Genomic DNA, 72,089 nt, shown 5'->3' with positions numbered 1-72,089 from the left:
AAACTAAAACTCCTCATTAAGTTCTTCATTGATAATAATAATAAAAAAGGGGCGTAAATGCACTTTTAGTCCCTACATTTTTCATCTTTTCCATTTTGGTTCCTACATTTTCATTTCACCACTTTTAGTCCCTAAATCAATTAACATTTTCCATTTTGATCCTTATCGTTACTCACTTAACAGAAATTGCTGACGTAACAAACGAAGTGCACTATTGGCACATTTAATGTTGACATGGCCAATAAAATAATATTAAAAAATGTCATGTTAGCATAAAATAATGATTAAAAAAGACATATAAGCATCCACATCAACTTTTAATTTTGAAAATTAATTTATCTATTTTAACAAAATAAAAAATGAAAAAAAAAAACAAAATTAGAACCTAAAATACACATGAATTCAAATCTGGTCTCATCTTAAACATGAATAAGAAAGAACACAAAACCAAATTATTCAATCACATGAACACAAACCCAAAAAAAAATAAATTTACTGACAAAAACATAAATTTCTGTTTTGTTTGTACTTAATTTATTTTTCATCTTTATTTCCTTCTTCTTCCCCAGATATTTCTCAGTTTCTCTGCCTCCCATTCTTTTCATTATTTTTCTTTTTTATTATTTTGTTGGAAGATCATGTCTTTGCTATGTTCTTTGTGTTCTTCCCATAACTATTCATGTTCTTCCTCACTTCCCCAGAATTGTTCATGTTCTTCCTCAAATAACTCGTTGCCCAGAAAATTATAAAAATCAATATCTTTGTTTCTCTTCTTGCATTTTCTTAGCAACCAAATATGCAAAACACATAGCAATCTTCAAATGAGACTAAGATACAGCAATCACAAAAATACCAAAACACAATATCTCAACCAAAACACTAAAACATCTCTACTGGACCCAACCAACCAAACACGAAACATCAAAACTCAACCAAACACAACAATAGACCAAAAACATCCTCCACCAATCCACCACCTTCAAACCCCACCAATGGCCAAAAAATCCAGATCTACCCACTACTTGTGAGCCCAGCCGACCACCGCCACCCAGACCCATAAAACCCAACCAACACCGTTGATCTCCACCTCTACCAAGCTGAGCCCGTCTTTCTCCACCTCCATCGCTAGTCTCCACCGTCGATCTGAGCCCCTCCACTACCTTACTACCAATCTACAACCACCACCTCCACTACTGATCTGCAACCACCACTTCCACCACCACCAATCTAACCCCTCATTCTCTCTCTTTAACCTAAATCAAACCCATATAGGCAAAAGAGAGAAAGATGGAAAACTGAAAGAGAGCTGAGAGAGAGATCAAGAGCCGAGAGAGAGGGGAAAATGAAAATGGAAAGGAAATTATTTGAAAAGGAAGAAGTAAAAGAAGAGAAAGACTATAAAGACACAAACACACACCAGAGAAAGAGAGAGAGAGAGAGAGAGAGAGAGAGATAATAAGATTTGTTTTTGGATTTTTCTTAAAAGGAATAAGAAAACAAATGGAAAATGAATTTTTATTATTTAATTATTATTTAAATAATTAAATAATAACTAAAATTTTATTTTATTTTAAAATAATTAGATAAAAGAAAAAATAATGACGTGGCTTTTCATTTAGGCATGAAGGTGACAAGTAAGAGAGAGAAATTAATATTTTAATCCACCATTTGCCACCTAGGATTTTGCCATTAAGGCATTGACGGAAAGGAGTAAAATGGATGGCGTTTTTCTAAATAGGGACTAAGAGTAGTAAAATAAAAATATAGGAACCAAAATAGAAATGACCTTAAAATGTAGGGACCAAAAGTGCATTTACACAAAAAAAGAAAAAAAAGAAAAAAAAAAAAAAAAGGAGTACATTTAAGGAGTATTTTTTACATTAAAAAAATAAATAATAAACCGACAAAATAAAAGGAGTGAAACAAAAGTAGAGGAGTAGTGGTGTCCTAGCTGCTAGTAGATGGTGAAGGATCAGTCTTAGCTACTGGTGGTGGCTCCGAGTGCTTAACCTCTTTCTCTTTGGAAACCTCTTTTTCATTTGGTGCCTTTGAAGGTTCTAAGGTGACTTTTGTGGTGCCCACATTAGCCGGTTGAGTAGTTGTAAAGGCTTTGGCAATAAGTTGAGTAGTTTTAGAAGCTTTGGCAGTAGGTTGAGTAATTGTAGGAGCCTTGGTAGAAAGTTGAGTAATTGGAGGGGCTTTAGGAGCAGTGGTTGCTTGGGAGGCTGTTGGGGTTGCCATTCACGGCGCAGGAGGGTTAAAGATGTTCTCTGTTTTCCTCATATCCGAAAAAGCTTCTACTCCGACTAGGTTCAATGCCTCAGTCCATACTTAAAGGCAATAGCCTCGGCCGACTCCTGTGACTTGGGCCTTTAGAGCATCCTCTGTCTCCTTCACTCCAATATCATAACCGGATTGCTTGGCCTAAGCAAAAGCCTCATCTTTCTTCTTCAGCTTTTTTTTTTCTGAGTCTCAATTTGCTCTCGAGCAATGGCCAATTGCTCATCGGCCTTGTGAAATTGCTGACGTTGATCCTCAACCTACTTTTCAACATTGGCCAAAGTGGCTTTAGCACTTTTTCTCTCTTTATTTGCCTCGGTCAACATTGTGCCGAGGTCTTTAATCCTCTTTTCGACCACAGCTAGCGTCTTGACAGTAGATATCTAGTGTGCCTCCTCATCTTAACTGAGCATGAGCCTAATCCACCCATTCTTCAGTGATGTTTGTTTGTTTGTTTGGATTGCCTGGAAGAAAGCAACAATGTGAGAAATGGTCAAGAAGTTAAATTCCTAAAGTACAAAATATATATGTGTGTGATACATAAAATAAGTTGAGGTGCATACCATTGCCAGATCCCTCTTTAGGGTTAAGAAGACCTCGTGCTTTTTTAGGGTCCTCAGATCGGCCATGTCTTGTAGTAGGAGCAGGGGCTGCTCCATAGCGTCAGCCACATAGCCTGTCTTTCCCTTTTTGAAGTCCCTAATGGAGAAATCCAACAAGAGTGGGGCTCCATCTAGCTCAAGTGATGGGTTCCAAATCGAAACCCTAGGGTGGCGCTTAAAAGCCATCTCCATACCCGAGCCCTCTGTTGTGTTTTTTTTTTTTTGTGTGCCCCTTTAGCTATTTTTGCCCCTTTCTGGGGCTCAAGATCTTTAAGGGGAGCAACTTCACCCTCCTCGGACACCTCTTTACCCTTTCTTTCCCTTTTCCTCTTCTTTTCTGGTTGTTCAGAAGAGGAAGTATGGGTAGGAAGGGGAGTTGGGGATCAAGTTTGGATGAGTACTTCAGGTGCAGACCCTCAAGCATGTGACTCTAGTAGCTTAAGGAGATTGGTGTCTTTCCTGCATTGGAGTACCATAGCTTTTGGAATATCATTCGACTCTTGGTTGCTGCTGATTTGAGCAGGGAGTAGAGGCCTAAAAATAGTGCCTAGAGATTTTGTAGGGTCTGGTCGATCAAAGACTTCGAAGTCCTTTTTTGAATCTACCACTTTAATCATTTTGGCCGCTTCTCCCTCTTGTGTAGGATTCGAAGAAGTCACTTCTTCCTTGGATATGTGTTGAGCAGGCAGTACAACTTGATGAGTACCTTCAGAAGGGGGACTAATGAGGAACCCAGGTACTGCAACGTTAATTTGGTGCAACCAAGGATCCTTTGCTTTAATGACGTTCTTTGGGGACTGAAAGCTGGTTGAAATCGGCTTGTACCCAAGGATTACGTGGGCGGCATGCAGTGCCTATCCATGAGAAGGAAGATCTCAGATTGAAGGATTCTGTTGAGGTCTGCTTCATTGACTAATTCGAAGCTAGGAGCGGTATGGTTCTTGTTTGCAAAATCTGAAGACAAAAAAACAATTAAAAGAAGGAGAGGAGAAGAAACATAATAACAAAAAACAAAAACAAAAAATGATTTAAGATAAAAACTTCTATTATCCGCAGGGGTTGCTTAAGCTTAGAAAACCCCACCTAGTTGCCCATCTCACATTGGACAATGTATAGGCCATCGTGCCATTCACCCAAAATAATTAAGAAGTCTTGGTCTAGGCCCTTGTTGGATTCAAGGAGACACAAAATAAGTCTGATCGAGGGAACCCTAGTTTTGAGGTAATACCCGGTGTCCTTAAGGTGTTGGCAATTATCTACCTAGTTAACATCATGGTGGGTAAGGTTCACCCCCATCTTTTGGTTAAAGGCATCAACACTACCGAGTATCCTAAACATATTTGGGGAACATTGAGTCGGGAAAAGTCTATGGGCAATTAAAAAAATCCCTAATTACCCTCCCCATAAGGATTTGCATTCCCCCCCTCTATAAAAGCTATCATAGGGATCACCATAGCCACTTTTGGCCTAAGAGCATGCCAATCCCCTAAAAGGCAATGCTGTATGGTAACCCCGAGTGGTATATTATATTGGGGTTTTAAAGGCTTCTATGCCCTCGAGAATATCTACCAAACTAACAAATCTACCCATCTAGAAGGTAAAAGGAAAAACTACTAAAGTGTAAGGAAAAGAATTGTAGGCCAAGGAAGAACAAGAACCTAAAGTCAATGTATGAACTAAATGGTACTTACAGAGAAGTATGAAATGAGCACCTTAGATCACTTCTTTGGAGGATTGAAAATTCAAGAAATGGGATAAATGGACTCCCCGCTTCCTTTATATAAGAAGGCAAAATGAGCGAGAAAGTTCCCGCTCGAATTCCTATGGAGAATATCCACTGTATGATTTTAATCACACTGTAGAACGTGGGGGACAGAGCGTCGTGTGAAGCAATTAATAGGGCGTCACGGATGCCAAAGCGTTAGGAGTGTGTTTAGAGCAAGTGAAAAGACGTTATCACGTGGGAATGTTCACTGAGTGTGTGAAGTTCTAAAGCAAAAATTAAAAACCCAATTTCCTTAGTGGAGAAAAAAATGTGGTGTTTTGAGGGGCTATTATGAGGATAAGTTGGCCGAGTAAGTGAGTTGGTCTGTGGGCCGTGCTTGAGGACACATAGAAACCCGAGGATGGTCATAAGATTTATTAAGTTTTGGGATCAACGAGCCGAGGACAAGGAAATATAATAACGAACTGGTGGTAGTTCCCAAGGAGCCAAGCTTCCTCGGGAAAGCATTGTGGAAGGTTGGGACCCAGCCACCTCGGGAATGCTGTACAAAAGGTAATCATTCTTTTGTGGATAAGCTTCAAGGAAGGTAGCCAACAACAAATGAAGAAATATATGGGAAGAAGGCTGCTACCACTATATTAAATGCTCTGCACCTAACTAATTAGTCGCATTTATGTGGAAGGTTGGGACCCAGCCACCTCGGGAATGCTGTACAAAAGGTAATCATTCTTTTGTGGATAAGCTTCAAGGAAGGTAGCCAACAACAAATGAAGAAATATATGGGAAGAAGGCTACTACCACCATATTAAATGCTTTGCACCTAACTAATTAGTCGCATTTATGTGAAAATGACACCTGAACAGTGATATCTTAGTTCACAGCTATTCATAAAATTTCTGGAAGGTTTTAGATGGGACAAGCATCCAAGAGATCATCTAAAAGGTCAACAAGTGGAAGGATGGGATGAAGGATGGAAGGAAAGGAAGGAGGAAGAACACCTTATATTGAGATAAACTTGATTGAATATAAGAACACCTCATTCTCAAACTTGACCAAGGAGTGTTATTTCTATCAAATTGTGCTTTTTGTCTTCTTGGCATGAATCTAGCCAATCATGGCCCCTACTTAATTTGCTAAAATGTTTTCTTGTAAAATTCATTCTCTAACAAATATATTGTTTTGGGCTTGTTGGGCCATCATCCATTGTTGTTGGGTGGGGTTCTAATTTCTAGTCCTTACAGTGGTAATCCCATATTAAAAGTAGAGAATTAAAAGAGAAATTATATTGATCTAATATTTAAAGTTTGCTCAAGAAAACTTTCTGTTTGAGGATCACTTGGGTGAACATTTAGCAGAGTTCAAGTTTTAATGAATTCTCAAGTAAGTGTCATGTAAAGATTGACTGAACTTTCTATTTAAGGTCATTTGAGGTTTGCTTGGCGTTTGGTTAAGCGAAGTTGCTTAAACTTCAATTTTCTATAGAATTGTGTAGACAAGTGAGCCTAAAAAATTTCACTATTACTAACATTTACTTATTGTTGTTAGCTGTATTTAGAGTATCTCACTCTTTATTGGTAACTTTTTAATAATGTCTCTTCATTCTTTATATATGTTATTTTTTCCATATTCAGTAAAAGGATTGAAAAATATAAAGAAAGTCTATGAAGTATCCAAAATTGCTATTTGTAAAGCAATTATACTGGCCTAATGTTTATATTTTACTTGAGTGAAAATTCTTTTTGAAGGTCGCTCGGGTGAGTGTAGCTTGAAGATAGAGTAAAGTTCTTGTTTTCAAGATTGCTTTAGAGAGTGTCATGCAAAGATAAACCAAACTTTATGTTTGAGGCCATTTGGGTTTGGGGTTTTCTTAAGGCCATGTTTGTTAACTGTTTTTGTTTTCTGTTTTCAAAATGAAAAACATGTTTGGTTAGTTGAAAGGAAAAACACATTTTCCAAATACAAAATTTAGGAAATTTGTTTGGTAGTTATTTTTGAAAAGGTTGAATTTTGTTTTGTTTGATTAATTTTTTTTAAAATTATATTTATTCTAAATCAAAAACACGTTTGCTTTAAAGTATTTAAAATCCTTACACCTAGAGGAATTATAAAATCAAATGTTTTGTATATAACATTCAAGCCTAAAGCTTCATCAATACAATTTAGGCGCTAAATATTGAGTGAAAAAAAGTGGAAGCACAGGAAAAGTTTTTGTTAGTCATGTGGATTGAACTAGTGTACTTGTTCGTGAAAAAAAGTGGAAGCACAGGAAAAGTTTTTGTTAGTCATGTGGATTGAACTAGTGTACTTGTTCATTAATAGGCCGTGTAAATTAGCGTGTTTTTTTTTTTTTTGTCATGTAAAGATTGACTGAACTTTCTATTTAAGGTCATTTGAGGTTTGCTTGGCGTTTGGTTAAGCGAAGTTGCTTAAACTTCAATTTTCTATAGAATTGTGTAGACAAGTGAGCCTAAAAAATTTCACTATTACTAACATTTACTTATTGTTGTTAGCTGTATTTAGAGTATCTCACTCTTTATTGGTAACTTTTTAATAATGTCTCTTCATTCTTTATATATGTTATTTTTTCCATATTCAGTAAAAGGATTGAAAAATATAAAGAAAGTCTATGAAGTATCCAAAATTAATATTTGTAAAGCAATTATACTGGTCTAATGTTTATATTTTACTTGAGTGAAAATTCTTTTTGAAGGTCGCTCGGGTGAGTGTAGCTTGAAGATAGAGTAAAGTTCTTGTTTTCAAGATTGCTTTAGAGAGTGTCATGCAAAGATAAACCAAACTTTATGTTTGAGGCCATTTGGGTTTGGGGTTTTCTTAAGGCCATGTTTGGTAACTGTTTTTGTTTTCTGTTTTCAAAATGAAAAACATGTTTGGTTAGTTGAAAGGAAAAACACATTTTCCAAATACAAAATTTAGGAAATTTGTTTGGTAGTTATTTTTGAAAAGGTTGAATTTTGTTTTGTTTGATTAATTTTTTTTTAATTATATTTATTCTAATTCAAAAACACGTTTGCTTTAAAGTATTTAAAATCCTTACACCTAGAGGAATTATAAAATCAAATGTTTTGTATATAACATTCAAGCCTAAAGCTTCATCAATACGATTTAGGCACTAAATATTGAGTGAAAAAAAGTGGAAGCACAGGAAAAGTTTTTGTTAGTCATGTGGATTGAACCAGTGTACTTGTTCATTAATAGGCCGTGTAAATTAGCGTGTTTTTTTTTCTTTTTTTTTAACTGAAAAAACTGTGTTTTCTAAGAAGAGTGAAAACTGAAAAATAAAAACAACTCAAGACCTATTTTCAATTTCCTTCACAATATGGAAATTGGAAATAGTTTTTGATTTTTGCCTAAAATAAGTTACCAAACAAGTTTTTTGCCTTAGGAAACAAAAAATTGTTTTTGAAAACATAAAATTGAGGAAAAAAATGGTTACCGAACATAAGGTTGACTCAAAGTGAAATAGTTCACTTGAACAAAGTTAATTGAAACTTTTTTTTTTTTGGTTGGTAAAATTGTTATTTATAGTCACTGATTGTTATTAATTGTATTTAGAGTGTCATGAGTCATGACTCTTCATTGGTGAAATTTTAGTGCATGTTTAATATTATATGCATGTTTAACCAAAAAAAGACATTTTAGTGCTACCTCTTTAACGATGTCTCTTCACTCTCTCTCTCTCTCTCTCTATATATATATATATATTTCTTTCATATTCACTAAAAGGGTTGAAACAAGGAAATTCTGTGAGTTCTCTAGAATTTCTATTGCAAAATCTAGGTGGTGTTGTATCTTGACAATTACCTCTAACCCTTCAGCAAAATATTCTACAAGGACTCAAGGAGGATCTCTTGTGCGTCATTCAAAGTAATAATTGAATGATAGACATTGACTCTTCACTCACATGGCTCAAAGTCTCACTAGTTTCATTTTGGTAAAAAGACGGGATGGGGTTCAAAAATAAATGAAAGAAATTCAAACAAATAAAGAATCCCGTAGACAAATACCATATATATATATATATATATTCAATCAGTCTCCCATAATCAATTTAAATTTACAAAGAAATAGAATTATCTTTCCAAGAAACCCTTGGTTACAGGACCTGTTTATACATAATGACCATGTGATGGTTTGATCGATAGACCAGTAGACCACTACTTTGCTACACTGTCTGTAACCGCTCCCTATAATCATAGGTTGGTCAATCTATAATCAAAAACAAAAAAATCCTAAGCTCTTCTCTAAGGAGAGTAAAATCAATGCCAACACCACACCTGGAGTTTATATCGTACACTATGTGTGCATCATCCCAGGAAAAGTTCATGGGCATCATTGGAAAAAGAAAATGGTGTATACAGCTCCAATGAGAAAAAAATTCAAAGTTTAAAGGTAGGAATTTCAGATGTAAAGCCTTGTGTGGTCTGGTAAATTAACCGAGACAATAAATTTCTATAAGGATCGCTTTCTCTTTTTTCCTTCAAATAAGCAATGCACCTTCCAACCTCAGACTTGACTTGTAAATATAATTCATGAGCTTTGTCCCTGTCTTTTAATTCCTGCTTCATCCCTTCAGAACATGATTAAAAAATAAGGTTAACAATCACTTGCATCTTCTTACCTCATAAAGAAAAAAAAAAAACAAAAACTTGCATAAAAAATTTGACCTAATAAAGCTCAAACTTCCAATGACTACAGCTCAAGCAGAGGCACAGGTTACAACGGTCCTAAGATTCAGGTAAGATATAGACAAATTGAAGAATGAGGTTGAAATACAGTAGCTACAATGTTTATTTGCTAATGTGGCCCTGCATAACAAACATCCTCTACAATACCATGTATTAGGCTATATACTAGGGTGTATGACTTAGGGATTCATAAGAACACATGTTTCATGTTTTTCGGTTGTAAATGATAAGCTATAATCATATCAATGACCACATTGAGATGCCATATCAGTGCAGGTTTAAACAAAATTCCCTTAGCAGCGAAGAGAATGGCATGGATTGATATGATTACGACTAGATGATTGTTGCTTGAAATTATTCTTCTTTGGCTGCTTTTAATGAATTTGGTATTTTGCATGATGATCTACCAATTGAATTTGTTTCCAATCCAGGGGATATCTAAGGTGGCGATCAGTCCCAATTAGATGCACCGAAATATTGTAAAGCCATTTTTCAAAGGTGCACTTTCATTTTAAAGAGGCCTTCAAAATTTTTTTATAAAAAATTCTTGCTTAGGCTTAACTTGTTACAGTACTTTATTACTAGCATCAGACATTCAAAGATATTGGTCATCTAACTAATAACCATACCTTCTGTTTCAATGGGTTTGCCAAAGTAATAATAAAACCGACCAGGAAATTTTGGTAGAATTCCTGGCAAATGTACATCTTGGTTTGCCACCTCCCCAGTAGTATCAGCCCTACAATACAAGATTATGTTAATATTAAAATAAGGAACAAGAAGGAAAAGGCAAAATAAATTTGAGACCAAATTTATGGAAGAAAAGATCCAATGGAAGTCAATGCCAGGGAACTTAATATACCTTATATTTCCAGCCTCACTTGTTAGCTTCTCTATTTGATTCTTGAAGTAAGGAATCTTCATTAGGTCATCATAATCAAAAACTACCTATCAGTTGAAGAAACCGTTTATTCATTAGAGAGAAAACCAGTAAAACACAGTGAAAAAAATGTGAATCTAAATATAAACTAGCCAGAAACAGCAAATAGCAGTAAGGTAGATATGTCTAGTTTAAACTTTTCTTCAAAGCAATTAGCATGTCATACCCTTCTCAAAAGAACTTCCCTATCTCGTTGTGTCCAGGGACACTGATAAGAAAGTTCACGTTAATTTACATAGAAAATTATGGGGAGAAATCCTTTGTTCAGCAATTACAGTTCTCTCCACATAACACAAGTAACATTATCAAACAAGGATAAGCATATACATGTAAAATTTTAAATTAAGATAAATTAATAAGAATATGAATATAGATCCAGGTTTCAATGTTTAGATTTTAGACAATATGGAAGAAAGAAAGCATCAAGTGATGACCCATGCAAGTGGTGGCAGCCTAGCCACAATTCTGTGCTGCATGCAGATATGAAGATATGTATAAATTAATAATTGATGAAAAAAATGTTACAAAGTGAAGTTCTTAGCTTACTTCACTTATATCGTCTTCCCCAACAGCACCAAAAGGTATAATTTTGGCTCCAAATCTTGCAGCCATCCTGACAAACTCAGACTGTTCTGGCCATAGTAACTTGTATTCTTCACCCTAAAGTACAAAAGCCAAGCATTTCAAAACTATTAAAGTTGTATATTCTAAAAAACAAATCTCATTTATGTTGCAATGAAATACACAATCAATACATTAGAAAAATAGTAACCGTGTCTGCATATGTCAATGCATATAATTGCATAAATCACTCTGGAGCCTGGAGGTAGAGAAGACAACATTTTGCATGATGAGATCATTTAGCATTTCACCTTAGACTGTAAATTTCTTGAGTATTTTAATAATAAAGGTTAAGGTTGAAGGGGAGTTCATTTTAAGTAATAAGCTATAAATTCAATAATAACCAAAGCATTGTCATTAACTCATCCAAAGGTTTGTGAACCATTTGTTAATTCACCACCTTCAGTTCTAATTTTACTTGAAAAGGCAAGCAAAGTATTGGAATATCTGGGACTGCAAGTTGGTGTGGTAGCAATGGTAACCGCTACCCAACCCAAGCTGCCAGAGTTGCAGCCAATGGAAAGAGGAAAATTCTTATTACTTCTGAAGCCATGATACTGAACTTAATTCACCAAAAAAAAAAGTAAACTAGAAAGGGAAGAAAAAAAACATGATTTAGCCTTCTTGTGTATATAATAGAATTAAATCACGGAAAAATGTTACCTTCCGGTGAAGAGCCTCACGCATGCCTCCTGGATACAGCAGGACATGGGACTTTGAAGACAGAAGCTTGAATAGGTTAGATGCTGACACAGGAACTGCCCCCATAATTCTGTGTGTGTCAAATTGTGACACATCAGGTAACATTTCTCGTGTATTATCTTTTTTCACAAACATCATTGGATGTGCTATCCCCCTCACAAGGATATTTCTTTCCCGAAAAATATTGGCTACCAAGGGAGCCAATTCAATTCCCAGTAACATGTGATAGCCTACTAGCAAGACTGGGCCCTCTGAAGGTATTCCGGCAAGGCCCCTCACAATCTTCCCATCCTCTAAAGTTGATAGCATAACAGGGCTAGTAAAAGCACCAATCCATCTATGAACATTAAAAGTGTGAGACAGTAATGTCTAAAATGTGTTTTACCACAACCAATCAATCAGAAAACTCCACAAAAAAAAAAAAAAAAAAAAAAAAAAAAAAAAAAATAAAAAAAAAATAAATCAACATATTTTTTTAATTATCAAAAAAAGAAAAGAAATCAACATATATATTTTTTTTCAATCAAGAAATCAAAGTTGTTGCGAAAATATTGTGCTCATAATACTACTCTTTATATAATAAAACTTTTTAGTTTTAATATTTTTTTATATAAAATATTTATGCACATACTTATATGGTTTATTAAGCATACACGTATGGTTTATACACATGGGCACCAGCATATCTGTAACACTCTACCGAACAAAGAAAAGATAAGAAGAGAAGGACAGAAACTACCGGTGGTAAAAAAGCAAAGTTCGTTGCGGACGTGCGTGCAGCCACATCCAGGCCACACGCTGCGTCCCCCAAGCGTCCGACATGGGTGTGGCGACCATATTGCCGCACCTATGCTTCCCAGACACGAACTGACACACCCCATACCCATATATAAGCTATGGATGGACTGGTCAAGTACCAAGAATTTTAACGTGTTATCTCAGAAAGTATCTGGTAGAAAATATGACTTACTTGTTGTCTTCCGCTACTTTTTTGAACTCAGTAGGGGTTGGTAGCATGTAGTCCGAAACATAGTCGAGGTATTTTCCACGGCGATAGAAGCCAGCACCCTTGATGATAGTTACCAAATCAATACCATCTTCCTGCCAAACATGGGCAGAACTTCAAAATGTATCATAAAAATAATCCAAGATTCATGTGATATATCTAAAACTCAAAATAATATAATTTGAGAACTATATAATGTATTCATTTATATGAAAAATTCAGTAATTTTGCACATAATATAAGGTTAAAGCATCTGTTTAAAAACAGTAATTTTATGTCTTGTTAACACAAATGCTAATACATGATAATCAGGCATAAAACATACATCAAATATACATTTTCAGATATGAATACCCCCGCCCTCTCTTTTTTTCTCATCTTCTGTTAGCATAATAGAAACCTTATTATTTCGTATTGTAAGGAGAGCATTCTAGACTTACTCAGAATTCATATCTAACTTTTGTGTGTTTCCAAGTAATCGACTACGCCAAAATAACAAGGCAAGTTATAAATTCTATTTTATACACTATAAGCTATTCTTTCAATTGTCCCCCCAACCCACGCAAAGTCTGAATTCTGCCTGACAATTTCAGACAAGTAACAGAAAATTAAGAAATCATTAGTAATTACTCAATTACTATTTTCCATTGAACTCTTACAAGCAAGAAAAACCACACACAAATGAAAACAAATGTACGCATGCACTTACGCGCATGCACACAGGGGAGAGAGAGAGAGAGAATCCTACCAACAAGAGGAAATGACCACTGTTATTGAACTTACGAATCTCACATTTTGGAAGCACATGACATAGTCTTTCACCTTCTTCTTGACTAAGTAGCAACTGATCCCTCCCACTAAAACAACACACAATGAACTCCACCCAATTATCCTTGAATGTACCACAAGATCAAAACAAGAAAAGCACAACAAGTATACATTGCACAACAATGCCTTTATAATAGAAGAGGAAGAATAACAAGTTGAACAACAAAAACTGCTTATTCCACTGGAAAAGAGTTTGTGGAAACTTATAGCCTATATTTAGAAGATGCATATGCCATTTATACAAGATATATGACCTCCGAATGACTGGGGCACCTATCAGCTAAAGAAAACTCGTTTTGATAAGCTTCACTTAATTCTATAAAGAAATGACTACAAGAAGACCAGTTACTACTAATACACTATTTGAGGAGTGAATTTTCTAAATTGACATAACTATATGTTGAAGAAAGTTTGACTCAGTCAGATGGGACTTTGTTCTTTCAGTGTTGAGGAGTGTTGGCTTCGTTGCATTCTATCTCATCATATTTCACATTCTGTTCTGTGATGTTGGGGAATCACTGTCAATACCACAGCTTAACCACAGGCAAAGAAAGAGAAACCTTTCTTTGCTAAACATATTGTTTGTTATTGAAGTAGGTTGTTTTTTTTTTTTTTTGGAGGGAGGGTGGGTGTGTGTTTGGATCAAATTAATAATAAATAAATAAATAAAAGGAGATTTAGTTTCCAAATAAGAATTGAACTGGGTTTTCTTATAGAAGAGAATAAGAACCTGGAAAGTATCAACGTTTGAGCTTTTACAGCATGCAGGCGTGAATTGGAGAATGCCGAACCTGATTTAAGCATCTGCAGCTTCCAGCGAAGTGTTTCTCTGGGTAAGATATCAGCCAGAACCTGTGAATTCAATCATCAAAATTGACAGAGGAGGAGAAATATTAGTGCAATGAGTGAGGATCGATATAAAAGATTAAGGACATGCCAGCTATTTCTGTGTGAACTCCCAACAGAAGTCGAGAGTAGTCTATATTTTAAAGTCACGTAGAATTGCAAGTGATATTAAACTTAGCCAAAGCAGTTCTGTTTGTTACAATTTCAGATGGCCCAGATGAGGGCATCTAATTAAGGCATGTAAATGAAGAGTATCACAATATATTCTGATTACAGTGCTTGATATATTCAATGATGAAATATATTTAGTCTCATAGGAATTTCAATCTCTTCTGGATAATAGTTAAATAATTTTCATACCTTAATATAACGCTAGTCTATGAATGTTCTAAAGTTGAACCTTACAGAGAGGTAAGATGAAATTGCATCAAGATCCTGTGATAGCTCTCCAACTGTTTGTTGCAGAGGAAGTCCCTTCACCACACTTTCTATTGCCGTCCTCAAAGGTTGACCTAAATGGATGTACAATTACTGACAGCAAGGAGATATATATGTATAATATATATACCTACATATATAATACACATTTATTTATTTATGGAAGTATGTGGGTATTAGTCACTAATTTGCAAATTGTACATTTCTCAGCATTAATAATTTTCACCATGCTTTGGATATGGAAAAGAGATACACTAAATCTGTTCCTGAATAGCAGTTTCAATTATAAAAGAATTTGGATTTCTTATTTCAATTTCAATACATTCATTTGAAAATAGAAATGCAACAGACTGAACCCCATATTACATGCTCTCCAATTTTAAAAGAAAAGAAGTTCAGTCCTAGAATTCCAACAGTTTTGTCAGCAAGCCCTCTACACCTTCATTCAGTTAGGTTATACAGGAACAAAAAGCAGGCAAACATCTTTATTTACATAGGAATGGGGACGCGGATAAATGATTTTCCAACCTAGAAATCTGTAATAAGTTCATACAACAAGGGAAAAAGGACTAAAGAAAATAAAAGAGACCTAGAATATATCATACATAAAAGAATTTGGATTTCTTATTACGGTTTCAATACTTTCATGTGAAAATAGAAATGATACAAACTGAACCCTATATTACAAAATCACATTATGCCTCTTTTATCTTGGCATCACATAGTCAATCACCTAAGATCAATCAGCAAATTCAACAAATCATAACCATTTCCCAAAGGTCATACAGTTGTCCGAGGATCACTAAAAATGTTTCCAGAGTCAACGGTTGGTCACTACAAGCTGAAATTCCAAGTATGACTTGAAAGATTTCAACATAATCAAGTTATCAGCACTCTTCATTAGGGGTTTTGATGGAGGCAACAGAGAGTTTTCCCTTCTGAGGTATGATCAAATTTAAAACAAGGTGGAGACTTGTGACAAGGCTCGAATAGAATACCTATTGTGTCTGTTAGCTATCTCTTCATACTCGAAAACGATTAATTAGTTGTGTTTGAGTGGTTTTAGGATGCCACATGCCAAAGTCTAGTTAGCTATATGAGAACCCCTTAATTGTTTGGAGAGGTATGTGCAATGTAGCAAATAGGGCAGCGAAAAAAAACTTCTCTATTCTTTGTTATTTGTGAAAATGAGCTAATTGGGTGTATTTAGAGTTTAAGTTTTGAGAGAGTACCTCTATACTACCTTTGTAATATCCATATTTGCTAGTGAAATTTTCTCCTCATTTCTACCTGTGAATATAGGCCCAATGCTAAACCTGTAAATCCTTTGTGTTCTCTCATATGTGTGGTTGTGATTTTTTCAACATTTTATTCATTTCTATTAAGATCTTTCTCAAATCCATAATAAATTTCACAATCAATACTGTGTCAGAGAGATTAGGGAGGCACTTTTCCACAACACTCTTGATCACACAAGTTTCTAATCCCAAAGGGAGAAGAAATCTTTCAAGACGAGAGCCTTTCATTTGGCCACACAAGTTCCTACACCCAAGAAGGGTAGGAATCCTTTTCCATCACATGGCTTACTACATATCCAACTGAAAGTGGGCTTTATTCCACCTACAGGCTGCACCCAAGTGCTGAGAATTGAGCCATTCTTCATAAATCTCCACATTGGTGGAAATCGAGCCACAAACACACATGGCATGCAGATTTGGATGTTGCTCCCAGTCTCCCAAACCCAATAACCTGAGTCTATTATTATTTCTTTTTATTTGGTTTGAAAAGAAAAAAAAAAAAATGTAGGCCATTATTTTGGTGGTGAATCTTATATGTAATATCACCATGTCATGTTAAATTCATTTTCCTGACATAAAACTTACATATCACATGTCAATACAATACCATTCAATGAATATGAACAGGTTTGTAGGCTATGTTAGCTCCAAATGGAAATGAATATGTATTTCACGCAACTAGGGGGAAAAAAAAGAGGAGGAAACTGGAAAAGCAAACCTGTCATCAAACTCAACATGTTAGGAGGGTTAAAAGGGAGTTGGTCGGGAATGAATTCCAATAATGTCATTAACGGTTGTAGTTGAGATCGGCTAATAGATGTAGCTGCAAAAAGAACATTAATTAGGCAATGTAAATAGTAAGAAAACGAGGAAAAAAAATTCAAGTGAATGCCATATACTTTGAAGCTAATATTCTTGAGTGTTAAAGTGACTAAAAGCATGTTTTTTAGAAAGACCGCTCCATAGTCATAGCTCTTTATAATACCTGAGTTGCTGGTTTTTGTTGGGGAGGGGGGGGAAGCTAAAGTTGAAAGCGATGGTTGTTCCAAAGAAAACTTCTTACCTGGGTTAGCCAAAATTAGCACAAGATCAATATCAGGATTAGAAGCTGCTACAGCCAAAGCAAGGCATCCTCCAAAAGATTCCCCAACAAGATATATAGGTCTATTGGGTGAATGGTTGTTCTCTGACCGAATAGTTTTTTCCACCAGCTTCACCAGGTCTAAACCATGAAAATTTCTGGTAATTAGATTCAAAATAAAAAACAAAGATAAACAGTGAGTATTTTTATGTTCTATTTGTTAGATTTTGATTTTCATATAATGTCAAATGAGAGAGACAGGTTGGTCTCATTCTCAACCAATCTCTTCATGATACGCCATTAGAATTCCCATAGGACAGCTCAGGCACTATGTTTTGATCTCAATATGAGTACCTTAAACTTTAGACTATAGCAACAGTTGATGTTACAGTTTATGCCACACTATTTATTACCAATGATACACAGATCCTAAAGTATATTGCATGCAGTAACAAAAGGTAGTAAAGAGAGAGAGAGGACCTGTAAATGGTGTTCGATCCATGACAGGAATGTGCAAGCACCATGTCTCAAAAATCCTACATCCAAAGGGGGAAAAAACCATAAATTAGGCAGTGTCATATAATTATAAATTATTAGCTGGTAGCCATTCTTTCTTTCTTTCTTTCTTCTGTCGTTATATCTCTCTCGATAGCTAGTAGAGAATTCTGTGTATGAAAAGTTTCTTTCAAATTCTCCATTACTTCTATTTGATAACTCAAAGAAAAAAGGATGGTACAAATTGTTCATAGAATCAAATTGGGGTGAATATTTACTTTCCAATTCTGCGATGATTCTTAATAAGTCCAAGCCCGACGCCAAGAATGCCTGTAAAGTTCCAAAGTAAAAATAGTATATAGTGACTACTATCCTTCATCTAGAAGAATAAGGTGGTAATAATAATAACAATAATAGTAACAATAATACTTGATATGGATACAAAGCTTAATAATAAATTTGAGATGCATACAAAAGTGAGGGTGGCACTAATTAGTTTAAACTATGTAAAAATACAATTTTGGTTATTACATTTTGGAGTCACTGTCAATATGGTTCCTACATTTTAGTGGTTGTCAATTTCGTACCATTTAATTCATGAGCAAAAAATGATATCAAGTTGAAAATAATAGGAACCAAACTAACTACTACCAAAGTGTAGAGACCAAACTAGCAGTGACACTAAAATGATATGTTCACCCTTTTTTTTAATAGAGTTTTAACATATGATATCCATTTTTGATAATTGTACTCATTATTATCAGACCAATACACCAATTAATTTTTGGTATAGGCAGAGACTGAACTCCAAATTTCTTATTAAACCATAAAGATTTACCAGTTAAGTTAACTGAAACTCACATATTTTCATCTTTAAACTAAATGGAATTCACCATCTTTTTGGATAAAATAAACTTAAACTAAGCAAATTTGATGAAAGTATATTTGATCTTCTCTAAATGAAATCTAATTAATTTAGGTAAATTCTTTTATACAAATTCTCTAATTTTACTTTTTATTTATTAATTAAACATGTGACATATATTTGCATACTTTTTGGTTGATTTTTCTCATGCATTACTATTAATACTAGTTTATTATAATTCCAAATAATTATTTGAATAAAAATTTTAATCTTGAAATAAATATCAAAGAGGAAAAGATTTTATTTTCTTATTTTTTGGTCATTTGAAAGACTATCAAAAGAGAAGAAAGATCCTACATTTGGAATCTTAAAAAAAAAAAAAAGTGCTTGTATATTTTTTAGCTAGGAAGCACCTGCAAGGATACGAGTATAGGTGCGGTGCGGTTACATGGCAATTTTTGAAAAAATAGGACAAGTGCGACGGGATACTTTTATTAATTAATTATTATTTTTTTTTTATTTTTTTCCTAAAAAATTTATTTACATTTTCTATATAAATATATATATATATATATATTTTTAGTAATTAATAAAAAAATGTCATTACTCATTGCTATTCTTAAGCCAAATGATATAAATTGATGAATGTAATATCAAGTGGGTGAGTAAAAAAAATTAAATAAGAAATGGTAAATGATGAAAGATGGTCACATGGTGACTTAAAATGATTAAAAAAAATTAGAAACTAGTGGGTGGAAACCAAAACTCAAAATTTAAAAAGCCAACCCATTCTGCCGTCGGAACTAAAAAAAGCTAGTCAATCATTATGTTTTTTAGGAGAAATTATAAGGTCTTCGTGGTGGATCACATCATGCCTAGTGGTCCACTATTTTACTAAAAAATTCTTAGTTGTTTAAAATTTTGTTGACTTAGTTTATGATAAAATTATTTAAACGCCATTTGATTAAAAAAAATTAGAAACTAGTGGGTGGAAACCAAAACTCAAAATTTAAAAAGCCAACCCATTCTGCCGTCAGAACTAAAAAAAGCTAGTCAGTCATTATGTTTTTTAGGAGAAATTATAAGGTCTTTGTGGTGGATCACATCATGCCTAGTGGTCCACTATTTTACTAAAAAATTCCTAGTTGTTTAAAATTTTGTTGACTTAGTTTATGATAAAATTATTTAAACGCCATTTGTTTAAAAAAAATTTACATTTTTCACATCAAGATATTATTATAATAAAATCGTATAGCCTTGAATAACTACTAGATCTTACCAACATCTCCTAAAAAATATTAGATGTGATATCTAGCTTCGGCGCCATCTACAAATATTAAGGGCGTAAATTATATCCATAGGCTCTAGTCCCAAATAGTGGCAGACACTTTTTGACAAAAGATTAGAAAAGAAAAAATAAAACTGAAATGACAGCGTCAAAGGAAAAGCATACCTTCATCAGCCATTGAGGCATTGACAAAAGCATACCTCCATCAGCCATTTGAGTGTCTATGGGTGCAATGCAGTAAGAACAAAGAATTAAAAAACTGTGTTTTGTTATGAACTTATGATAAAATGAAACACAAACAACTTTTTCGCATTAACATCTGCCGTTAAAGAAGGAAATTTTCCTTCTTTTTTTTCTGAGCGCTTAAAAAAGGAAGTTTCCCTCTTAATTTTTTACTATTTACACTACTCTCTTTTAATTTTTTTTAAAATAGATAACTTTTAAATTTGTTTATCCTTTGCTTTTATTTTTATCATAAACCAAGTCAACAAAATTTTTAAACAGGTAGAGTCTTTTAATGGAATAGTGGACCATTAGGCAAAAGTGACGTGATTCACCATGAGAAACTTATAATATCTTGTCTTTCAGGCCTTCCAAGATTTTATTAACTTTTTCACTGTACACACGTCTTCCCAGTTCCCACTTCACATTTTCACTCTTCACTTTTCAAATCTCTAAACACACACTCTCTCTCTCCATTCAAGCTTTCAACCTCTTTCTCTCTGTGTGTTCAAGGCTTCAACCCAGTTTGCAAATGTCTATGAATCAATGGTGCCACCACCGACCAAAACTTCTGCCCCACAAAAGAAAAAGGTGCGTTTCAGGCTTTTAAAATAAAAAATAAAAAAATAAAAAAAATTGTGTGGGACGCACGTGCAGCCATTTCCAGGCCGCACCACGCGCATGAATACGGCTACAGCCATACCCTGCTTCCCAGTTTTTTAGTAACTTATTTAGTTTATTTTTATTTGTAGTCTTTTAAACCTCACACTTTTAGGCCCCATTTGGAAGTTCACAAGGGAAGAGAATGGAATTGAATGATATATATTTAAGTAACTTTGATTAGGTATACTGTTGTCCAAATAAGAAAATCAGCAGATCGAAACCAACAGTTAGTAGGAAAGTAACTGATTGGAGGAAAAAAAATCATTTAATTAACTAATAATTTTTTGGGGGGAATAGGGTCATTTTTATTATATTCTTAATGAGACATCCCAAATTAATCCATTGAGTCATGTGTAGGTATTATTTAAATAGAAAAAACTTCGGTGCTCCGGAGCAATGCTGCCTCCTCTCACATGAGGGGTGGGCCCCACGCGTGGGTCCTACCATGGGGCCCACCCTTCATGTGAGAGAAGGGAGCATTGCACCCAGAGCATGTAAAAATTATCCTATTTAAATTATATTAATCAAAATTGATATGATTATCAAAAAAAATAAATCACAATTGATATTCTTTAAATATTTTAAATTAATGATTTTTTTGTTAAATAAATTAAAGATTACATGTTAGAGTATAACAATAGTTTTAGAATACATAAAAGAGAAATGCTAAATGCACAATATTTTCACAACAAATCCTTAGTGACCGGTTATGGTGGGTAAAAAAATAATTTTAATGGTGGACTTAGATTAGAAATAGTAACAACATGCCACTTATAATTTGTTGTGAATTATTGTAAAAATATTGTGAACACAACATTACTCATCATAAAATGTATAAAAATCAACTAATTTTCAATGGATTAAATAATAAATATCATTTTTATATGTCTTTAACATACATAGTGTAATATAAGAGAAATATAATAATGGAAAAAATTCTTTTGGACTGAGTTTTCTTTTGTTTAAGGACAAGAAAGTAGAATATGCTCCAAAGAATAAACCATAAAAAAAAAAATAAAAAATTAAAAAAAGACAAAATTTAGCTACAAAATTAATTGTAGTCTAAGACTACAATCTTACTTAATAAAATAAACATTATTACAAATTTTGAAAATTTAACTGTTAAATTTTGTGTTCTTTGCGCTCTTAATAAACATGTTAAATTTTATGTCAACCAGATATTATTTACTATATGATCTATAAACTTATATTTTATACATAATTTTATATTATAAAAACTTGCAATATAAACAATCAGGTTGAAACTTGTAGTAAAACTCCTTTCCATTTCCAAAAACAAGTTTCAACCTTTCTCAAAAAAAAGGTTGAAACTTGTTTTTGGAAATGGAAAGGAGTTTTACTAAATAGATTTACTTGTAAATTTCTACCAACATATGCTCTAAATGTTCCTAAAATTAATGAGTTATATATATGACAAAAAAGTGAATACTAAATAGTAAAAGAAAAAAAATGAGACATTAATATTTCAAATGAGTGTTTGTACAATTTTTTTCTTTGATATGAATATATATATATATATATAATTTTGTTTAGTAGGTCTTGCTTAGAAAAACATTTTCCACTTAAAAGAAAAAAAAAACAAAAACAAAAACAAAAACAAAAACAAAACAAAACTAGTTTTTAATCTATTGGACTTATTTATTTGTTGACTTGCATTTTGCGATGGAAAACGTTAAAGGTGCTATAAGTTTTCTTTCATAAAATTTACAAACTAATATAACAATATATGTAATTCTTGGACTTCAACCATCTAATAAATAAATGTTTAAAATATATTTTGGTTATTAATGTCACATCAATTTTTAAGCTCCATGTAGTAAAATTCGTAAATATCCATAGCATTTCTCTTTTGTGGTACCAAAAGAAAATGCGATCAAAACAGAATGTTAATTGGTATTTTAAAAGAGAAGGGAAGGTTTACCAATTTAAAGTTTTAAACAACAGATTCTAACAATTAGGATAAAATGGGCATTTGGCTAAAGAGTTGCGGTCCAAAATAAATTATAAGAATTTAGGCATAGTATGTATGTATGTGTATATCTTCGTTCACGCCCACTAAAGTTGAGAGGATTACATTAAAAAAAAATGATTGAGAGGATTATGACTCATGACCCAATACTAATATATATATAGTAGGAATATAGTATATAAAACAATTACTCATTCATAAAATTTTAAAAGGTTTTACTAATTAGGGCATATGTTAGTAATCCATTTTAGGAAAATTTTTATCGGGAATTGAAACAGGAGTCAAATTTTTTTTACAGCTTTTTCAATTTCCAATAAAAATTTTCTTAAAATAGATTGTTAATGTATACCCTAATGGACCCAACTTTAAATTTTTGTTTGGATTCCAACAATAAATTTTTTATTGCAGCAAATCCTTGCCCGTAGTATAAATGTCCAACCGCACTACAGCAATCAAGTCAATTAGTCATTGCACACGTCACTCATATGTATTGGTCCCTGAGTAATTCTGATGTAACACCCAATTACACAACTTTGCTCACAACTTACTCATGTAGCAAGTTGTGGTTGGTGGAGGAGTGTGGAACATGGACCCACCATCACCCATGCACCAACGAGCAAAGCTATGTAATTAGGTGTGACACCATAATTTTTCATTGGTCCCTATGTAATATTAGGTTAATTAATATGCACGGGCTGCAACTAATAGCATTGAAATTTTTTTATTATTATAAATTTTGGTTCTAGGTCAAGAATATTATAAATAGCATGGGTGATATTGTTTTTAATTTTTTTCTAATCTTGAGAGGAAAAGGTAGAGTTACTTATTGAATTCCAAACATGGAACCCATCACAAAGAAATGCGCACCCCGATCTTTGACCAAACCAGCCGGATTCCTCAAAGATCTGTTTCTTTTTTTATGTCAGATACATTACTACAAAAACTTTTAGCCAATCAGAATCACACACATACAGGAACATTAAAGGGCCCATTTGGTAAAGTTGTTCTAGTAAAATTGTATGTATTTTTTGAAATACATGTGGGTAAAAAAGTGTGTGAAAATACATGTAATATTATTTAAACACTAAAAATTGTTGCTCGAAATACCCTATCAAACAGGCCCTTTATTCCAAAGTATTCAAATGGTTTGTAATTGTTCCTCGAAAAATAAAAATAAAAATAAAAATGGTTTGTAATTGAAAATCTAATCCGGCCGTACTCATAAAGATAGCAACCGGATAGGTTTTTTGTGAGGTCAAGTGACAATCTCCATCCCAATAATCACGCACACGCGGTGACGCTTGGTTTTGTTTTTTCTTTTATTTTGGTAAGTTACGAATTCCATCTTTTAATTTTATCTAAAATTTTATTCAATAATATCAATTTTTATTTATTCATTTCAGTTTTATAATTTTTATTCATTTTTAATGTAGTCCTTCTGTCCATTTCCACTTAAGAGGTTTCCAGTTAGTGTTCCAAAACAACATAATTTTAGTTTCTTTTTTTCTTTTTTTTTTACTTGAATTTCCAAAACCACGTCGGCTTTAGAAAAACTATTGGCACAGTGGAATGAATTTAGACAAAATAACTAAATTGAATTGAACAAAGGTAAAACTTATAAGAGTGAAATAAATAAATCAAAAGTTTTAGAATTGAATTGAATTTTAAGTAAATTTGTTTAGATGATGCAATTTGTAATTTACTATTTCTTTTTCTTTTTTTCTTGCCCTTTGTTTTAATACTTTTTAAAAATATATAAGGAATTTTAATTATTTTTGAAACTACCAAATATAAAAGACTACAAAGTATAAACTACATATCACTACATCCAACTCTAACCCAAATTTATCTAAAATATAAAAATAAATATATTGAAAAAATATAATTTCATTTAGGATAAGCGACAATGAAAAAAAAAAACACTTTTTATTATTGGCATATTAATATCAAGAATATCACTAAAATTTTCACAATTCCTCTTATGTTTTGTTTTTTAGTAGATAAGATGTATATAAGAAGGTAGTATTACATTATATCAAATAGTATACGTACGTAATAAATTTTCTTTTTCTTGTATATGAGAGAGTGCGTTATACATTCACAAGTAAGGTGCATTAAAAATTGTACAAAAAGTGAATGTAAAGATATAGAAAGGAAAAAAAATATTAAAGACCGTCCCCACCCCCCACCCATCTCTCGTAAGAGGCGGTATTACATGTATGCACCCTCTCACGTGAAGTAAACCCTACACTTCTGAGATTAATCTCCATATAAGAGGGTGATTACATGATTGATTTTCTCCTCTTGTACACATGAGTAATCCAATTGTCACCCGACTCACCCATACCGTCCCAACCAGACAAAAGTTTATGATCAAATAATGATTCTTGGAAAATGTTTTCCTTAGAAAGAAAAGGTGATACTGTTCTACGGTAAACCAATGATGGCAAAGCGAATTTGCCTCCATGGACACCGAAAAGACACCAAAAATTTTACAAACTTTTTCTTTATCTTTGTGCTGAGATGGGCCCAACTGAACTGACATGAGTGGGAGGCATCACAAGGGTTTTAAATACTTTTCATCAAATTATTGCTTGGTGATTACCAAAAGGTCCTAAACCAAAAGCAGAGACAGAAAATCTACCGAAAGGAAAATCATATAAAAAAATATTTAAAAAATTAAAAAAAAAAACGAATATTCAATATCACATCGTCAAAATAATTTTTTTATAAATGGGTGCCTGTTATAACATTAACGTGTACAGTTTAGTTTTTGTTGAAATTTTTATTTATTTATTTACTTAAAATTAATAAAAAAAAATCAATTATATACACAAACAAATAAGTTAATACAAAAGCTCCAAACAATAGCTTATTAGTTGAGACAAAGTAATCAAATTTTACGACAAAATAGAGAAAATGGCAATGTTTTGAGTCACATACCACGATATGCATGTCTACCAACTATTTTATTGTGTCCTATTAGTTCATTTCATTTCACTAAATGCGACATAAAAAGAAATAATAAGCGATAATATCAATCTCATATAGTCATAAAAGCAAATATGGAAAGAACGAGAGAGAGAGAGAGAGAGAGGATTTGTACTGACCAGGCAAAAAGAGAAGCAGAGGAGAGTTCTTCAACGGAGGACCACACTCTAAGGGCGTGAACCACCGAGGCGGACCACCGTCCGATCTGCTTATCAACTCCTTTGACCGCTCAAAGTATTCCTTCAACACTCTCCCATTCTGCTCCACCTCATCATCACTTGCCGCTACTCCTGCCTCTCCTAATTCCTCGCTTTTCTCCGATAAACGACGCGTCGGAGTCGGAGTCGGAGTCGCTGTCGTCGTTGGCGTTGGCGTTTGCGTCTGCTCGGTGGAAACAGCGAGTCGCCGAAAGGAAATCGGATTTGACTTGCTAAACATCTCGACCGACGGCGTAAAATCCCGGCGGATTACCGGCGATAAACTGGTAGGAAAAAAGGAAACTCCGGTGACCGCCATGGCTAGGCTAGTAAAACTCTCTGCTGCTGCTGCACGGAAACAGTACACAGAGAGAGAGAGAGCAGTACTAGCTAAGCTTGCGGTAGAGATCTAAAAAGGCCTCTCAAAATCTGAGAGAGAATTAAATAAACAAAGATACTATGCAAATAATGACTTATTGTAACAGTGACAGGAACAGTATGAGGGGTAGAAAAATTTTTAGGTACCCGGAGTCTTCCGCTCACATTTATTATGGACTCCACCATAAATTTAGTGAACAGACCCTACTATGAATGTGAGATAAAAAATGTATCATTCTCTATACTCTGATAGTACTTAAAAATTACTCATGCCAAATAGTTAGGGGTACACCCACAAATTTTATCTTATTTTATTTTACTATCTTAAAATTTTACTTTATCAATTATACAATACTATTTTAAAATATATTTAACAACTCAATTTTTATTTTTTTATACAGCATATTAAAATAATACATCTTCACAATTATATATCTTATACAACAAATTAAAATAGTGAGGAGTGGAGTGAGACAAGTCAGCGTTACTTTCGGGGTGACCCAGGCCAGCCGACCTGATTTTATCTAGAAATGTGAGAGGCAAGTGCATTTTGATTGGGTGTTTCGCGGAACGTTTCATTTTTATTTGTTTGTTTGTTTCTGCGCGTTACTACTCCATTCAATTTTAACGGACCGTCGCTTCCCACGCTTCCCATACTTTTTTGTAGTTTCCTATTATAGAGAAAAACAAAATTATATTTTAAAGATGTAATTACACCTCTTTCACTCTCTTTTGAAATTTGAGAAAATAACAATCTATCCTAAACTTAAAGGAAAAAAAAAAATTTCCATTGAAAATATTATGTGCTAACCTGTCCTTTGTTTAAAGGGAGATTTCAAAAATTATCCTCTATTTCATAATTAAAATTCTTTGTTTTAAAATTTTAATTAAAGTACATTTAAAAAAATATTTAGTATGAATTTTTCTTATTATTATTTTTTTCTTTTTTCAACGAGTTATGGAGAGATTTGTCATTGTAATTGTTCTAGTACTTGATAAATTTTGTATTTTTATTCTAAATTTATCAGTTATTTTTTTAGTAACCCTAATTAAACTTTTATAAACAAATGGTTATAGAAATTTAGAATATTTTGTTACTAATATAAACAAAAAGGGTTAGTATTAATTTCTTCAAACCTCAAGAGAAGTGAGTGCTTTTTCCCTTCAGGTTTGGCATATAGTGTCATTCCCCCCAAGCCTCAAAGGAGATGAGTGTAAGTCTCCCTATTTTAAATATAAAAAGAGTAATGTAAGGACCACATATGTTATCATACATTCTTTTCACAATTATCTTAAATGATATATTGTAATTGATTATCTATCATTTTCACATTGACTCACCTCTTTTCTCTGACACTCACCACCTATGACTTGGTAAGTTGACATATAATTGAGATGTATAATAAAATTGGTGTTAGTGGTAAACTAGATGAATTTGATGTTCAACAAGAGTCACAAATCTTATAGCAAATTTTCTAACTTTTGAAACAGTAAATTGTTAATGTGAATAATAAAGTGATTTCAATGGTAGATCATGTGATAATTATTAATAAAATGTTAGTCTAACAGTTATGAAATCTTTTGTAAAAAATGCTTTTGTAACATTACTCATATAATGTTAATCCAATCACAAGATTGTATATCAATAATAGTAAAAGTATTATATTAAAAATGTTATATTCTTAGTATTATTCTATTATTTTTTATTATCGTGAGATGTTTTTTAATAATTTATATTATTTAGTACGTTAAGTATCGTATCTTCTTCAAACAAATATATGAGTAAAAATTTAAATTTAATGTTAATTTTACTATAACATAAAAAAAAAAAAAATATTTTAATCTAATAGTATATAAATATTATACAAATATAAGGAAATTATTTAAATTTAATGTTAATTTTACTATAACATAAAAAAAAAAAAAATATTTTAATCTAATAGTATATAAATATTATACAAATATAAGGAAATGTATAGAGTATTTTGTACTTTTTATTAAGTAATGTCAAAAATACAACAATTTTCAAGAGGTTTAACTATAGTATATTTTCCGCTGAATAGTTAAAGCATACATTTTTTACAAAGACCTCATGATTCAAACCCTCCAACCCCGTCTATCTGATTATTAAAATAAATAATAAAGGAACACGTCTATCTTATCGAAATATACAGCATGTTTGTCTTTTCCTTGGTTAAAAGCTTAAAGCTTGATTCAAATTTTTATCAAGCATAAAAAATTAAGAAAGAAATTAAAAAAAAAAAAAAAAAAACAATGATAAGGAAGACATGCATGGTTTTTCATCGTGAATACTTATCATAAAGTGATTGATTTCTTTATATGAATTTTGTATTTATTTATTGAGGAGGAGTTGATTATCCAAACTCATATCTATCTTTTATTTATTTCGGTCCGGTTAATGTATGTATACCTATTGAAAAAATTGTCAAACTTTTTTCAAATTTTCATAAAAAAATTCTTGAAATGATTTATTAAATATATGTCATAAGGGTATACGTTAGTAAAACTCTATTTATTTATTTAATTATAAGGAAATATTAACGGATAACCTAAGAGCATTTGTTAATAAACCATTTTAGGAAAGTTTTGATGGGAAAAGAAAAGAAACAATAATTAATGTTTTGGCATCTTTTTTCTATTTCTCTTAAAAATATTGTCAAAACTTTCTTAATATAGTTTGTTAACAATTGCCCTAAAAGTATCTGTTAACATGACTCTTATTTATATCATATAAAGAGGTTGTGAGTTCTGATAAATTTATATGATATATTATTTTATTGTTGAATAACACGTTCTTCACAAAATTATATTACCCAGTCCTTTTAAAAAAGAGTAATGGCACGACCATAATATTTGTCACAACGTACTCACATGGCAAGTCATAAGCAGTGGAATTGTGAACTCATCACTTTTACTCTACTATTCACAATTTGTTACATGAGCAAGTTGTGATCCTAGCATTTTCCTTTAAAAACGACTCTTCTCCTTTGCCCAAGGCCTAGTCTATGTCCTATCACATTGTGACTTTCTTGATGGAATTATATTGTTAAACCAAAAAAAAAAAAAAAAGATTCCTACTCAAATTATAGATGGAATTATATTGATATGATAATATGTACTGACTAGGAAAAAAAGAGAAGCAGAGGAGAGTTCTTCAACAGAGGGCCGCACTCCAAGGGCGTGAACCACCAAGGCGGACCACCGTCTGATCTATTGATCAACTCCTTTAACCGCTCAAAGTATTCCTTCCACGCTCTCCCATTCTGCTCCACCTAGGGGTGGCAAATGGGCGGGTTGGGTCATAAATGGGTTGGGTGTATAATTACCCATTTATCCATTTATGACCCATTTATATATAAATTAATCATCCATTACCTGCCCAACTCATTTAATTAGTAACCCGCCCATTTAACCCAATATGATCCAAATTAATAAATAACATGTTAAAAAGTTTAAAAACAAAAATTAAAAAGTTTAAAAATCACTTTTTCTGTTCTTTCCTTTTATTTTTCCTTCACAAAATTCATTTCTCAGCAACCAAATAGACAATCAGAGAAAAAGAAAGAGAAAAAGTTAAAGTTGTCAACTTCAAAACAAAAAAACAAAAACAAAAAACAAAAACAAAAACAAAAACAAAAACTCATAAATCACTTTTTCCTTCTTTTTCCTTTCATTTCTCAGCAACCAAACAAAGCGTTAGAGAGAGAGAGAGAGAGAGAGAGATTCGAACAGAGAGATAAGATCTACGTCGTCTTCTCCTCTGCAAATTCCTCATCGGTGCCACCTCTCCCTCTCCATCTATTTCCTCTACCTCTCGGATGAGGAAGAGTCTGTGTCTTTTAACAAAGGAAGGCTTAACAACGAGTTGTATGAGGAAGATAGAGATAATGATATGGTGGCAGACTTCGAGCTTCGTTGGAGGAAGTGTTTGAGGGATTTGGTGTTTGTGCTTGTGGTGGTGGTGGACGACGATGTCGTTTTTGGGTCGGGTTTGGGGTTTGAGTTGTGGTAAGAGTTTTTTAAGGCCGAGAATGTCTTTCCAACAACTAGAACATCTCAAAGCTTTGGGAGAAAAGAGGTACGTGTCGATGCTGGAGATCTCTAGTCTTCGGTGAATTTTTGGAGATTTCGACAACCTGATCTCGGAAATGGTGGCATCGTTGACTTGAGATTTGACCGACGAGAGTTGTAGTGGAATGAGCTTTCCGTCAGAGAAGAGCTTGTTGGCGGGGAGCATGGCCACCAGATCTTCTAGCCTGAACTCAAAATCTCCAGTCGATGCTTCCAGATCTGGTAGCTCGGAAAGAGGCGACGATTTCACCAGCGAAGCTTGCGGCGGCGGCGGCTTGGGAGTGGCGAGCTTTGAAGAGTCGTCGTCGCAACTAAAGGAGATGCGAGGGCTGAGCTAGCCGTAGGTCACCGAAGCTAGGTCAATAAAGCTCTCTGGCGACATTCCGATGTTGTTTACACATGCTAAGGCCATTTGGATTTTTATTTAAATTTAAATTTTAGATGGGTTTAGTGGTTATTAGTGGATTTATCCATTTAGACCCATCTAATTAAATAACCAAATGGGTCTTTATCCATTTAACCCAAATATTTAAATGAGTTGGGTTAAGACTTATCCAAATAAGATGGGTAATGGGTGGTAGGGGTGTGCAAAAAACCAAAGAACCGAAAAAGCCGCTTCAAACCGGCCAAACCAATGCAAAAATTTCGGTTCGGTTTCGCTTTTATTATATAAAAAACCGAAATTTTCGATTTGGTTTTCGGTGTCAAATTTTAATACACCGAATTGACCAAACCGAACCGAAATATATTATTATATTAAATATAAAATATTTTGTAAATATTTGACTCTCTCTCTCTACTGGATACGCTTTGGTTGTTCTCAAAAAAAAAAAAAAAAAAAAAAGATATGCTTTGGCAGTTTGGCATATATGCTTTTGGAGCTTTGCTTTGGGCAGTGAGCCTCCAAAGTCCAATCCATCATTTCATTTTGAACCAATTCAGTGACTAAGTAAACTAAGTTATCAAATGATTCAAACTAAGTTATCAAATAAGTTACCAAGTGACTAAGGAAACTAAGTTGCAGTGGGCCTTTTTTATTTTTTTAGTCATCAATTCAAAATTCAAATGTTCCGGCCATAGCATTTTAAAACCCATTACATTAATCACCTATAATTAAACTAACTAAATATATAATTAAACTAATTAAATTAAAACTAATTGAACTATAAAATAAAAGGTGGAAACCCTACCCTACATACCCGGCCCACTCTTTCCTTTCACTCTCACAGTCTCACACTTTCCACTCTCTAACGTTCAGACATCAGACTGCCTCCACTCCCTACCTTTCACACTTTCCACTCTCTCCCTTTGTCGTCCCTCCACAGCCACCCTCCTATGTCGGCTTAATCATCGGCTTCTCATCTCCCACGGTGAGTCTCTGTCGTCACCCCCACACTTTCACTCTCCCTCTGCGTCGCCCTCACACTTCCACTCTCACGCCGCCTCCCCACGCGGCTCTCTGTTTTGTGTTTCTCTCTGTTTTGTGTTTTAGGTTTTGAAAATAGAAATCTTGATACCCTCTGACCCTCTCTCTTTTTGTGTTTCTCTTTCTTTGTGTTTTGTGTTTCTCTGTGTTTTGTGTTTTAGGTTTTGAAAATAGAAATCTCGATACCCTCTGACCTTCTTCTGTTTTGTGTTTCTCTTGAAATTTTTGGTTTTTAATCTTGTTTGTATTTAATGGGTGTTTGTAACAAGTTACAAACACCCATCAAATACACAGAGAAAATTTTTCTTTGTTAAATATGTTTCTCTTTCTCTGTGTTTTGTGTTTTGGGTTTTGAAATAGAAATCTCGATACCCTCGCTCTGACCCTCTCTCTATTTTGTGTTTCTCTCTGGGCCACAACTGGTTCCTAACAAAGGCCCAAAATAGTTTTCTAAAAAAGACTTAATTAGAATACAAAAGGCCATAAAATAAAAGACTTGAATGTTGCATTTAAAAAAAAAAAAAAAAGCCCAAACATAAAATTTTTGGATAAAAAAATCAAAGCCCAACTGGCCCAAACTCTAGGCCCAAAAACCGAACCGACGGTTTTTCAACTATTTTGGTCGGTTTCGATTGAAATTTTTAAAAACCGAAAATTTCGGTTTCGGTTGGCCGGATTAAAAAAAAAACCGACCGAACCGAATCGATTATAGCCCTAATAGGCGGGTTCATAGATATGGATAAAAATTGTCACCCCTAGTTCCACCTCATCAACACTTGCCGCTACTTCTACCTCGCCTAATTTCTCACATTTCTCTAATAAACAGCGCAGCGTCAGAGTCAAAGTAGCTGTCGTTGTTGGCGTTTGCTTGGTGGAAATCGGATTTGACTTACTAAACTTCCCGACGATGACATCAAATCCTGTTGGATTACCGGCGATAAATTGGCAGGAAAAATAGAAACTATGGTGACTGCCATGGCAATGGTAGCAAATTCTACTGCACGCAAACAGTACAGAAAGCGGAGCACTATTTAGCTCGTGTTCCTCCTCTCATAAATCTAACATAATTTTTTTTTTTTTTTAAATGTTTGTTTGTGCGGGTGATTATTGTATTTGACTGACGGTTGCTTCTTCTCACGTTTCTCATGCGTTTTGTATTTTCTTGTAATAAGGGGGAAAGTAAATTTTTTTATGGGAAAGACCTTCTTAGTATTAGTGTATACCGTTATGATACGATTTATGTGTACCGGACATATACGATATGAACACATATCACCCTTTTAACTACAAAATATGAGTACATTAAGGACACAATATATTTTAAGATTTTATTAGCGGATGCTTTGAGAGAATTCCTTAATGAAATATTTTTGGAAACTTTTTATGAGAAAATTAAAGAAGAAAAAAAGATTTTCTGAATGCTTTTTTTATTTTATTTTATGGGAAAAGTACTATATTCTATAGTACTTTTATATATATATATATATAATTTGTGACGTGGCTTGCTATGATTGAGTTGTATAATTGGTGTTAGTCGTAGAACAGATGAATTTGATATTCATTAAGTCTTAGAATCATGTTATATGTTATAACAAATTTTACAACTTTCAAGATAGTAGTTGTTGATGCAAATAATAAAGTGATTTCAATGAATTTTACAACTTTCAAGGTAGTAAGTTGTTGATGTGAATAATAATGTGATTCCAATAATAGACCCATATGATAATTAATAATAAAATGTCAGCTCAATAACTGTGAAATTTATTGTTTTTGTAGTATTACTCATAGGATGTTAATCCTATTGCAACATTGTGTATCAATAATTGTAAAAATATTATATATTAAAAAGTTATATTCCTAGCATTATTATTTTTTTTTATTGCGAGAATTTTTTTAATAATTTAGTACATTAACTATCTTCTTCAAATAGATATTTGAGTAAAAAAATTAAATTTAATGTAAATTTTAATAGAACATAATTTTTTTTAATCTTATAATATGTAAATATTATACAAATATAAGGAAATGTATAGATCTTTTTATATTATTGATCAAGTAATGTTATAGATACATCAATTCTAAAGAGGCCTTGATCATCCGTGTGCATGATTTGAGGCTTGGGAACCTACCCCAATTCTGAAGAGCAGGTTTGACTATAGTAATATTTTCCCCCGGAATACTAAAAGTATATGTTTTGAATGAAGCCTTTGAGATTCAAACCCACCCAGTTTTGTCTATCTGATTATTAAAATAAATAAATAAAGGAACACATTTATCTAATTAAAATATTAAAATATATAGCATGTTTGTCTTTTCCTTGGTTAAAAGTTAAAAAAATACTTGTTGAATAATTAGATCGAGTCAAATTTTTATCAAGCAATGATAATAAAAAAAAAAAAAAATTAAGAAATAAATTCAGAAAAAGGGGGAAAAAAAGATTAGCAATGATAAGCAAGACATGCAACATGCGTTACACTTTTTTTTCCCTCACAGTTTTCCATCGTGGATACTTGCCATAAAGTGATTGGTTTCTTTATACAAAATTTGTATTTATTATTATTATTTTTTTTTGATGAGAAAATTTGTATTTATTTAAAGAGGAGGGATTGATTTTTCAAACTCATATGTATTTATCATATAAAAAGGTTTTTTTTTATTATTATTTTATTTTGAGAGAGAGTTTCAATCTATACTCCTGATGATAATTCTTTATCATTAGACTAAGACACCAATCAATTTTTGGTATAGGCGATGATTGTATCTTAGATCTCTCTTATACAACTATCAGAGATGTTACCAGTTGAGTTAATTGGAACCTATATCATATAAAAATATTGAGTTCCATTAACGAATGCCATATATTCAAATCAATCATCAATTTCTATTGTACCCATTAAAAGGTGGAAAATTACACAAGCCTCCCTAGAGGCTTCACAAAATTATACAACCCAATCGTTTTAAAAAAATGACTTTTCTCATTAAGGATTGTGTAAATCATAAGGCCCCATTACTATAATAAAAGGCCCCACAATTGTTAAAAAAATTATCTATTCGATGATAGTTGATTTTTTAAAGATAAAATATATAAGTCAATTGTGCATTCTTTCCTTCACCTTCATACATACATACATACATACACACACACACACACACACACACATATATATATATATATATATATTTATATTTATATATATCTTGGGTTCAAGTTACACCTCGTATAACTTGAAATAATGTTATATCATCCAATTTATATCATCTAATAACTTTTTATTGGATGTAAATTTTAACAAATCCATTGTTGGTTTAAATTTTCTTCTTATACTCTACATCCTTACAAAATTTCAAGATAATCTAAGATTAATAACTATGTTATTGATCAAATGTAAAAATTATAAGTTTTTGTGTTTTAAATTGTGCATAAAAGATGGGTTTCTAGAACGAATAGAAAATAGTATTCGATAGGCATGAATCTTGGTATGCGTGTTGAGAATGTAGAGGAAATGTACCACTGAGGGGTGTGGTCTAGTGGTCTTAGGTGATGCACAAGATGCGCTAAGTGTGAGGTCTAAGGTTTGAGTCCAAATATGGACTCATTTAGGCTACCTCACTTAACAACTCAAGGTTCACTAGTGTCTCTCGTGGGGCTAGGAAGTTATGGCTCACCGTGGTCCCCTTACACCCCAGCAGGGTCCTGGATCCAGTGAATAAGGTACTACTATGGTCACACCCAGGTAGGATTGCCATGTTGGTCGCCCCTTCTACCCATTTTTTTGTTCATAAAAAAAAAAATAGAGGAAATGTAATCCAATAGTGGAATTTAAAAAAAATTAATCCAAAAAAAAAGTTATTAGGTGGTTACTTAGTAACACTCCATTTGTTTTGATGTAAAATATTTTATACATTTTACCATGTATGTTTTGGTGTAAAATCTAGTCAACTGTAAAATATTTTCCAATCAAACTATAGAATAACCTCTCCTAAACGTAAAATATTTTACGCTTAAATAAAGTGTAAAACATTTTACACTTCTTTTCACACAACTCTCCCTCAGTCAAAATGGCACGATAGAATTGTTTACCAAAATATATATCAATCTACCACTGTTTCGGAAATATTTAGAGATCTACCACTTTTTTGGGTACTCAAGTTTGGAGAACTTGAGTTTTCCATGGTACTCAAGTTCCATAAACTTGAGTTCTTAAAAAAATTTTCCGGCAAATTTGAAGACTATTTTTTCAAAGAACTCAAGTTCATGGAAAACTCGAGTTCCCCAAACTTGAGCACCCAAAAAGTGATAGATCCTTAAATATTTCCAAAACATTGATAGGTTGATATATATTTTGGTAAATAGTAATATTTGGCTATTTTGGCCGCTCTCCCTCTCTCTCACAACTACAACAACCCCCTTCCCTCTCACTCTCGGGTTCTCTCTTCCTTCAAACCAAAGCCACAGAGCCATTCATCACTCTTAGGTTTGTCAACATCACTCATCTCCAACGCCATCGCCACCGCCACTTCCACTTTTCATCAGCTTGTACTCCACCATCATCAACTCCATCCATTGATTTTTGGTTCAAACTTTTCTTTTTTCTTTTTATGGTTCAATGATTCAGTTCATCATCCTCCATCACTGACTCCACTTCCACCTCCATCATCATCAACTAAACCACTGATTCTCAATTTGGGATTTTTTTACCGCTGCATTGGTTTATCACTTGGGTTTTTTGGTTGGTTTGTGGGTTTTGGTGGGTGGCTAGTGGTTGCGTTTAATTTGTGGGTTGCGATGGGTGGCTGAGATTCGGGGTGGGTTCTCCATGTCTTTGCACTGTGGGTTCTATTAGATTTTGATTGCTCTTCTTCTTCTTCTTCTTCTTTTTTTTAATAAAAAATTATAGTAATTTTTTTGCGGGTGATTCATGGTTGATAAATTTGAGAATTGAGTTTGGGTTGTTAAGAAGTTTGAGTTTGGGTATGAGAATTTATGGTTGGGTTTTGATGAAATTTGAGTTTGTTCGTTGAGAATTTTTGAGCTAGGTTTATTCTAATTGAAGGAAAAATTTATGCATTTTCATGTACACAACCAAACACTGTAAAATGCAAATATTTTCAGTAAAATATTTTTCATTGAAATAAACGGAACGTTAGAGTTATATCAAGTGTAACCGAACCAAAAAAGAATTTATTAAAATAACAGAAATTGTACAAACTACATTGAATTTCCAACTAAGGTTTGTACACCACAAACAGACATCCATTCATGCATAATTTTATGGGCCATTTTCAATTTTGAATGATTACTAGAAGGGCGAGTTTACGGGCCATTTCAATTTCGAATGATTACTAGAAGGATGAGTCCACAACGGAAGCACTTTACAAAGTGTCAAATAAACTCTTTAAGTTTTTAGTATGAACAAGACTTAGATACAGTACTTAGGTGCTGTTCCTTAAATTCCTCTTTTAAGATTCTGTCATGTGGCTTTTTTCTAATTGATAGAAGTGTATTTTTTAAGTTAAGTAGCCACATGACAGAATTTTAAGAGGAAAACTTAAGAAACAGCACTTAAGTTACTATTAATAAGTTTGGTCCTTTTAGTATTGTGAATTGTCAATAATGGAAGTTTGGTAGTTGAAGATAGCTTTCTATAATAGTACTATTTTTGAAACTTGTCTGGATACAAGGATAGGGCACTTAAAGTGAGAAATTCAACAAGCAAACAAACCCAATAAGGTAGTTATTATCAAACAATAGTATTATGAAAAGAAACGTTTTCTTTAGGTCGAGCCAATAAAATAAAAAACCACACCATTAATGGTTCTCAATTAAAAAACTCATTCAATTTGATAGCATAAGATTTTTCACAGTTAAATTGATATAATAATATAATTAAGGGTGAGCCAAAAATGTTGGTTTGGACATTGGATTTGGAGGGGCCAAAGTGGGAATAAAAGTAATATGTAAATTAATATTAGAGGAGCAATTTAAGATATAATTGAAACTTTGGAAGCTCAAATTTATAAATTTTTCAAAAATATAATACTACAAAAGCAAAGTATGATCTATGGCATTTAAATTTATCAACTTAAATGTGGACCATTATATTTGGATATAACTTAGGTACTGTTTCTTAGATTCCCCCTTTAAGATTTAAAAATGAGGCTACTTAACTAAAAAATGCATTTTCATTCCATGAGAAAAAATTTCACATAACAGAATCTTAAAATAGGAACTTAAGGAATAGCACGTAAGTATTTTACATAAGATTTGCCCATTATATATATTCTATTCCAATGCTAATGCTATGTACGGTTAATTAAAAAAGATTCTCTATAAAGAAAAATATATTATCAAAGTATTATCAAAACTGTAGTGAGTCACTTGTAACTTTAATATAATCTCACCTAGAATAAATTATAGAAATGCAAACATAAATTAAGCTACTCAACGTAAGGATGGCATATAATACGTAAATTTTACTATATTAAAAATACAAAATTATGATAGATGATCAAAATACTTAAAATAAATTTTAAAATTTATTTTCACATACTTGAAATTTTTTGAAATATAATTTTAGTAGGATTAGATTTTTAAATTTCATGAAAATTAATTAATAAAGTTTTACCTAAATTGAACTATAGTTGGAATAAAAATTTAAATTACTTGAAACTTACCTTCTCAAAAAAAAAAAAAAAAAGTTTATAGATTTTTACCTAGAGTGAACTAATTTAATTAATGAAAATTTATACATTTGTCACAAAGAGAAGATAGCTGCTTGGCACAGCCATGACTTCTAGACCAGACCTTTCGTATAGAGTTAGAGTATAGTATATGATACAAAAAATATATTAGGTTGTAATATATGTGGTAATCACATATTAAAAGTAGAAACTTAATAGAGAAATTATACCGATCTAATATTTAGAGTTTACTCAAGCAAACTTTCTGTTTGAGGATTGCTTAGGTGAAGATTGAGCGAAGTTCAGATTTTAATGAATGCCCAAGCGAGTGTCATGTAAAGATCGATCGAACTTTCTTTTTAAGGCAATTTGAGGTTTGCTTGGCGTTTGGTCGAGCAAAGTCGTTTAAACTTCAGTTTTCTATAGAATTGTGCAAACAATTGAACCTAAAAATTCTCACTATTACTAACATTTACTGATTGTTGCTAACTTTATTTAGAGTGTCTCACTCTTCATTGGTGACATTTCAATAATGTCTCTTCATTCTCCATATATGCTGTTTTTTTTCATATTCAGTAAAAGGGTTAGAAAAATATTAAGAAATTTTATGAATTCTCTAAAATTGTTATTTGTAGAGCAATTATACTAGTCTAATGTTTATATTTTACTTGAGTGAAATTTCTGTTTCAGGGTAGCTCGGGTGAGCGTAGCTTGAATATTGAGTAACACTTTTGTTTTCAGGATTACTTTAACGTGTCACACAAAGATAAATCTAACTTTCTATTTGAGGACATTTGAGGTTTGCTTAAGGTTCCCTCAAGTGAAATACTTCACTTGAACAAAGTCATTCACTCATTTGGAACCTTTTTTTGGTTGTTGTAAAATTGTTATTAATGGCCAGTGATTGTTATTAATCGTATTTAGAGTGTCATGAGTCATGACTCTTCATTGGTGACTTTTTAGTGCCACCTCTTCAATGATGTCTCTTCATTCTCTGTATATATTGTTCTTTTCATATTCACTAAAAAATTCAGAGTTTAAAGGTGGGAATTTCAGATGTAAAGCTATGTGTGGCCTGGTAAATTAACCGAGACAATAAATTTCTGTAAGGATCGTTTTCTCTTTTTTCCTTCAAATATGCAAGGCATCTTCCAACCTCAGACTTGACTTGTAAATATAATTCATGAGCTTTGTCCCTGTCTTTTAATTCCTGCTTCAAACCTTCAGAACATGATTAAAAATTAAGGTTATTACTTGCATCTTACTTACCACATAAAGAAAAACAAAAAAACAAAAACTTGCATAAAAAATTCAACCTATTAAAGCTCAAACTTCCAATGACTACTGCTCAAGCAGAGGCACAGGTTACAAAGGTCCTGAGATTCAGGTAAGATATAGACAAATTGAAGAATGAGGTTGACATACAGTACCTACAATGTTTCTATGCTAATTGTCGCCCTGCATAACAAACACCCTCTACTATACCATATATCTGGCTTCATACTTGGGACTATGATTTAGGAATTCATAAGAACACATGCTTCATGTTTTTCAGTTGGAAATGATAAGCTATAATCATATAAATGACCATACTGAGATGCCATATCAATGCAGGTTTGAACATAATTCCCTTAGTAAATAAGAGAATGGCATGGATGGATATGATAACAACTAGATGATTGTTGCTTGAAATTATTCTTTTTAGGCTGCTTCTAATGAATTGGGTATTTTGCATGATGATCTACCAATTGAATTTGTTTCCAATCTAGGGGATATGTAAGGTGGAGATCAGTCCCAATTAGATGCACCGCAGTATCATAAAGCCATTTTTTAAAAGGTTCACTTTCATTTTAAAGAGGACTTCAATTTTTATTTTATTTTTTTTTAAATTCTTAGGCTAAACTTGATACAGTACACTTTATTACTAGCATCAGACATTCAAAGATATTGGTCATCTAACTAATAACCATACCTTCTGTTTCAATGGGTTTGCCGAAGTAATAATAAAACCGACCAGGAAATTTTGGTAGAATTCCTGGTAGATGTAAATCTTGGTTTGCCACCTCCCCAGTAGCATCAGTCCTACAATACAAGATCATGGTAAAATTAAAATAAGGAACAGGAAGGAAAGGGCAAAATAAATTTGAGACCAAATTTATGGAAAGAAAAGATCCAATGGAAGTCAATGCCAGAGGAACTTAATATACCTTAAGTTTACAGCCGCATTTGTTAACTTCTCTATTTGATCCTTCAAGTAAGGAATCTTCATTTGGTCATCATAATCAAAAACTAGCTATCAGTTGAAAGAAACCATTTATTCATTAGTGAGAAAACCAGTAAAACCCAGAGACAAAAAAGTGAATCTAAATATAAACTAGCCAGAAACAGCAAATAGCGGTAATTTTGATATGTCAAGTTTAAACTTTTCGTCAAAGCAATTAGCATGTCATACCCTTCTCAAATGAACATCCCTATCTCATTGTGTACAGGAACACTGATAAAAAAGTTCACCTTAATTTACATAGAAAATTACGGGGAGAAACCCTTTGTTCAGCGATTATGGTTCTCTCCACATAACACAAGTAACATTATCAAACAAGGATAAGCACATACATGTAGAATTGTAAATTAAGATAAATTAATAAGACTATGAATATAGATCCAGGTTTCAATGTTTAGATCTAAGACAATTTGGAAGAAATAAGGCATCAAGTGATGACCCGTGCGAGTGGTGTTCAACTAGCAGCTTAGCCAGCTAGAAACTACAATTCATATGAAGATATGCATAGAATGGAAATTAATAATTGATGAAAAAAATGTTACAAAGTGAAGTTCTTAGCTTACTTCGCTTATATCGTCTTCTCCAACAGCACCAAAAGGTATGATTTTGGCTCTAAATCTTGCAGCCATCCTGACAAACTCTGACTGTTCTGGCCACATTAACTTGTATTCTTCACCCTGAAAGTACAAAAAACCAAGCATTTCAAAACTATTAAAGTTGTATATTCTAAAAAACACATCTCATTTATGTTGATATGAAATACACACAATCAATACATTCGAAAAAGAGTAACCATGTCTGCACATGTCAATGCTTATAATTGTATAAATCACACCGGAGCCTGGAGGGAGAGAAGGCAACATTTTGCATGATGAGATCATTTAGCATTTCTCCTTAGACTGTAAATTTCTTGAGTATGTTAATAATAAGCATTAAGGTTGAAGGGGAGTTAATTTTCAGTAATAAGCTTTAAATTCAAAAATAACCAAAGCATTGTCATTAACTCATCCAAAGGTTTGTGAACCATCCATTAATTCACTACCTTCTGTAATTTTACTTGAAAAGGCAAGCAAAGTATTAGAATATCTTGGACTGCAAGTTGGGGTGGTGGAAGCAAATCAAGCAGAACCCAACCAGTAAATTGACAAGTTTGGCTTTTCCTAGCTTGGATTGAGCCTTGATCGAGAACACTACCAGAACTCAGGAAGGGCTAAGCTCAAGTTATATATCATATTTTAAAAGGCATGATATTGTATGGTTTATATGTGTATGATCAATGTAATAATAGATATAAGGAATTGATTTGCCTAGTTTTAAGAATACTTCATATTCTTTCCTTGTTTTAATCTTGGCCCTTTTTTTTTTTTTTTGATTAAAATTGTGAATTGTATATATATTGTGTAATACCCCGATTTTTATGATCATCACTGTCATTAATATTATTATTAATATTAAGCCTTGATCACCAGTTGTGGGGTTTATATATACAACTAGGCCTGTTCGTACTACATATGTTGTGGTAACATGATTACTGGTGGTGTACAGTTAAGAGGATTTTTTTTTTTGTTTGATACAGTTAAGAGGATTGATGTCAGGTTTCACAATATTATGAATTTGGCTGTTAGTTATGTATACCTTTTAATTGGTGAACTTGGATCAATTTATAGATTCTAAACCGCAAAACATGAATGAGAATGACTTTTACAACTTAATTATTTTATGATTGGTTGAGGACCTAAATATCAAGTGGTGGCCTAGAATATTAATTGTGGCTATAGAAGTTCGTTTGAACTCTAGTAGTATAGATTAGCTTTTGAGGTAATATTGTTGCAGTGGGACCTTAATAAGGAATATTAAATTGATTAATTCAATGGTGTATACAAAAGTAGTTTCCATACCTTAGTTTTGTAGGACGGTAGGAAAGAAAACGATTTTAGTTAGTAGGTTTCTACTGATTTAAAGCATTCTTTTGTTTAGAGCATACGAAAGATTGAAGTGTTTGGCTATGTTTAGATATATTAGCAAGAGAGATATGTAATTATACATAATATGCACAAGTTTTGTTGATTAGGTTCTTAGAAGTCAAAGGTTTTTAAAAGTTATGTTTTTAAGCATATGTTTTCTTGAGTTTATTAATAGCATTTTTACATCATTGAAAGAGAAACTTCGACTTTTAAATAATGTTTTAAAGAAAAATTGACTTTTAAATAACGTTTTGAATGTCTGCATCTTGTTTGAAAGATGATTTCTAGACTAAATTATTTTTAGAAAAGAATTGAGTTTCAACAAAAGTTTTCTAAAAAGGTTCTTGTTTTTGTTTAAAATCATTTGATTTCAAATTCGTATTCCGACTTTCCAAATGGTATTTAAAATGTTTCTTTTCGCAAATTGAGTTTTTTAGATATACTTAAGAATTGTAAAATATTTAGATAAACTCCTCAGTTCTTATTTATTCCCTAAAAGAGTCAAGCATCCTCTTATTTATGTTCAATTTGATATTGTGATCTTCAATATGCCTCCGTATTTGGAATGATTGTTACTAATAAGTAAATTATTCTACTTTTGTATAAATTTTGCTTTTGTGATATGTGACTCATTAAATGTTTTTTAAAATTGATCAGATATATGTGTACGCATGTTTAGAGGGTTATATGTGAGAATAAGTGTTGACCCCTCACCAGTAAGGATTAAATGTTGGTATCCGCTCACAAGATTGTATGTGAGAATTTGTGATATGTGTATGTGACACCGTGCTCTGATAAATTATTTGTATGTGTTTTCCAATGATTTTGGTATTCAATTACATATGTGTTAAGTGGTTCATTATATGTTTTGGAAAATATGTTTGATATCATTTAGTAGATTTGTGAAATCAAAATACTCGTGCTTTGTTTAACTCTATTCAGTTCATTTGTTGTGTATTGTGTATAATTGCTTACTAGATGTATAGCACACCCCATCAATTACAATTTTCAAATTAAAGTTTAGTGGGGAAACAGTACCTTTGGATCGCTTCGTATAGTGCAATGTAGAGTTTGGGATGATTGGAGCCTTATTTATCTTTATTTCGCTTTAGTCTTTATAATATTTGAAGATTATTTCCAATTATGGATGTTTAGAGGTCATAAAAAGTTTATTAACAGTATTATTTATTCAGAGTTTTATTTAATTTTGAAATTAATTATGTTTATCGAAATATGCAAGATTAGCAAGTTAGTCAACTTGAAACCACCTGACTCAACTGGTTCCAACTTCCAACTCAAGCAGGCCTACGCAGAGTTGACCATGGACATGGTGAGGCTAGGTTGTGCTGTGGGCCAAGGTGTCATCACAGGGGTTGAGCAACGGTAACCGCTTCCCAACTCAACCAGCCAGAGTTGCAGCCAATGGGAAGAGGAAAATTCTTATTACTTCTAAAGCCATGATACTGAACTTTTATTCACCAAAAAAGAAGTAAAGTAGAAAGGAAAGAAAAAAACATGATTTAACCTTCTTGTGTATATAATAAAAGTAAATCAAGGTAAAATGTTACCTTCCGATGAGTAGCCTCACGCACGCCTCCTGGATACAGCAGGACATGGGACTTTGAAGACAGAAGCTTGAATAAGTTAGATGCTGAGACAGGAACTGCCCCCATAATTCTGTACATGTCATATTGTGACACATCAAGAGACATTTCCTGTATATTGCCTTTTTTCATAAACAACATTGGATGTGCCATCCCCCTCACTAGGATATTTCTTTCCCGAAAAATATTGGCTATCAAGGGAGCCAATTCAAATCCCAGTAACATGTGATAGCCTACTAGCAAGACTGGACCCTCCGAAGGTATTCCAGCAAGGCCCCTCACAATCTTCCCATCCTCTAAAGTTGAGAGCATGACAGGGCTAGTAAAAGCACTAATCCATCTGTGAACGTCAAGAGTGTGAGACAGTAATGTCTAAAATGTGTTTTGCCACACACAATCAATCAGAAAACTCTATTAAAAAAAAAAAAAAATTTTAAAAAAAGATGTATCAGGTTTATCAGTTTTTTTTTTTTTTTTTTGGAGTGTTCGGTAGATTCATATAACAAATGAGACAGAAAGTCTACACGACATTTTTGTTTGGTTGAGAAAAAAAAATGAGAGAATAAAAAATATAGTTTGTATAAATTTACTCAAATGTCCCTATTAGATAAAACAAAAAATAACACTTATATATATATATGAATAAGCAATTCATTTTTTTTTTAAAAGAACACAAGAAATTTAAGAACTCAAAATTGTTTTCTAAAAAACCAAGAAAAAAAAAAAGAACTTATGGAGAAAAAAGAAAGAGAAAGGCCTAAAAAACCAAAACCGGTAAAAAAAAAAAATTAAAGAAGCAAATAAGGCATAAGAAAAAAATTAAAAACGACATAAAGGTTGTCAACGTTGGCAGGGACAAAAATAAATAAAATAAAATAAATTAACTGGGGGAAAAAAATAAAAAAAAGAAAGAAACGTTGTCACGTTGGAGGCATGGGCATTTTAATCCAAAATTTTGAGCCCCACTTTCACTCTTATTTTCTCATCATTTTTGGAAGACTGAATTTTAGTGGGCCTGAGGAGAAAACAACCGGACCCTACCATTTTTCTCTCCCCTTCTCTCTCAACCAAACACCCTTCCCACTCATTTTCTCTCATATTTTCCATTATTTTTTTTCCATCCTCCCTAAAATCATCTCAACCAAACATACCCTAAAGCATCTGAAGCATTTGCTTAAACAAAAGAAAACACTAGAGGTTTGTCAGGTTTGGTGTAAGCATTCTGAAGTTTATGCATTAAGATATACAGTCCACTTTCAAAGGCATTCTCCAATCTAATCGCACATGTGAAATGAAAGTTTAAAGCAATCATATCTATTTATTCTGTTAGCCACCTTTTTATCTAGTTTCATATGCATATTGTTCTATGATAAGTTTTAATGTTTTTAGCAGACAAGATAATACAAACCGTTTTCTCTGGTTGACTGCCTGACACGAACCGACGCACCTGCACCTGTGCAGGTGCGGTGTGGCAACACGGAAATTTTTGAAAAAGTAGTACATGGGTGTGGCGGGATACATTTATTAATTAATTATTAAATATATTTTTATTTATATTTTCTATATATTGCTAAGCATTTTTTTTTTCATATAATGGTAAATATATATCAATTTAAGAGTAATAGTAGATGATAAAATGAATACATAACCATTATATGATAAATCAACCAATTTTTTTTTTCAATCAAAAGTAAAACTTATAAAAAAAGAAAAAGAAAAAAGAAATCAACATATTTTTTTAATTATCAAAAAAAGAAAAGAAATCAACATATATATTTTTTTTCAATCAAGAAATCAAAGTTGTTGCGAAAATATTGTGCTCATAATACTACTCTTTATATAATAAAACTTTTTAGTTTTAATATTTTTTTATATAAAATATTTATGCACATACTTATATGGTTTATTAAGCATACACGTATGGTTTATACACATGGGCACCAGCATATCTGTAACACTCTACTGAACAAAGAAAAGATAAGAAGAGAAGGACAGAAACTACCGGTGGTAAAAAAACAAAATTCGTTGGGGACGTGTGTGCAGCTGCATCCAGGCCACACGCTGCGTCCCCCAAGCGTCCGACATGGGTGTGGCGACCATATTGCCGCACCTATGCTTCCCAGACACGAACTGACACACCCCATACCCATATATAAGCTATGGATGGACTGGTCAAGTACCAAGAATTTTAACGTGTTATCTCAGAAAGTATCTGGTAGAAAATATGACTTACTTGTTGTCTTCCGCTACTTTTTTGAACTCAGTAGGGGTTGGTAGCATGTAGTCCGAAACATAGTCGAGGTATTTTCCACGGCGATAGAAGCCAGCACCCTTGATGATAGTTACCAAATCAATACCATCTTCCTGCCAAACATGGGCAGAACTTCAAAATGTATCATAAAAATAATCCAAGATTCATGTGATATATCTAAAACTCAAAATAATATAATTTGAGAACTATATAATGTATTCATTTATATGAAAAATTCAGTAATTTTGCACATAATATAAGGTTAAAGCATCTGTTTAAAAACAGTAATTTTATGTCTTGTTAACACAAATGCTAATACATGATAATCAGGCATAAAACATACATCAAATATACATTTTCAGATATGAATACCCCCGCCCTCTCTTTTTTTCTCATCTTCTGTTAGCATAATAGAAACCTTATTATTTCGTATTGTAAGGAGAGCATTCTAGACTTACTCAGAATTCATATCTAACTTTTGTGTGTTTCCAAGTAATCGACTACGCCAAAATAACAAGGCAAGTTATAAATTCTATTTTATACACTATAAGCTATTCTTTCAATTGTCCCCCCAACCCACGCAAAGTCTGAATTCTGCCTGACAATTTCAGACAAGTAACAGAAAATTAAGAAATCATTAGTAATTACTCAATTACTATTTTCCATTGAACTCTTACAAGCAAGAAAAACCACACACAAATGAAAACAAATGTACGCATGCACTTACGCGGATGCACACAGGGGAGAGAGAGAGAGAGAATCCTACCAACAAGAGGAAATGACCACTGTTATTGAACTTACGAATCTCACATTTTGGAAGCACATGACATAGTCTTTCACCTTCTTCTTGACTAAGTAGCAACTGATCCCTCCCACTAAAACAACACACAATGAACTCCACCCAATTATCCTTGAATGTACCACAAGATCAAAACAAGAAAAGCACAACAAGTATACATTGCACAACAATGCCTTTATAATAGAAGAGGAAGAATAACAAGTTGAACAACAAAAACTGCTTATTCCACTGGAAAAGAGTTTGTGGAAACTTATAGCCTATATTTAGAAGATGCATATGCCATTTATACAAGATATATGACCTCCGAATGACTGGGGCACCTATCAGCTAAAGAAAACTCGTTTTGATAAGCTTCACTTAATTCTATAAAGAAATGACTACAAGAAGACCAGTTACTACTAATACACTATTTGAGGAGTGAATTTTCTAAATTGACATAACTATATGTTGAAGAAAGTTTGACTCAGTCAGATGGGACTTTGTTCTTTCAGTGTTGAGGAGTGTTGGCTTCNGGGGGGGGTGGTGGTGGTGTGTTTGGATCAATTAATAAAAATAAAAAAAAAAAAAAAAAAAAAACAAATAACAGTATATTTGGTTTCCAAATAAGTATTGAACTGGGTTTTCTTATAGAAGAGAATAAGAACCTGGAAAGTATCAGCGTTTGAGCTTTTACAGCATGCAGGCGTGAATTGGAGACTGCTGAACCTGATTTAAGCATCTGCAGCTTCCAGCGAAGTGTTTCTCTGGGTAAGATATCAGCCAGAACCTGTGAATTCATTCATCAAAATTGACAGTGGAGGAGAAATATAAAGGAGACATGCCAGCTATCTCTGTGTGAACTCCCAACAGAAGTCAGTAGTCAATATTTTAAAGTCACATAGAATTGCAAGTGATATTAAACTTAGCCAAAGCAATTACAATTTCAGATGGCCCAGATGAGGGCATCTAATCTACGCATGTAAATGAAGATTATCACAATATATTCTTTTAACAGTCCCTGATATATTCAATGATGAAATATATTTAGTCTCGTAGGAGTTTCAATCTCTTCTAGACAATAGTTAAATAACATTCAAACTTTAATATAACGCTAGTCTATGAATGTTCTAAAGTTGAACCTTACAGAAAGGTAAGATGAAATTGCTTCAAGATCCTGTGATAGCTCTCCAACTGTTTGTTGCAGAGGAAGTCCCTTCACCACACTCTCTATTGCCATCCTCAAAGGTTGACCTAAATGGATGTACAATTACTGACGGCAGGGAGATTTATGTATAATATATATATATATATATAACTACATATATAATACAGATTTATTTATTTATGGATGTATGTGGGTATGAGTCCTTAATTTGCAAGTTGTACATTTCTCAGCATTAATAATTTTCACCATGCTTTGGATATGGAAAAGAGATACACTAAATCAGTTCCTGAATAGCAGTTTCAATTAGAAAAGAATTGTTTCTCAAAAAAAAAAAAAAAAATTAGAAAAGAATTTGGATTTCTTATTTCAGTTTCAATACATTCATTTAAAAATAGAAATGCAAGAGACTGATGAACCATATATTAAATGCTCTCCAATTTTAAAAGAAAAGAAGTTCAGTCCTAGAATTCCGACAGTTTTGTCAGCCAGCCCTCTACACCTTCATTCAGTTAAGTGATATGGGAACAAAAAGCAGGCAATCATCTCTATTTACATAGGAATGGGGACGTGGATAAATGATTTGGGGTAAGATGTTGACAACCTAGAAAACTGTTATCAGTTTGTCCACCAAGGGAATAAGGACTGGAGAAAATAAAAGAGACCTAAAATATATCGCAAATAAAAGAATTTGGATTTCTTATTTCGGTTTCAATACGTTCATTTGAAAATAGAAATGCAACAAACTGAAACCTATATTACAGAATCACATTTTGCCTCTTTTATCTTGGCATCACATGGTCAATCACCTAAGATCAATCAGCAAATTCAACAAATTATAACCATTTCCAACGTTCACAGTTGTACGAGGATAACTAAAAATGTTTCACTACAAGCTGTTGGTCACTACAAGCTGAAATTCCAAGTATGATTTGAAAGACTTCAACATAATCAAGTTATCAGCAGTCTTCATCTAGCTATTGTATAGACTTTCAACAGTTTTAGGGGCTTTGATGGAGGCAACAGAGAGTTTTCGTTTCCGAGGCATGATAAAATTTAAGCCAAGGTGGAGACTTGTGACTTGGCTCGAATATAATACTTATTATGTCAGTTAGCTACAGCTTTGTGTTCTCTTCATATTCGAAAACAATTAATTAGTTGTGTTTGAGTGGTTTCATGATGCCACATGCCGAAGTCTAGTTTGCTATACGAGAACCCCTTAATTGTTTGGAGAGGCTGTGCAGTGCAGCAAATAGGTAGTGAAAAGAAACTTCTCTATTCTTTGTTATTTGTGAAAATGAGCTCATTGGGTGTATTTGGGGTTTGGGTTTTGAGAGAGTACCTCTATTCTACCTTTGCAATATCCATATTAGCTAGTAAAATTTTCTCATCGTTGCTACCTGTGAATATAGGCCCAATGTTGAACCATGTAAATTGTTCTCTCATGTGTGTGGTTGTGTTTTTTTCAACATTTTATTCATTCCAATTAAGATCTTTCTCAAATCCATAATAAATTTTCACAATCAATATTGTGTTGGAGAGATTGGGAGGCTCTTTTCCACAACACTTTTGATCACTTTCTAATCCCAAAGGGAGAAGAAAACTTTTAAGAAGAGAGCCTTTCAATTGGCCACACAAGTTCCTACACCCAAGAAGGGTAGGAATCCTTTTCCATCACATGGCTTACTACATATCCAATTGAAAACGGGCTTTATTCCACCTACATGCTGCACCCAAGTGCTGAGAATCAAGCCATTGTTCACAAATCTCCACATTGGTGGAAAACGAGCCACAAACACACATGGCTTGCAGATTTGGATGTTGCTCCCAGTCTCCCAAACCCAGTAACCTGAGTCTATAATTATTTCTTTTTATTTGATTTGTAAAGAAAAAAAAAATGTAAACCCTTATTTTAGTGGTGAATCTTATATGTAATATCACCATGTCATGTTAAATTCATTTTCCTGACACAAAATTTACGTATCACATGTTAATACAATACCATTCAATGAATATGAACAGGTTTGTAGGCTATGTTTGCTCCAAATGGAAATGAATATGTATTTCAAGCAACTAGGAAAAAAAAGTAGGAAACAGGAAAGGCAAACCTGTCATCAGATTTAACATGTTAGGAGGGCTAAAAGGGAGTCGGTTGGGAATGAATTCCAATAATGTCATTAAAGGCTGTAGTTGAGATCGGCTAATAGACGTAGCTGTGAAAAGAACATTAATTAGGCAATATAAAAAGTAAGAAAACGAAAAAAAAAAAATATATCAAGTGAATGTCATCTACTATGAAGCTAATATTCTTGAGTGTTGAAGTGACTAAGAGCATTTTTTTAAAAAGACCTCTCTATGGTCAAAACTCTTTATTCTACCTGAGTTGCTCATTTTATGGGGGGAAAAGCTAAAGCTGAAAGCAATGGTTGTTTCAAAGAGACAAAATTCTTACTTGGGTTAGCCAAAATTAGCACAAGATCAATATCAGGATTAGAAGCTGCTACAGCCAGAGCAAGGCATCCTCCAAAAGATTCTCCAACAAGATATATGGGTCTGTTGGGTGAACGGTAGTTCTCTGATCGAATAGTTTTTTCCACCTGCTTCACCAGGTCTAAACCATGAAAATTTACAGTAATTAGATTCAAAATAAGAAAAGAAAGATAAACAGTGATTACTTTTATGTTCTATTCATTAGATTTTGATTTTCATAAAATGTCAAATGAGACAAAAAGGTTGGTTTCATTCTCAACCAATCTCTTCATGGTACGCCATTAGAATTCCCATAGGACAGCTCAGGCACTATGTTTTGATCTCAATATGAGTACCTTAAACCTCAGACCAGAGCAACAGTTGATGTGACAGTTAATGCTACACTATTTATCACCAATGATACACAGACTCTCAAGTATATTGCATGCAGTAACAAAAGGTAGTAAAGAGAGAGAGACAGAGAGAGAGAGAGAGGACCTGTAAATGGTGTTCGATCCATGACAGGAATGTGCAAGCACCATGTCTCAAAAATCCTACATCCAAAGGGGAAAAAACTCATAAATTAGGCAGTGTCATATAATTATAAATTATTAGCTAGTAGCCATTCTTTCTTTCTTTCTTCTATATCTTTATATATCTCTCTTGATGGCTAGTGGAGAATTTTGTGCATGACAAGTAGCTTTCAAATTCTCCATTACTTCTATTTGATAACTCAAAGAAAAAAATGATGGTACTCATTGTTCATAGAATTCAAATCGGGGTGAATACTTACTTTCCAATTCTACAATGATTCTTAATGAGTCCAAGCCCGACGCTAAGAATGCCTGTAAAGTTCCAAAGTAAAAATAGTATACAGAAGAAGGTAGTAATAATAATAACAATAATAGTAACAACAAACTTGATACGGATACAAAGCTTAATAATAAATTTGAGATGCATACGAAAGTGAGCCTGGCACTATTTTAAGGAGCTGCTAAAAAGCTTTAAAATTTAAAATATTTTACAGAAAATACAATTAGTTTAGTCCCTAACCATTTAGTACTGTGTCAATTTAGTCTATACTCTCTACCGTTATTGTTGGATGAAAATTGCTTACGTAGCAAACAATTAAACAATTAAAATGAAAAAATTAGTTTATTGCCACATCTTCGAAAACAATTTTTTTTTTTTTTTTGGCCGTTAACCATATTAGCAATTTTCGGAACTTATATTGACGCCACATTGAAAGGTTATGGACCAAATTGACATAATTGAAATGTTAAGAATCAAATTGAAATATAGTGTAAAGAATAGGGATCAAATACGTAATTTACCCAAAATAATTTCAATGGTGGGCCTAGATTAGAATTGGTAACAATTTGCCACTTATAATTTCCTATGAAATTATTGTAAAAATATTGTGAACACAACATTACTCATCATAAAATGTATAAAAATCAATTAATTTTCGATAGATTAAATCATAAATATCATTTTTATATGTCCTTAACATGCATAGTGTAATATAAGAGAAATATAATAATGAAAAAAATGGAAAAAAAACTCTTTTGGAATCAGTTTTCTTATGTTTAAGGATAACATTTTCTATCACAAAATGCAAGTCAACAGAAAAAAATCCAATAGATTAAATACTAGTTTTTTTTTTTTTTTTTTTCCTTCACACATACAATAATTTCACAATAAATTATAAGTGATGTCACAATATATGTGATTCTTGAACTTCAACAATTTAATAAATAAATGTTTGAAATGTATTTTGGTGATTAGCGTCGCATCAATTTTTAAGTTCATGTAGCTAGTAAAAATCGTAAATATCCATTGCATTTCTCTTTTGTGATACAAAAAGAAAATGCGATCAAAACAAAGTGTTAATTGGTATTTTAAAAGAACAGGGAAGGTTTACCAATTTAAATTTTTAAACAACAGATTCTAAATAAAATGGGCATTTGGCTAAAGAGTTGCAGTACAAAATAAATTATAAGAATTTAGTCGTAGTATATATATATATATATATATATTCACGACCAAATTTAAAAGGATCACCAAAAAAAAATAGAAATAAGTTAAAGAGGATATACTTATGACATTAATGAACAATTGGACATGCGAAATGAAGTAAAAATTTATCAAACTATGATTTTTGAATGGAGTTTATAACGATTTTCTAAAAAAATAATTAAGAATCCTGTTTGGGTCACAAACAAAAATTTTTTTAAATTAATGAAGGAATGTTTAGACGTATATGTATATGATAATGTTCCTACTGTATATAATAGTAGCCAAACAAAACAACCTAACTGCGGCAATCTAGTCAATATTTTACCACACAACCTTATAATTCTTCAATCAAAGTATTGCCAAATAAACGAAACTCTCAGTTTAAAAAAAAAAAATAAAAACAGAAAAATTAAAAAAATTGTGCATGGGTCAAGCAAATTGACATTTATTCAATTATTAAAAAAATTTTAGTTCAAGTTTCTTATTTATTATTTCTATACAATCTGATTCTCTATTATTTAGGCCAAGATACTAACAGTTTGGTGTAAATCTCTGCAAAACATTAGGGCAATCTATTCAAATTAAATATCAATAGCACCACAGGCCCACATCACTCCAAATATNCCAATAAACATGTTCACGCGCACCTTGTTTTTTTTTTTTTTTTTGGGTAAATTACAAATTGCATCTTTTAATTTTATCTAAAATTGAATTCAATAATGTAACTTTTGATTTATTCATTTCAGTTTTATAATTTTTATTCATTTTCAATAGTCCTTCTATTTCCACTTGAGAGGCTGCCATTAAGTGTTCCAAAAGGACATAGTTTTCGTATTTTTTGAATTTCCAAAACGATGTCAGCTTTAGAAAAACTACTGGCACGAATTTAGACAAAATAACTAAATTGAGTAAAGGTAAAACTTATAACAGTGAAATAAATAAATCAAAAGTTATATAATTGAATTGGATTTTATATAAATTTATTTAAATAATGCAATTTGTGTATATATATATATATATTTGTCTTGCCCTTTGTTTTAATTTAATATTTTTTAAAAATAAATAAGGAATTTTAATTATATTTGAAACTACCAAATATAAAAGACTACAAAGTATAAACTACATATTACTACATCCAACTTTAACCCAAATTTATATAAAATATAAAAATAAACATATTGAAAAAATATACTTTCGTTTATCCTAAACCACAAATGAAAGAAAAAAAAAAAAAAACTTTTTATCATTGGTATATTGACGTCAAGGATATCACTGAAATATTCACAATTCCTCTTATGTTTTGCTTCTTAGAGCATTCGCATCCGGTATGCTAAATGTCATATATGAGGAGGTGGTATTATACTTAATGAATTTTTTTTTTCCTCGTAAATGAGAGAGTGCATTGTACACTCATGAAGTAAAAGTGCATTTAACCAAAAAAAAAAAAAAGTAAAAGTGCATTAAAAACTGTATTTTTTTTTATGAATGAAAAGAGGGCAAGGGCGACTATATGTAGCTTACCCCCAGGACATGACCTAATAATAGCACCTTTATTAAAAAATATTGGATTAAATCGTAATTACTGTGACCGGAGCATTAAAAACTGTGTGGGAAGTGTCAAGTGACAGTAAAAATATATTTAAAAAAAATGATATTACATGTATGCACTCACTTATGTGAAGTGGACCCCGCACTTGAATTCACGGTCACCTCCATGAGTAACCGATTGTCACCGGACTCACCCATACAGTGCCAACAGTGCAAAAGTTTAAAAATGAATCTTGGAAAATGTTTTCTTGGGAAAGAAAAAGTAATACTGTTCCACAGTAAACCAATGGTGGCAATACTAGAGTTTTTAAATATTTTTCATCAAATTGTTGCTTGGTGATTACCAAAAGGTCATAAACCAAAAGCATGGACAGAAAATCTACGAAAAGGGAAATCATATAAATAATATTAACAAAAAACGAGTATTCAATATCACATCATTAAAATAATTTTTTATAAATGAGTTTCTGTATTGTCACCGGACTCACCCATACAGTGCCAACAGTGCAAAAGTTTAAAAATGAATCTTGGAAAATGTTTTCTTGGGAAAGAAAAAGTAATACTGTTCCACAGTAAACCAATGGTGGCAATACTAGAGTTTTTAAATATTTTTCATCAAATTGTTGCTTGGTGATTACCAAAAGGTCATAAACCAAAAGCATGGACAGAAAATCTACGAAAAGGGAAATCATATAAATAATATTAACAAAAAACGAGTATTCAATATCACATCATTAAAATAATTTTTTATAAATGAGTTTCTGAGGCCCTGTAAGAAAGTAATAACGTTAACGTGCGCAATTAAGTTTTTGTTGAAATTTTTATTTATTTATTTACTAAAAATTAATAAAAATCAACTATATATACACAAACAAATATAAGTTAATACAACAGCTCCAAAAAATTAGTATTAGCTGAGACAGAAATAATCAAATTTTACGACAAAATAGGGAAAACGGAAATGTTCAGTTTTGAGTAAAAAAAATACTCCGTAATCAAAATCATAATTCATAAGCAAATATGGAAAGAGTGAGTAGTGAGAGATGACCTGGCAAAAAGAGAAGCAGAGGAGAGTTCTTCAACGGAGGACCACACTCCAATGGCGTGAACCACCGCGGCGGACCACCGTCCGATCTGCTTATCAACTCCTTTGATCGCTCAAAGTATTCCCTCCACACTCTCCCATTCTGCTCCACCTCATCAACACTTGCCGCTACTTCTTCTGCCTCTCCTAATTCCTCGCTTTTCTCCGATAAACGACGCGTCGTCGTCGGAGTAGCTGTCGTCGTTGGCGTTTGCGTTTGCCCGGTGGAAACAGCAAGTCGCCGAAAGGAAATCGAATTTGACTTGCTAAACTTCCCGACCAGTGGCTTAAAATCCCGGCGGATTACCGGCGATAAACTGGCGGGAAAAATGGAAACTCCGGTGACCGCCATGGCCATGCTAGTAAACTCTCTGCTGCTGCACAAAAACAGTACAGAGAGAGCACTCTACTAGCTAAGCTTGCGGTCCTCTCGGCTCAGAGATTTCAAAAGGCCTCTCAAAATCTGAGAGAATTAAAATGATAAAGATACTATGCAAATAATAGTAGTGACAGAACAGGCTGAGCTGGGACAAATAAATAGTTTTTTTTTTTTTTTTTTGGACAAATAAATAGTTAGCGGTAAGAAAGAGAGAAAGGTGGAAGGGGGAAGCACTAATAGTTAATGAGGAGTGGAGCGAAACGTTTCATTTTTATATGTTTGTTTGTTTCTGCGCGTCACTACTCAATTTAACGGATGGTTGCTTCCCACGCTTCCCATACTATTTGTATTTTCTGTCCGTTAATGTGTGTCTTTAACTATTTATTTTAGAAAATTTTTTATATGAAATTAAAAAAGTTGTTAAAATAATTAATTATTTTTTATTTTTTTATAAATTTTTTAAAAATAATTTATTAATGTATGCCATTTTTTAAAATCATTTACTAATATATGCCTTAAGAGTAGTGCTGGCTTTATATGTAAAGTAATTAATGCGGCCGCCTAAGGCCTCCAAATTTTAATCAATAGTTTTTTTTTTTAATATTATAATAGTATTAATTAAGTCCAAATGTTAGCCAATGAATAAAATAATATTTTTTTTATCAAATGAAAAAAAAAAGGTTATGTCCACAATATTTTTCACAACACTTTTAAAATAAATCCTAAGAAATAGATTATTACAGGGTATTATTGTTGATAAAAAATTAATTTCAGTGATGAGTTCAAATTAGAACAAGTAACAAATTTACATTTAAGATTTGTTATGAAAATATTATGAATGTAAAACTTCTAAAAAAAGAAAGAGCAATACCAAAAAAAAAAATATATATATATATATATATATATATATTCACACAATTTTTCATAAGTTGAGTTGACAAATTTTTTTTAGTTTTTATCTAAATTCACCACTAACAACATTTTTTTACTTACCACTATCAAATTATTAATCTGTCACGTCAATGGTGTGAAAAGTTTAGTCAATAGACTTTCAAAAAAAAAAATCTACTTGGTTCCTGTTAATTAGTAGTAATTTTGCATCTAAAACAAGATAATTGAATTTAAGTAATATTTAAAATTTTGAAAATCATATTTAAATATATAAAATGTCTCAATTTCAGTTTTTGCTCTAGGCCCCCAAATACATTAAGCCACTCCTGCTTAAGAGCACACATTAGTAAACCCCTTCTTATAATAATAGAGGGAAAAAAAATTATATTTTAAATATAAAAAGAGTAATTTTAAAACCTCATATTTTATCATACATTTTTTTTTCACAATTATTTATTGTGACAGACTGAGATTGATTTTCTGTCATTTTCACATTAACTCACCCCTTTTTTTTCATCACTCATTACCTATGACTTGTTAAGTTGACATATAATTGAGATGTATAATAAAATGAGTGTTAGTGGTAGAGTGTAGACAAGATGGATTTGATGTTCAATAAGTTTAGGAGTCATCTATTTTATAGCAAATTTTACAAATTTCTAGCTAGTAAGTTGTTGATACGAATAATAAAGTGATTTCAATGGTAGAGCATATGATAATTAATACTAGAATGTCAGTTGTTAAATTTATTATAAAAAATGTTTTTGTAGCATTGCGCATATAATTTTATTCCAATCACAACACTCTATATCAATAATTGTAAAAATATTATATAAAAATGTTATATTTCTAGTATTATTCTATTATTTTTTATTATCGTTATAATTTTTTAAATAATTTAGATTATTTAGTATGTTAACTATCTTTTCTTTTTCTTTTTTTTTGAGTAAAAATTTAAATTTAATGTTAATTTTACTAGAAAAGAAAATGTTTTAATCTTATAGTATGTAAATATTACACAAATATAAGGAAATGTAGAGATTATTTTGTATTATTGATTAAGTAATTAATGTTGTAGAAACAACAATTTTTAAGAAGTCCAGCTCTAGTCCAGCTCTAGGACATTTTAGATGAAGACCTCGAGATTCAAGCCTCCCAATCCTGTCTATCTGATTATTAAAATAAATAATAAAGGAACATGTCTATCTAATTAAAATATTAAAATCTTCCTCCAAAAAAAATATATATATTAAAAATATTAAAATATACAGCATGTTTGTCCTTTCCTTGGTTGAAAGAGACAGAGTCAAATTTTTATGAAGATATGCAATATGCGTTACACAGTTTTCCATAGGTTATTTATTTATTTATATAGGAAAAATTGATTATTTAAACTCATATCTATCTTTTATTTATTTATGTCATTTAAAGAGATTGTGAGTATTTGATGGTTGAATAAAAAATATGATATTCAATCCTCACCTATATAAAAAATTGATTGATATCTTAATATGATAATAAAAAAATAAAATAATTGATATATTATTTTATTTTTGAATAAAATAGCTATGATTGAATATCGTGGCACAGCATGGTTAGAGTCTTCACAAAATCATACTATCTAGTCCTTTTAAAAAATGAATCTTCTCCTTGGCTCAAGGCCTAATCTGTGTCCTGTCACATTGTGACTTTCTTAATGGAATTATTTCGCTAAAAAAAGGATTCCTACCCAAATTATGGATGAAATTTTTTTGAAATTTGTATAAATAATTATGAATCTACCAGAAAGAAATATTTTATTAGAGGAAGTAACAGTGTAAAAGGGCATGAACTTTTATGTAGCGTTTGGTACGGGGGAATCCACATTACTCTTGGCATCTAGATTCCTAGAAATCACATTCCTAAGATGTAGTTATTCCTATGTACATTGATCAGTTTTTGGTGTAGGCGGAGATTGAACCCAAAATCCCTTATACAACCATCAGAGATTTTACCAGTTGAACTAACTGGAACCCACCTCAACTCTCAAGTATAGTAATGTAGTACTTCATCTTTTCACATGAATATTATTAAATTTCAACATATATATGTAATTGATGATCACATGAATATTAGAATTTATCGTGAATTTAATTAACAGAACATATTATTATATGAGGATAATCACTCCGTCATTTTCTTTTTAAAAGTCAATTACTTAACCACTTAACACAACAACTTCTAATATCGAACTTTTATTATATGTAGTCCACATATATACATTCCGTTGGATTAATCAAAGGTTTCAAACATCAGCATCGCTGATGTTTGCATAGGACTAGGCACCAAAGTCAAATAGTCAATGTTATTTGCTACATTCTCTCTAAGACTAGTTTATTACCAAAAGTTGTACTAAGAATGAAGATTCTGCAACATGACTTGCATCGAACTCCATATAAATTATAGACATCAAAATTTTCAAACTACATTCTCACAGGCCGACAAATTAACACTGAATTTTTAAGGTTTTGTCTCTAACTTTATATTGATATTTATACAAAATCAAAATTTTCATTCAAGCAATATATATATATATATATATAAAGTCATTATGTTCAAAAAAGAGAAGCATAAGCTATCAGTGGCTTGCCCCACAAGTAGTTCTCTGACAATAGGGCTTACCTGAGCTGATGACCCAAGCACCGACGTAAATAAAGGAAGATTGTACGTACAAGGAATATGAATTCAATAATATATAATAGTTGTTGTAAACTTGTAAAAGGATAATTATACAGTAGTTTGGTTGTATGTACTCTAAAAGTAGACCATAAATTCTACCACTTTTGTAAAAAAAAAAAAAGTAGACCATAAATTCATTTTAATATGATTCTATTTCAATCACCTCTCTTGAAATATTCTTACATAAAAAAATTATATTTACACTTTTTTGTACGTCTCTCAATTAACATCCTGTTACATATTTTTAGCTCTTTGATGGTTTATTTGGTTTTTGAAAAATAGTAGAATCAAAAAATAAAAACAAAAAGTATCTCTTTGCCGCGTAGATGTTTTGGATTGTAATGGATAATGTAAAAAAAGTTCAAGCTTCTTTGTTTTAATATGACTTCTTGCGAATTATATATAGATATGACTGGTTGATGAGAAATAAAATAATAGGAAAAAAGAAATAAGGACTCGTAGAATCTTATTATGTACGAAAGGTTTTAAATGGATATTTTATCCTTTTATGATTCATATCATTTTCTCTTTTTTCTAATTTGACTTGTGTGAAGATAATTAAGGACATGGTAGGTTCGTTGATTCTTTTTTTTTTTTTTTTTAATAATAAATTTGTAACTTTTATTAAAAAGAGGATAAAGATAATACATTTCAAGCCAAAGAGAACTCAATCATACATGGTAGGTTTGTTGATTTTTAAAAATAATAATAATAAATTCGTAACTTTTATTAAGAAGAAGATAAAGATAATACATTTCGAGCCAAAGAGGACTCAATCATACTAAAATTTTTCTCTATTCAGGTTACATAATCAAAAATATCCTTGGCATACTAGCTAAGGTGTGTGCTGAACGATTGCCCTCCCGCTTAACGTGATTTAATTTACTTGCACTCTTCTAAAATCTCTTAACTTCTGCCGAATCCCTTTAATGATATTGCAAATTGTAGTAGGTGGTTCATTGATTCTTGATTGCTAAGAATTTTTTTTTTTGATGGGATTGCTAAGAAATTTAGAAAGATAAAAATGGTGCACTAATAATATGACTCGTGTTTGATAAGTATGATGATTAGTTTTCTCTAGTTTTCATTTACTATTTTAAAGAAAGTACAGCTCTTTTGTGAGTTTAATTTTTATATTGGTTGGGCTTAAAAAACAGGGTAGGTAAAGTAAAGTTGTACGTAGCAAAAGTAAAGTTTTAAAAATAAACCTTATTTTTATTTTCCGTTTCAGCCACCATTAGCTTAATTATTGGATATTTTGAGATTATTACACTAGGAGGAGGTTTAAGTTATAGGACACTTTCTATGCTTGATAAAGTGTCAACTAATTAAGATATAAATTATTTGCAACCTAGTGAGAAATTGTTGTATTTATAGATATATAGAAGTGTAGGTTGTAATATATGTGATATCATACTTAATTTAATAAGTAAAAGAATGAAGGGGAATTAAATATGAAATACTAAATTTTAGTTGCTTGCTTAAGCAAAGTCAGAGTGGCAACACAAGTGCCGAATGAGAAACAAAGTTTCCGATTGGTAAACAGAGGAATGGTATCAATATTTTGTCAAGCCCGCTCAAGCAAGACTCGGGCGAGTATGGCCGAAAAGGCAAGTGAGTACATGGGAGCTTGAGCGGAGTCTCGAAAGGGCTTGATCGAATGTTGCTTAAGCAAGACAGTTGCAGAAATAGGATTCTATGAAAGAATTTCTTAGAAAAACTAGGGAAATGAGATTTTTTCTTTTTTTTTTTTTTAAAAAAAAAAATCTCTAATGGCTAGTACTAACAGTTAAGCCAATGGTTTAAAGGGTTTGTATCGACCTCAGGTCCTCAGTGACCTCTCAAGTGTTTCTTTTTAAAAGGAAACTCTTCATTATTTATAATTAGGCTTCTATATTCAGTTTTTAATAGATTTTAACACCATTAGAGTTTTCCAAGTTTGCTACTTAAATAATTCTAACTTAGTTTAATCTTGGAACCCTTTAACAAACTCTTTAATTGGGGAAAATTATGTTATATATATATTAAAATTGAAGCACAATCAGAATCCAATTTACTTTCTAATTATTGTTTAATTTTGCACAATGTGTCTAACTAAATTTTCTTAATTTTTTTCTTAAGTGGTTTATTCATAATTTTCAACATGAAACTAAGATGATCATCTGATTCATCTCACTCACCTAGGTAAGAGTAAGACCACTTTATCCTCACCACTGCTGAATGCTTTACAATCTAGTATTTCCTCAAAGACAACAATATAATCATGCTAAGCTTTTAGCCCTTTTTTTTTTTGTGCAATAGCCTCATTGCTCAACTGTTTAGCACCTCTTAGTATTTCTAACAAAAACATCTATAGTTTAAATGCTTTCACCCCAACTATCCATGTATAAAAAAGAAAAAAAAAAAGGCTTTAGAGACCGTTTGGGGCGTGCGTTGCGTTGCACGTTTGCGTTTTTTCCTTTTTTTTTTTTTTTTTTTTTTTGGCTTTCAGCCGTATAAGAAGACTTGAATCACTGTTCACGGTACTGTGTGCGGCTACTGTTCAATGAACAGTAGCCGCATTTGTTGACTTTTGTCAATGAACAGTATATTTGTGCACTGTTCACGGACCCACAATTTTTACTTTTCAGCAACTTTTTCATTAAAAATGGGTCCCACGATACTATTCACACATTTAAAAATTATTTTGCTACAGTGTTTTCAGTTTTCAGTTTTCAGTTTTCAGTTTTCAGCTGCATCCAAACGGGCCCTAGTTGTTATGGTGTACTTTTCAATGTTTTTCACATTTTCCCCAACATCTAGAAAAAGTACCTACATTTCAATTATCCGACGGTAATATTAGGAAAGATCAGTCTAACAAAGGAGAGGCAGGCTAGACTGGACTGGACTCATTAGCTTTAAACTAAAAAATTAATTACAGAAAGAACAAAATTCAAAATATAACAGCGTGGGGGTAAAGGTATGCATGCGGCATGCGTAGACTTTAGTGGAAAAGAACATCTGTTTACATTGATTTAATTTGGCATGAATCTTTTCCACTAAGAAATGTCTTAGGCTCCAGTCTTCATCTTAGCAACAACATGTCAACATATATAAAAGAAGTATACTACTGACCAACAGGTTGTTTTGCTTAGAAATTAATAATGGTCAACATTTACACAGTTTACAAATTATTTTTATAGTTTATAGTCACCTTTATACGATATAAATGCACAGAAAAAAATTGGTGTCCTCAATGTTAATTGCCAGTGGGAAAGGGATAGTTAACATTTGAAAAATGGATAATTAATTTTAGGCTTTTGTTAACAAAGGTTGTAACTTGTAAGTAAGAGCAGTGATTAAGATGTATTTACTGTTTTATTAAATAATATTTTTAATATATATTTTTAATAAAATAAAGTCAAATTGTACAGCTTTCCTTGTTTGGGATTTTTTTTTTTTTGTTTAAAAATACTCATGTATCCTTATGTTTAAATAGAGATAAAACTAAAGGACAATTGGTGAAAATACAACTCTAATTCCTACCAAAATATTGCCTAAAAATAAGGACACTTTCCTGTTGATTTTTAAATTTTTTTATCCACTTATAAATTAAATTATCAAAATAAAAATTATATATATATATATAAAATAAAAACACAGGTTTATTAACTACAAAATAAGACCACTAAGCCCAACGTTTTCATTTTTTTTTTTATCCTTTTATCAAGACTTAAACATTTCTCTCTTTTTTTTTTTTTTTATATTAAGCTTCTCAAAAATAAGGTATATAAGTAAATTTCTAAATTAAATTTATTAGAAATTGATAAAAATTCAAATCCCACGTACAATTTTACAACCCCTCTACCAAGTCTACAAGTACCAACTGCCAACAAGGGAGAATTGTGGAAATCATTCAAATGCATTCCGTTTTTGTATAAATCTATCGTTTAATTTTCAAACTCTAAGAATAAAAAAAACCTATCTTTATCAACAACAAAAAATTATCAAAAAAGAAACTGTAGAAAAAAATATTGTAGTTGGTTTCAACGTTTTCTTTAAAAAAAGAACAAGAAAAACCAATGCACAAATTCAAAATTTCGTACTTCCCTAATAATTGCTTTTGTTAAAAACTTTTTTCATTTGTTATCAAACAATTGCTTTATAAATCAGGTAAACTATGCATCCAAAATCAGGTAAAGTATAAGTTTAAAATTCCCTCTAACCCTATCTAATAAATTTAAAATTTCCATTAAAAATATATATATATTTTAAATCTTTCATCGTTCACCTCATTCAATGGCCACTACAACAGATCTTTTTTTTTTTTTTTCTCAAATATTAATTTCATAGTTTAATACGTGAGTTTTTGTTGGGCATACACGGAACACCCAATATATATATATATATATTATTTTTCTTCGTACTCATATTCACAACAAAAAAAAAAAAAAAAAAAAAAAAAAAACAGTTTATACTGGCACTTCAATAACGCACTATAGATCATTTGATGTTCAATACAATTAGTATGCCATTGTTTTGGGTGGTGATGATGATTGTTTTGCGGTTCTGTTCTCGTGACTTCCTTATTGGAATTTGAAATGTTAGATTTTTTTTTTTTTTTTTTCTAAAAAAAAAAAGTGAATAAATCCATTACATTAAGAGCTTTAATTTTAGTTTCACTTTGTTTCTTTTTTGGATTAATAATCTTAAGAAAGTCTTCTATGAAGACAAATTTCTTTAAAAAAAAAATTATACAGATGAATTGTTTTCTATTTTATTTTGTATATTTTTCTATGTATTCTAAGCAATTGGAACATTTTTCTACCTTTGATGTTAAAAAGATATATAAACAAACTAGCATCGTTAGTCATCACACGCACTTTGCGCGTGCGATGAGACCCTTTTTTTTTTTTTTTTTTAGTGTCTTAATTTTTTATTCATTCAAATTTGAGGTTTACACGTGTTCTCATTAATATTAAGTATTTAAAACTACTAATACAACTAGGAGTGTCATGAGACTAGCTTCAAAAAATGAACAAATATGATTATTTAGAGTTCATTTTTTGGAGTTAGTCTCGTAACACTCTTGATTGTATTAGTAGTTTTAAATGCGTAATATTAATGAGAAAACGTGTAAACCACAAATTGAAATAAATGAAAAATTATGACCCTAAAAAAGAAAAAAAAAAAGCCTTAGCACACGTGCTTCGAGGCTAATATATTTATAAAAAAAAATACACAATTAAAATAAATTTTTTGCATATAATTCAATAAATTATTAACAAGTGTATTTTCTTCTTTTGAATATTTGCATTGCAGCTCATAATTGAGCATTTATTATTGCTTAGTTTGTGCCTTTGAGTCATGTGTTAACAATACCTAAATTTTATGGGAATGAACTATCTTAATTTCAAGTCAAAAGAAGATACCACCACACCCTTGGCATGATTGTTACTTCAAATACAAATGTTAGTTTGGTGGGAATGCAAGGATCGAGGGTTCAAATTTTCAGGAGGAAATTTTACACACATACACTTAGATTATGTTGATTTCTATCTCAGATAAAAATAACAAAAAACTAAAACTAAATCTAAAAGTCAAAAAAAGATATGTTCAGCATTTTTCCCCTCTTAAAGGAGGGACTTTGTCCTCAATGGATTTCATCTCCGAACTCACCCCGAAAGAAGCCAAGCATGCCCAATAAAATCAAACTAAAGGTTGTTATTGTGATGGATACAGCTTTTTTTGGTTGCTTCGAAATAATAAAGACCTCCAAATTAATAAATTGAATATTTTAAGGAGACTAGCTACAATTTACAACTTATAAATTTATGACTCTTTTTTATTAAATATTAAAATTTAAATTTATATAAGATAGACTTCCAAATAAATAAAGATAAATATTAACTTCCTATATATCATATTATATCATATTATATATAATAAAGTTGGGCTTAGACGCAGTGGTTGCGCCAAGTGACCTCACCGAATTGCAGAAATTTTCTTAGATTTTTAGATTTTAAGAAAAAATATATATAATTTTTCTTCTCCTATAATTTCTAAGTGGATATTGGACACTCAAGTAAACCTAACAATATTGGACACATAGTGCTAAAAATAAGGAAAGATTTTGATGAACACAAAAACTTAATAATTTAATAATATATATCAATCTCTTCTTTGGATAAATATAGACTTCTCTTAAGGGAAAAAAACAATTTGGTAAAATTAGGTTTTTTTTTTTTGGGTTTTTTTTTTTTTTTTTTTTTAATTATTATAACATGTTTTACTTCCCAATTCTCATCATATCTTAAAAGTTATTTTCAATTATCAATGCAAACTTACTGCCAACGTTTTAACTTTTAGTTTTTTTGTTAAAAAAAATATTGAAGTTTATGTGTATATATAAACCCTCTTTTTTCTTTTGTAGGGTGAAACTCACCTAAGTTTTGGTGTCTCATCCCCATCTTTCAAAGACAAAAATTAAATTATCATGTGAGTTTCTCCACTTTCATTTTTTTTTTTTTAAAGTTTAGTAATTTGGATTGTTCTTGACTATTGAATTATGGTTACCACCTAAATATGCTTTCAATTATTATTTTTGGATTGATTATTGTGGGGGGGAAAAAGGCCCAAAGCTACCTAACGGGCCCAGAACCGCCTGTTAAGGACTATTGTATTTCCGAGGATTAATAGGTGGTTGGGGCGGCCCATCTAAAGCAGGAAGCCCAGAAGCAGAAGGGGAGTGTCGTCCGAAGAGGTCACCATTGGTCCGAGGATGTCTTGCTCCTCGGCTATGATGAGCCTTGATCAAACGAACGTGTGGAAGGTCCGACTAATCTTCCCAACGGTCCTAACGGCAATGATAGATCCTAGGTGGATCCGGAAATGATCAGAACTAAAAAATATCTGAAGGAAAAGCTGGTACCACCGCATTTAATGCGCTGCAACAGCTTTTCTGGCCGCATTTATGTGGAGAAGACCCTTGAATAGTGCAACCTCAGCTACCGCCACTCACAAAGAACTAAAGTAGACACACGACGTGACATGCACTTGAGTGGATGCGTGGATGAAGAACAAGTGGACGATGGAGATAATAGGAAGAAATGCTATATAAAGAAGAAGGGTCCCTGATGATAGGGGATCGGAGAGGAGAAAGAGAAAGAGAGAGAAAAGCTTTACTGTAGCTCTGAATATTGTAATCATGGTTCATTCAATAAAACGCATTTTCAGACATTCATTCATAGAGCTATCTAAGCTTCAGTTCATGTTATCATCACCGCACGTAACCTAGCCAACTGTTCTGTGCTTCATAACCAGCCCAGCTCTTTCGATCCACTCTCTACAAATTCATTGTTCTGGGTTCGTTGGGCCTTTAACCCATATCCTTTGGGCTTGGGCAACAAAAACTGACCCTACAATTATAATTATTGAATTCAAGGTTTTTCCATTTATATATGCAATGGTGAGTACTTAAGCTTTAAAGCTTAATATATATAATGCAAACTCCATGAATACTTTTTTTTTTCTCACAAAAAAGAAAAGAAAAGAAAAAGAGTTATGTAGTTATCTATCATCTTCCATTACTAGACATATATTTGATTTTTTTATTATTATATAAAAACCTTAGTCTTACACAATATGCATTCATTAAGAAAAGAAAAGAAAAAGAGTTATATGGTTATTTATCATCTTCCATTAATAGACTTATATTTGATTTATTATTATTATTATTATATAAAATTCTTAGTCAGACACAAAATGCATTCATTGTAAAAGATTACTTTATTTTTATTTTTTAATTTTAATTAAGTTAATAAAAAATTTCTTCAGTTTGCAACTACACATCATCTATATATATATATATATATCATATATCATATCCTATCATATTATATTATATATATATATATAATAAAAGTTGGGCTTAGACATCGTGGTTGCGCCACATGACTTCACTAAATTGCAGAAATTTTATTAAATTTTTGTAGTTTTAAAGAATTAAAAAGGAATAGTATACTTCATTCTCCAAAAAAAAAAAAAAGGAATAGTATATTAGCAAGACTCTAATTCATTTTTATCATTAAGTCATTTATCTCAAAAAAAAAAAATCTATCACTTGCTTCACGTAACTATCATTAAGTAGTTTATCTAAGGGAGAAAAAAAAAACTACTTCTTCCTTTTTTGTATTAACTTAACATAAAAAAAAATAATAATAATAAAAAATAAAATAAATAAAAATAAAAATAAAAATCTAATAACAATCTAGGTAATAACCTTAACTATTTTTTGGGATAAAATATACCTAAACTTTTTAATTAGGTAAGCTCCTTTCTTTTTGTTCATATCAAATTATCAACTTTTTCACAACTTAAAATTATCTAATATAAAAATGAGGGTATACTATCATGACTCTAATTCATTCTTATCATTAGTAGTTTACTCAAAAAAAAAAAAAAAAAGTGCTTCATATCTAAAGTAAGTTGTGGGTGGTCAGGATTTTCACCTCTTTGAGGCTTGACACCCTATACCTCACTTAGGCATGCATGGAACGTTCTAGGCATGCATGCAACGTCCTAGGCCGTCCTCGGATGGCCTTACATTCACCTCGGCATGCTTTTGCATTCACCTCGGCATGCTTGGCATTCACCTCGGATGGTGGCCTAGGAGTCCCACATCGAAGGAAACACCCCCCCCCCCCCACTTTCTACCTTATAANAAAGAGAGTTCATGCTTAGTGAACAACGGCCAGCGTCTAAACCTTTAACCCACTCTCTACAAATTTATTGTTTGGGCTTGTTGGGCTGAAAACTCATTCATACTCAGGGTCAAATCCAAGCAGAGTCCCTACATAAGTGTATATCTATAATAAAAAAATATTGGAAAAAAAAAATATTTCTTCACGTTAACTTTAACGTAAAATACATATATATATATATATATACACATATCTAATAACAATCTAGCTAATAACGTTAACTATTTTTTTTGGGATAAATTATTTTTTTAAAAAAACTAATATGTAATTAAACCTAAACTTCTTGATTGGGTAAACTCCATTTTCTTTTTGTTCATATCAAGTTATCAACTTTTTCACAGCTTAAAATTATCTAATATAAAAGTAGGGATATATATATGGTTGGGGTATTTTTTTTCCTTTTCCTATTGTACAGTTTGTTGATATTATTTAAATACGTTTTATGTATTTGTTGTCTTTTGTTTTCATAACAAGTGAAGACAATTCTGTATCAATTCTATAGCCATATTTCTTTTGTGCTGCTGAGGTCAGGTTTGTAATCTAGATGTAGAACTTTGCAAAATTTTTTTTTTTTTTTCATTTACACTAAGTTTATGTCTAAAACTGTGCATTGCATGGAAAAAATTAGAACAAAAGTTTTATTTCTCGAATAGTTCTATCTTTTAAAAGTGGCCAATTTTATTGGGAGACCAGCAGACAAATAATGCTAAAAAGAAGGAAGGATTTTGATGAATACTAAACCAGACTTCTTGCTGAAATTTCTTTATTAGAAGCAAGGTTTCAAGAGGTAAAGAATTATGCAACTTTCTTATTTTTTTTAATTACTATACTACACGTTTATATATATAACAAAAAAAAAAAAAAAATGTCATGCGTTGATTCTCAAATATCAATTTCAAATAGATAATACTAAGACAAATAAATAAATAAATAATTCTACCACTTATCAAGCAAACGTTTAAAAAAAAAAAAACTGTTTTACTAATAACCAAAATCCGAACCATGCATATTATACAATATACAATAATTGACCTATAAACTTATAAAAAAAAAATAGCAGAGGAAAAATCAATTTATAACAATGTTATCTATTTCTTTTGTGTTTATCCAAAAATAAATAGAGGAAAGTTGATAAGAAAAAGTAAAATTTTGTATTTATCCAAAGATTAGTAGAGGAAAAGTTGATAAGAACAATTAAGATTTTGTATCCATCTAAAAAAATTGCTACTATTTTTGCTTACCTTCAAGTATATCTAAAACTTGTGATTAGATCATAGGGAATAAAAATCAATTGGAAAAAAAAAATTATAAATACATTTGCTCCACCTCCCTCAAACTTCTCATTTGGACTGTTCATGAAGGTTATATTTTTTGTATTCTTAGTTTTTTTTTTTTTTTTGGTATATTATTTTAGTTGGATGGTTTTGTTCTATAACGAAAGTACATATTATTTATACTACAACTAACTATATTGGAACTCTTTGAAGCTATAGAGTTTGAAGGGAACTTTGAAAAGCTTAGTTATTTTGACCATCTCTATTTGGCCATGGAGGGAGGCACGTACACTTTTGTGGAGTCATGGATGCTATTTTCATGTATCATTAAGATTTTTATTCCATAACTGGTAAGTATGATCAATCCTTATTACTTCTGGAATGTATTCTTTATTCTTTCGCCTAAATTTTCTTAGGAGAAAAAAATGGAAGTATTCATGTTATTGGAATTTTGAAAGTGATTATTTACAATAAGCTTGAATTGTCGAAACTTAATTAACTAGATCTTCATTTACCACAATCTATTGGAATATGATCACAACAAGGATTCTCAAGTGAGATAAAAACCTTAAAAATTAAGGTGTAGTTGGCTTAGCAATATAGATTGGTTGGCTTAGCAATATAGATCTTCATTTACTCATAATATAGATTGTTGTTCACAAAATTAGCCTAGAAGGATGTGCACACCTCACAAAAAGGTATTACTTTTTAATTCTTATGACATCTCAATGCTAATGAAGCTATTTTCAATTATCGATGCAAACTTATTGCCAAGGTCTTAACTCTTAGTATTTCTCAAAAATATTTCTTGAAGTTTATATTTACAGATTTGTTTTGATAGGTTGAAATTCAATGCCTCCTCCCTTGCTTTCAAATACAAAAATTCAATTCTTATGTAAATCTCACTACTTTTATTTATTTATTTTGTTTAGTAATTTGGATTGTTTATAATTCTTAACTATTAAATTGAGTTTACCACTTAAATATATGTTATTATTTAAATTTAATTAAATTAAAAAAATATTTATTATTTTCTTTAGATTACACATAATTCTTGATTAAGCCGTGCATCGCACGGGCATAATATTAGTATATATATATATATATATTTTAAAACAGAAACTTATGACTTTTTTCTACCATTTGTAATATTGTGCCACATCAAATTTGCTGGCTTTACAATTTTACACCTCAGCACTTGTTTTTTTAATTAATTTTTTAGTTCAATTTTTACCGGAATTCTCTCAAATTCTCCACACGATAAGGGCTTCTTCTTCTTGCTCCAACTTACAGTCATACGTTGGAAACTATCGCTACATGCCTTAAAAATGACTTTTTCTTTTTTTTGACATTCCAATATTGTGCCACATCAGATTTGCTGGCTTCACAATTTTACACCTCAACACTTATTTTCTAATTAATTTTTTAGTTCAACTTTTACCGGATATCTCTCCAACTCCCTACCCGTTAAGAGCTTCTTCTTCTTGCTCCAACTTACAGGCATACATTGGAAACTATTGCTACATACATCTGAAACTGTCGCTGCATAAACTAATTAAACAGACTACTCTTGTAACCAATCACTCAAGAGTTAACCAAACTTTTGCAAGTTAAATTTGGCCTTATGCAGGCGTTGGAGCACTTGCACTTGCACTACATAAGTTTCAAAGTTGCATTAAAAACTCCAGTATCCCCACGGCAATTGCATTGGACGCAGCCATGAGAAATGAGGCTACTAAAATTGGGACCCTCAGTTGCCTTAGTGTGGACCCCGCAATTATATGAACAAAATCATCTCTTATTATTATTATTATGCCTACTCCATATATGTACTCAATATAGCCCAATTGACTTATAACAATTTAGAGGTGGAGTGTGGAGATTGTCATCTAACCTTAAATGGACCGTACTCAATCCAACTCTTTTAACTTTACTGCATGAGAAACTCTACCCGCATGATTTCCAATTCTATTAATATCTTCAATGATGTAATTTGAGATTTTTTGTAGGTGTTTTGTACTACACGCGAAACCTAGTGAACCGTACGAATAGTGTAGTTAAGGCTTGTGCTGGTCTAAATACATAGTGTAAGTTTGGGTAACTTTGCCTATGAAAGGATTTTATTTATGGGTTTGAGTTTTGTGGGTAGTTATTTGATTAAATTATATGCAAGGAGTGGTACAACAATAATGCATGGTTTGTGTGTTATGTGTTATGTTGTGCTAAATGGTTTACTTCTCTAGAACTATTTTTGAAAATCATAATAGTAGAGTTAGGTCGAACTCAATGACATTTGCTTGCATATTTTTTGTATAAGCTTTGCAATTTTTTAGTCATATGGTACCTTCTCTTGATAGTGTAATTTCGCAGTTAAATTTTATATTATTCTTATTCAGTGACAATTAATTAGGTTGGAAAGAATTGATTCTTTAACATATGCATAATTTATGAGGAGAATTAATAAGAATTGAAGGAGGAATTTTATATATAATGATAACGGAAATTTTTTTATAGGATGTCTATTCAAAGTACATCAATTGAAGATGTAAAAGATATTAATCAGT

General features: G+C 31.8%; 3 protein-coding genes across 6 annotated transcripts; all 3 read right to left on the bottom strand.

Annotated features, from left to right (window-relative positions):
- Positions 1 to 1,947: 1,947 nt before the first annotated feature.
- On the bottom strand, positions 1,948 to 2,241 carry LOC111989163 (uncharacterized). Its single transcript, XM_024020951.1, has one exon. The coding sequence runs from the start codon at positions 2,239 to 2,241 to the stop codon at positions 1,948 to 1,950; it is 294 nt and encodes a 97-aa protein (XP_023876719.1).
- Positions 2,242 to 8,622: 6,381 nt separating this feature from the next.
- On the bottom strand, positions 8,623 to 26,240 carry LOC111989160 (phytyl ester synthase 2, chloroplastic). Of its 2 annotated transcripts, none has more exons than XM_024020947.2 (14): positions 25,708 to 26,240; positions 17,848 to 17,899; positions 17,555 to 17,610; positions 17,057 to 17,215; positions 16,712 to 16,816; positions 14,663 to 14,769; positions 14,142 to 14,263; positions 13,332 to 13,440; positions 12,548 to 12,678; positions 11,539 to 11,914; positions 10,801 to 10,914; positions 10,177 to 10,262; positions 9,944 to 10,053; positions 8,623 to 9,196 (listed from the first exon to the last, which is right to left on the bottom strand). In XM_024020947.2, exons 1-14 carry the CDS (start codon positions 26,102 to 26,104, stop codon positions 9,006 to 9,008), a joined length of 2,115 nt encoding a protein of 704 aa, XP_023876715.2. In that variant the 5' UTR covers positions 26,105 to 26,240; the 3' UTR covers positions 8,623 to 9,005. The 2 variants fall into 2 exon arrangements, with proteins under 2 accessions (XP_023876715.2, XP_065620521.1); XM_065764449.1 differs by lacking the exon at positions 25,708 to 26,240 and adding an exon at positions 19,888 to 19,943.
- Positions 26,241 to 39,306: 13,066 nt separating this feature from the next.
- Positions 39,307 to 56,050, bottom strand: LOC111989161 (phytyl ester synthase 2, chloroplastic). Of its 3 annotated transcripts, none has more exons than XM_065764454.1 (14): positions 55,487 to 56,050; positions 51,665 to 51,716; positions 51,370 to 51,425; positions 50,855 to 51,013; positions 50,511 to 50,615; positions 48,385 to 48,491; positions 47,906 to 48,027; positions 47,229 to 47,337; positions 46,445 to 46,575; positions 44,176 to 44,551; positions 41,207 to 41,320; positions 40,570 to 40,625; positions 40,335 to 40,444; positions 39,307 to 39,583 (listed from the first exon to the last, which is right to left on the bottom strand). In XM_065764454.1, exons 1-14 carry the CDS (start codon positions 55,878 to 55,880, stop codon positions 39,393 to 39,395), a joined length of 2,082 nt encoding a protein of 693 aa, XP_065620526.1. In that variant the 5' UTR covers positions 55,881 to 56,050; the 3' UTR covers positions 39,307 to 39,392. The 3 variants fall into 3 exon arrangements, 2 of the variants coding, with proteins under 2 accessions (XP_065620526.1, XP_065620525.1); XM_065764453.1 differs by having other exon boundaries at positions 40,570 to 40,655; positions 55,487 to 56,049; XR_010625319.1 differs by lacking the exon at positions 39,307 to 39,583 and having other exon boundaries at positions 40,383 to 40,444; positions 40,570 to 40,651.
- Between the last annotated feature and the right edge of the window lie 16,039 nt (positions 56,051 to 72,089).

This window comes from Quercus suber, unplaced genomic scaffold (genome assembly GCF_002906115.3).
Source record: "Quercus suber isolate HL8 unplaced genomic scaffold, Cork oak 2.0 scaffold_562, whole genome shotgun sequence".
In the NCBI taxonomy this organism is placed as follows: domain Eukaryota; kingdom Viridiplantae; phylum Streptophyta; class Magnoliopsida; order Fagales; family Fagaceae; genus Quercus; species Quercus suber.
Note: the sequence above shows the minus strand (reverse complement) of the source record. Positions and strands in the feature narration are given on the sequence as shown.

Coding starts and splice junctions, on each gene's coding strand:
- LOC111989163 (XM_024020951.1), bottom strand. CDS start 2,241: ATGGCAACCCCAACAGCCTCCCAAGCAACCACTGCTCCTAAAGCCCCT.
- LOC111989160 (XM_024020947.2), bottom strand. CDS start 26,104: ATGGCGGTCACCGGAGTTTCCTTTTTTCCTACCAGTTTATCGCCGGTA. Junction 11,915..12,547: donor AAAGTAGCGGAAGACAACAA/GTAAGTCATATT, acceptor TAATGTTCATAG/ATGGATTGGTGCTTTTACTA. Junction 10,263..10,800: donor GGGAAGACGATATAAGTGAA/GTAAGCTAAGAA, acceptor TTCAACTGATAG/GTAGTTTTTGATTATGATGA.
- LOC111989161 (XM_065764453.1), bottom strand. CDS start 55,880: ATGGCCATGGCGGTCACCGGAGTTTCCATTTTTCCCGCCAGTTTATCG. Junction 50,616..50,854: donor GCTAATTTTGGCTAACCCAA/GTAAGAATTTTG, acceptor TTCTTTTCACAG/CTACGTCTATTAGCCGATCT. Junction 40,656..41,206: donor GAGAAGACGATATAAGCGAA/GTAAGCTAAGAA, acceptor TTCAACTGATAG/CTAGTTTTTGATTATGATGA.